This window comes from Homo sapiens, chromosome 5 (assembly GCF_000001405.40).
Source record: "Homo sapiens chromosome 5, GRCh38.p14 Primary Assembly".
Classification (NCBI taxonomy): Eukaryota; Metazoa; Chordata; class Mammalia; order Primates; family Hominidae; genus Homo; species Homo sapiens.
The window spans coordinates 2,835,236-2,899,782 of NC_000005.10; the positions used below are offsets into that span (position 1 = coordinate 2,835,236).

General features: G+C 44.8%; 5 annotated features.

Annotated features, from left to right (window-relative positions):
* Nucleotides 14,875–16,074: an enhancer, noted in NCBI's record as "BRD4-independent group 4 enhancer chr5:2850224-2851423 (GRCh37/hg19 assembly coordinates)". NCBI's record gives its function as "activates an origin of replication core promoter dependent on BRD2, P300/CBP, MED14 and CDK7 cofactors, and independent of BRD4, by STARR-seq in HCT116 cells {active_cell/tissue: HCT116}" and the evidence as "EXISTENCE:reporter gene assay evidence [ECO:0000049][PMID:35650434]".
* Nucleotides 27,097–27,835: an enhancer, noted in NCBI's record as "H3K27ac-H3K4me1 hESC enhancer chr5:2862446-2863184 (GRCh37/hg19 assembly coordinates)". NCBI's record gives its function as "activates a minimal SCP1, AML or CMV promoter by ChIP-STARR-seq in naive H9 embryonic stem cells {active_cell/tissue: H9 hESC(naive)}" and the evidence as "EXISTENCE:reporter gene assay evidence [ECO:0000049][PMID:30033119]".
* Nucleotides 27,836–28,573: an enhancer, noted in NCBI's record as "H3K27ac-H3K4me1 hESC enhancer chr5:2863185-2863922 (GRCh37/hg19 assembly coordinates)". NCBI's record gives its function as "activates a minimal SCP1, AML or CMV promoter by ChIP-STARR-seq in naive H9 embryonic stem cells {active_cell/tissue: H9 hESC(naive)}" and the evidence as "EXISTENCE:reporter gene assay evidence [ECO:0000049][PMID:30033119]".
* Nucleotides 28,574–29,311: an enhancer, noted in NCBI's record as "H3K4me1 hESC enhancer chr5:2863923-2864660 (GRCh37/hg19 assembly coordinates)". NCBI's record gives its function as "activates a minimal SCP1, AML or CMV promoter by ChIP-STARR-seq in naive H9 embryonic stem cells {active_cell/tissue: H9 hESC(naive)}" and the evidence as "EXISTENCE:reporter gene assay evidence [ECO:0000049][PMID:30033119]".
* Nucleotides 29,312–30,049: an enhancer, noted in NCBI's record as "H3K4me1 hESC enhancer chr5:2864661-2865398 (GRCh37/hg19 assembly coordinates)". NCBI's record gives its function as "activates a minimal SCP1, AML or CMV promoter by ChIP-STARR-seq in primed H9 embryonic stem cells {active_cell/tissue: H9 hESC(primed)}" and the evidence as "EXISTENCE:reporter gene assay evidence [ECO:0000049][PMID:30033119]".

The window sequence follows — 64,547 nt, forward strand, 5'->3', positions numbered from 1 at the left end:
CCTTAAAGTCCAAAAATTGCTTTGTTCATATCATAGTGTTAGCATATTGACAACTGTTTGTGAAATTGTTGAATTCCAGCAGTCTTTCAGAATCTTTTATTACAGATACACTATTCTACAGAGGTCAATAGGAATGCAAGATGAATTTCAGTGCCCTCTGGGTGGGCTCCATCCATGATGAGGCCGAGGCAGCATTGGGACTCCCCTCCATTCAGGCAAATCACCCAACTCAAGGAACACTTGCCGCTTGCTCTGTAAAGTCGGCTGATAGTAAGTGCATGGCTTGTTTGACAACTCGCTAAGAAGCTAATAAGATATATGAGAATCATCAATTCTAAATCCAACGCGTGCTGCAGATGGAAGGTGGTGTCAATTTTCTAGCCACACCAAATTAAGCAAAGCTTATTTCTACCTAAAATTTGTCATTGGCATGCACACACACACACAGACACACACTTCATTTCTTTATTCCACAATTTCACTGGCTACTTACTGTACAGAGAGATACAGGAGAAGAAATGCAAATCCATTAGATCTGGTTCTTTCTGAAGTACTTTGCAATCAAATAGAAGAGATGAGGCCAGTCTACAGTAGGAGTATAGGATATAAATTATTCTGTGACATAAACATTATATAGAGGAGCTAAACTTAGCCAAGATTACCTCCAGCCTAAAAGATCTAAGGAGATTCCGTAAAGGGCAAATCAGTCAAGCCTTAGAGAATTGGTAGAATGTTGTTAGATTAAGGAGTGCAAGAAAGGCACTGGGAAGCAATAAACTGTTGAAGCTCAATTAAAGCACAGGTCTTACCTGGGCGTGTTGGGAGCAGGCAGCCTGGAAAACTACTTGGAGTTAGGTTGTGAGAACTCAAAGGGTGGGTGGAAATGTTTAGAATTCATGTGGTCAGCAGAGGATTCACATGCAATGTTTTCACTCTGGTGAGTGCACTGTGATCATGCCACCGCTCCTGAGATTCTCCTCTGCCATTGTACTTAAGTAAGACTCATAAATGGCAGTGAATGCAATAAAAACGTTGCAAGAAGTCACATGCTTGCCATACTTAGTGATGAAAGACAGAGTGCTTTTCCCCGGAGATGAGGAACAAGACCGGGGTGCCTGTTCTCACCATGTCTATGCAACCTTGTTTTGGAGGCTCTAGACAGGAAAGTTGTGCAGGAAATAGAAATAACGGACATCCTCATTAGGAACAAAGAAGTGAAACTATCTCTATTTGCAGACACATGATTATGTATGTAAACAATTCTAAGAAATTCAGAATTTAAAAAACCACCACCACCAACAAAAAAACCCAACAACCATTGTTATAGTAATTCAGCAAGTTGCAGAATACAATTCTTTTTTTTTTTTTTTTTTGAGACGGAGTCTCGCTCTGTCTCCCTGGCTGGAGTGCAGTGGCACGATCTCGGCTCACTGCAAGCTCCGCCTCCCAGGTTCATGCCATTCTCCCTCCTCTGCCTCCCGAGTAGCTGAGACTACAGGCGCCTGCCACCACACCTGGCTAATTTTTTGTATTTTTAGTAGAGACGGGGTTTCACCGTGTTAGCCAGACTGGTCTCGATCTCCTGACCTCGTGATCCACCCGCCTTGGCCTCCCAAAGTGCTGGGATTACAGGCGTGAGCCACTGTGCCTGGCCCGATACAATTCTAATATACAAAAATCAATTGTATTTCTATAGCTTTTCATTGAACAATCCAAAAATGAAGAAAACAATTCTATTTAAAACAGCATCAAAAAATAAAATAATAAGGAATAAACAACAAATAAAACATAAAATTTTCACTTTGAAAACTATAAAGCATTGCTGAAATAAATTCAAGGTCTAAGTAATTGTAAAAACATTCAATGTTCATGGATTGAAAGGCTTAATATTGTTAAAATGATAATACTGCCAAAACCAACCTGCAGATACAGTGCAAGCCCTGTCAGTATCCCAGATGACTTTTTTGTAGAAATTGACAAGTTGATCCTAAAATTCATATGGAATTCATAAGAGACCTAGAATAGCCAAAACAACTTTGGAAAGGGAAAACAAATAGATAACTATATTTTCTGATGTTAAAACTTATTATAAAGCGGCCGGGTGCAGTGGCTCACGCCTGTATTGCCAGCACCTTGGGAGGCGGAGGTGGGCGGATCACAAGGTCAGGAGATTGAGACCATCCTGGCTAACGAGGTGAAACCCCGTCTCTACTAAAAATACAAAAAAATTCAGCCGGGCATGGTGGCAGGCGCCTCTAGTCCCAGCTACTCGGGAGGCTGAGGCAGGAGAATGGCGTGAGCCCAGGAGGAGGAGCTTGCAGTGAGCCGAGATCACGCCACTGCACTCCAGCCTGGGTGACAGAGCAAGACTCCATCTCAAAAAAAAAAAAAAAAAAAAAAAAAAACTTACTATAAAGCAATTTAGCAAGACAGGGTGGTAGTGGCCTAACATAGAGCTATAGAGCGACAGAAGAGAATTGACATTTCAGAAGCAAACCTCTGTGTCAACTTACTTTGGAAAAGGGTGCCCAGGGCAATTGAATGGAGCCTAAATATTTTCTTTCAACAAATGGTGCTGGGACAATTGGATAGCTATGTGCAAATGAATGAAGTTGGACACCTACCTCACATCATTTACAAACTTAACTCAAAATGGATCAATGATCTAAAGGGGAATTGATACAAGACAATTTTTAGGAGAAAACATAGAGGCAAATCTTTATGACCTTGAATTTGGCAATCCATTGTTATATGACACCGAAAGCATAAGCAGTTAGAATAAAAGAAAACAGATGCATTGACCCTCATCAAAATCTAAAACTTCTGTGCTTCAAAATACACTATTAAGAAAGTAAAAAGACAACCAATAGAATGAGAAAAAATATTTGCAAATCATATATGTGATGAGGGACTCATATTTAGTATATATAAGGGACTCTTTGTGTTAGTCCATTTTGTGTTGCTATAAAGGAATACCTGAGACCAGCTAAATTATAAAGAAAGGCATCCATTTGGCTCACAGCTCTGCAGGTTGTACAGGCATGGCACACACATCTGCTCGGATTCTGGTGAAGAAGCTCTTACTCTGGGGAAAAAATGAAGGCAGAGCAGACGTGTCATATGGCTGGGGGAGCAAGAGAGATGCCAGGTCTTTTAAACAACCATGTCTTGTGTGAACTAGTAGGAAAACCTCACTCATTACCATGGAGAGGACACCAAGTCATTCTTGAGGGCTCTACACCCATGACCAAAATACCTCTGACTAGGCCCACCTCCAACATTGCGGACCACATTTCAACATGAGATTTGGAGAGGACAAACACTCAAACTATATCACTCTCATACTCAATAACATAAAGGCAAATAATTCAATGAAAAATGGGCAAAGCATCTACATATACATATCTCCAAGAAATATATACAAATGGCCAATAGGCACAAGAAAAGACACTGGATATCATCAGGGAGATGCAAACAAAACCACAAGGAGATGTCACTTCACAGCCACTAAGCTGGCTGGGATCAAAAGGTCAAATAATGGCCTGTTGGTGAGGATGTGCAGGAACGCCAACACCCATGCACTGCTTCTAGGGGTGTAAAATGATGCAGCCGCTTTGAAAAACAGCCTGGTGGTTCCCTAAATGCCTAAACATAGACTTACCAACAATTCCACCCCTAAATATATATTTAAGGGAAACAAAAGCATTGTTCATGCACACGTTTGTACACAAATGTTTCTAGCAATAATATTGTTAGCAATAACCAAAAGGTAGAGACAACTTGAATCCCCACCAACTGATAAATGAATAAAGAAAATGTGATATATTTGTACCATGGAATATTACTCAGCCACAAAAAGGAATGAAGCAAGGCACATACTACAAGATGGTTGGACCTGCCCGGGCGCTGTGGCTCATGCCTGTAACCCCAGCACTTTGGGAGGCTGAGGTGGGCGGATCGCCTGAGGTCAGGAGTTCGAGACCAGCCTGACCAACATGGTGAAACCCCGTCTCTACTACAAATACAAAAATTATCTGGGCATGGTGGTGGGCACCTGTAATCCCAGCTGCTCCAGAGGCTGAGACGAGAGAATCGCTTCAACCCGGGAGGCAAAGACTGCAGTGAGCCAAGATCGCACCACTGCACTCCAGCCTGGGTGACAGAGAGACTCCGTCTCAAAAAATAAAAATAAAAAAATAAAAAAATAAAAGATGATTGGACCTTGAAAACATTATGCTTGGTGAAGAGGACCAGACGCAAAGACTATCTATGATTCCATTTATATGAAGTGTCCAGAGCAGGTGCATCTACAGAGGCAGAAAGTGGTCAGTAGTTGCTTAGGGGTGTGGGAGAGATTGAAGATTCGTGGCTAAAGGATTTGTGGCTTATTTTTGAGGTGATCAAACAGTTCTAACATTGACTGTGATTTTATGTATCTGAAAATGTACTAGAACTATTGAACTGTACACTTCCAATTAATGGATTGTGTGACATGTGAATTGTATTTCAATAAAGTTGTATTTTTAGAAGTCCCATGTAAACATCTCCCCCTGTGTGTACAAATGATGTTCTCTCCATCGTTGCAGGAAGCCTGCGTTTCCACTCCTCGAGTGCTGTCCCTGAGATGGGAAATGCACACCGCACGGCTGCTGGAAGGCAGCTCTTCCAGTCCAGGATAAGCGTCACTACTGCAGTGAATCCAAAGGAACACTCGGAGGTCACGATGGCTGGTCCTCTTTTTTTCTTTTTTACGGAGTCTTGCTCTGTCACCCAGGCTGGAGCGCAGTGGTACAATCTCGGCTCACTGCAACCTCCGCCTCCTGGGTTCAAGTTATTTTCCTGCCTCAGCCTCCCGAGTAGCTGGGATTATAGGTGCATGCCATCACAGGCTAATTTTTGTATTTTTAATAGAGACGAGGTTTCACCATATTGGCCAGACTGGTCTCAAACTCCTGACCTTGTGATCTGCCTTCCTCAGCCTCCCAAAGTGCTGGGATTACAAGCATCAGCTAGTCCTCTTTTGTCCCGATGTCATGATCTTCCTAAGCACTGGCCTGGTTCCATGTAGACTTAGGAGTGTGATGAGAATCTTCTGCTTTCCCATGGGAAGCGCTGTGACTTGGCCCTTGCGCTGCATTCCATAAGGGGTCTGCTTCCAGGACACTTAGCAAGGCCACCTCTTCATGAAGTAACATAAAGAGGGGTTGAGACAGCCCCGCAGTGCTTTGGAAGAGCATCTCCACAGCCAATGGTCCTGATAATGTTTTCGGTGGTGGAGGGGAAGCCGGATGTGAGCCTTGAGAGACGACTGCTCTCATTCCTGGCCTCGTTCATGACGTCATCATCTCTTCACTTACACAAAGACAGCAGATCTTTCTTATCCCGCCAGAAAACCAAGATTTTGGCTGTCCTGTCAAACCTTTAGAAAGAAAAACGAGCAAGACCCAACCACTGTGACCTGCTGTTGATCAGGAACTTCAGGTCTGTAGAACAAATACTGTTGATCTGTTGGGCTATTTGCCACTTCTCCTAAGTCTTTTTTATTTCCTGAATTATGCAACATGATTTCCTGCCATTTATTTAAAGAGGCCAGGACCTGAGTGGATGTAACATCATATTGGAGCAACCCCAGCACCCGTGGGGATACAGTTCTGTTCCTCTGAGCTTTTCTTCACGTTTGACCTCTCTCGAGGGAGGCTCATTCAGGAACTTGACGAGTTTTGCTGGAAATCTGTTTCTGATTTTTCCTACCCCAAATTTACAATTTTAAAGAATGTAGACTATGCAATGAAAATTATAATGACCTATTAAAATAGACCCTTTTGTGGCTAATAAAAATGAAACCTCTCAGCCTGACATAGAGACAAAAAGATTACAATTGTCTGCCCAAAAACTTTAAGAACTTTTGAGAAGGAAAAAAGAAACAAAACAATAGAAGTAGTATTTTGGGGTTGTGTTAAGCTGCTCACAATGTAGGTGGCTTTGGTCCATTTAGACACCAAAGTCTCTTCCTGGTGTCTGGGCTGGATTCTGACAGTCTAGACGTCTTACCATGGGGGTGCTTGGCCACAGTGGATGTGCAAACTCAGCTCCAGGAAAGTCCCTCAATGGCTTTCTATCAAGGACAATGTTGGTTGCGCAAGTACGACGGTGATGAATCCACCACAAGAGAGTTCCTTCCTCCCCAGATGTGTGTTGCTTCTCCTCTAGACGGCTGGCCAGCTGCCTCCACCCCTCCCCACATTGCCCTTGCCATCTATCACAATGCATGCTTGTGGATGCAAGGTGGAAGATTGTGTGGGGAAAGTCAAGGGGCTTTTCAAAATGAAAGGTCAGGAAACATTCTTCTTGGCCAGTGAGAGTTACTCCTTGCACTGGTTTTATATCAGGTAGTGCTGGGAGCACTGGGCTTGCTAGCCTGCACCTTAAAACATGCGTCACCTGGGAAAGAAGAAAAGCAGTGCAAGGTGAAAAAGGAAATGAATTTCTGCACACTCCTCTTTGGCTCCAGGCACTCTATAGATCCTACCACTCTTAGTTTCTTATAATGATCCCCTGGGATCGATCGTGTTATTATTGTGATTTAAAAAATGGGCAACCTGAAGCTAAAGATGATTAAGGAACTTGTCAATGATCACAACAAATGTTGGTAAAATGAGACCAACAGACACCTTGCCATTACCACTTTGTGGTCACTGCGCAGTCCTCTGCAGTGGCTGGGAGCTCTTGCAAGGTGTCTGTCAGTTCCTTTTGGTGAGTCTAAGGGGCTGTGCCAGGCGGTAGGGGCTCCCTGTCTGTGTCTCCCACTCTCCATCATTCCCACTTCTCTGCCAAGTTGTGCAATGCAAGAAGCTGGCTTGATCTGGAATTTAGGATAACTCAGGTTTACAATGTCGCTGTGATAGTTGATAGTTGATCTGTTAGCAGCACTGACAGTATGGCAGCTCTTGGGAGGGTCAACTCTGGCATAGCCTGTAGACACCTGAGTGCCTGTCAAGTTGATTTTGCAGCAAGTAAAAGGTGTTTATCTAACACATCCCCCTTGGCAGTGCAGGCTGACTTCCTCAGATGGTGTCCAACTACTTCCAGTGGGTTTCCTGAGGAGCCTTTCTCTGTCACATGAGGCATGGAACACCTGCCCTTGGGGATGGCCTAGGCAAGCACAAGGACACCCTCAGGTTGGCTTGTCTGAATGAGCACTTATTTAAGCACTTATTTTTACCAAAGTTTATGTCATTGGGAGAGATTTTCAACCATCTGGTAAGATACAAAGCCTCCTGAATTTTCCCATCTGCTTCTGGTATTTCACTCCCCATGATGTCATGTGTGTATGTGTCAGACAGTTAGAGATGGGGCAGGCTGTTGGTGAACTATAGGAGACCCTACCCGATGGGGAATCTCCCAGGTGTCTGAGGTCATGAACCCCATCTGTGTCACTAAGGTGGCAGATGAACACATGCGTGTCTTGCCTATTGAATAATTACATTTAGAACACATGTTCCTTTGTTGGTTAAATACTTGAGATAAGTACCAGTTCAATGCTTTACATTTTTCTACTGCATAAGGCAGGCTGACTTTTTTTAAAAAATCAACACTTACGGAGCTCCTCCTGTGTACAGAACCTGCGGTCAGTGTTTTCTAAGGTTATGGCATTGCAGTCGCACAACAACCTTGTAAAACTTATACTGCTGTATTTCAGATGAGATGGCTGGGGTGCAGCAGTGGCTGACCATTGGCCTGGCTTGCACGGCTGATAGGCGGTGGAGCTCAGGATTCTGCTCTGAACTGCTTGCTCCAGGGCTCATGCGCCTTCTCCATCATGCTCCCCCATGGAGATGCCCCAAATCCAGATGAAAGGATTGTTTGCTGAGCCTGACCATATGCCACGAGCAAGCATTGGCTATTTCCCATTGGTAGACGAAAGTGGGACCGTCAGGAGCATAGCGGTACCCCCTGTCAAAGGTAAAGAAAGGGGTTCAGGAGAACATCTGGTGAATTGCCCAGGGATCTCCACCAGAGCTTAATGCCCCTCTCCTGTCTGTTGGCTTCATGCATCCTAGCTACCCTCTTGCAATGAAAGAGTATGTGGGAAAAGGCCTCATGTATCTCTTTCAAAGATTAGTGCTTAATAAACATTTGTTAAAACATAAATTAACAGGCATTATCCTTTTTAAACACAATTTTTTTGAGGTAAAATTTACATACCATAAAATTCATCCATTTTAAGTGTATAATTTGATGACTTTTAGTAACTTTACGGAGTTGTCCAACCACCATCAAAGTCTAATTTTAGGATGTTTTAGGATGTTTCCATCACCCCAAAAAGAAATCGGGTGTCTACTTTCAGTGACTCTTCATTCTCACCCCCAGCCCCTGACAACCACTCATCTTCTTTCTGAGCACTCCAAGCAAATGGGATGAAAATGTGTTTGTGTGACATTTTTGACTGGCTTCTTTCACTTAGCATAATATTTTCAGACTTATCCATGTTGCAGGTTGATGTTCACTCCTTCTTATTGCTGAATACTACTGCTCTGTGTGGATATACCACATTTGTTATCCATTTGCCAGGTGAAAAACATTTAGAGTGTTGCCACCTTTGCACGCTAGGAAGAATGTTCTGTGAACGTTCACACACAAGTCTTTGTGTTGAAATATGTTTTGTTTTATCTTGGGTAGATTCCTAGTAGTTAGGATCTCCTTAACACGCATATAGTATTCAAACTTAAGAAAGTCTAAATGCTCCTTTTCTCAATGTTTAAATAAAGCATTCTTTTTTTCAGAGAGTAAGCACATGCATGTATGCTCTTTTCTAAATATGGCTGGGGTAATGAACTTAATTTTGAGAACAGATGAAGGTTCTGCAAACTCCCCATGTATATCAGTTACATATCTTGTTTCCTCTTTAGGACATTTGGAGAGTGTAGACTAAGCCTGAGATCTGTGTGAAGGACACAGATGATGAATATATCTTGCAGGAGAGAGCAGAAAGGAAGTTTTGCTCCTCAATTAATAGGATCGACGAAACCAATTGTTGTTGAGTGAGAGGAAATCCTCCTATCACCAAATGTCCCATTATTTCTCCAGCTAGAACAGTGATTGTCACATGCATCCGTCAGGATCACAGAGATGAAACACCTGAGACCGGATCTAAAGGGAGGAAAATGCCCGGAAATCTGCTAGTCCTGTTCTTTTGGTTGACTGCAGATGAAACTAAAATGTTGCACTTACAAAACTCATGTGTTAAAACTCCTGCAATTACAAAGGAAAAATCATATCTGAGGCGTTCAGTTTCCACGTGTAACATTTGAGTATGTAGATGAGAAGTAAGATTTGGGTCAGCTAGATCATACACATGAGTGGAGATTTCTGGACTATTAACTTTTCTTTGTGAGAATAGTTCAAAAATTAGCCTGCATACACCATCGGCACCAACTTTATAAATCTGTAATGCATATTTCCTCATCTTTCAGAATAAAAATAACTACAAGTAATGCTGATATTAAAATGTTATTTGATGAATTCTACAAAGCCGCCTGGTAATTTCTGGGGATGTTGCCCATTGGACGCCACTTCTAGATTTATTTGGCCAGCACTGTTATTCTCACATGACACCTCCAAGATGAAAAACTGGGTGGGAAAGAGCCTTTTTCTCTCCCCTAGCATATACCAACCTCCAGGCTCCCAGGAGGAAATTAAAAAAAAAAAAGATTATTGTCCAATAAAGCCCCTCGATGAGGATTTGGATCCAACTGTCAGGCTGTTGTTTAGAACTTTACCCTGGAAATTCTAGTTATGAATACGCAAGCTAAAATATTTGAAAGCAAGAGACAAGATCAACATAATTTTCAGAAAATGGCTCTTCACCTAGAAAACTCAAGAAAGGCAATAAAAACCATTTACACTGTAAGACAGTTTAGCAAAATATCTAGTTACAGAACAACGAAGTGAATGAGTTCATTTGATTCAATGATTACATTTGAACAATAACCTGGGCCTCTGCTAACCATGAACGGGATAGAAAGTATTATGGAAACAAACTTCATTTTCTATAATGACAAAACCTTAAAAATGCTAAGAAACAATGTAATAAAAGTATACAGGAAGTTGAAGAATAAAATTACATAACAAGAAAGAAGCCTAGTAAAGAGAAAAATGCAAGATTCTTGGGCAAAATTTAGTATTATAACCAACCCTCCATGAGTTAACTTACAAACAGTATATGATTCCAATCAGAATGCTAGGGTTTATCTAAAAGGCTGCATGAATATTACATTCCACATATTTTAAAAGAAGACTAAGAGATTATCAACTTCCAGATATTACATCACAAAGTAAGGCTACAATCACTGTAGAGAACTGAAGAGAAGAGACAAAACTAGAGACAAAAACATCCAGAAATTCCAGAAGCAGTCTAAATTCTGAAGAAGCGGTTAATAGCTGATGTGTGAAGCATTTCAAATGATCCAGAAAAGGATCAAGTGTTAAATAAACAGTACTGAGAAAAAAATAAAATAAGATCCCCACTGCTCACCTTAGCTAAAGCAAGTTCCCATGGGGTTGGCATGAAATGTAAAAAGGGAAATTGGGAGAGCGTCCACATAAAGGTGCGGTGGGTGTCATCTTCCTAAGAATAACATCAGAGATAGAAACCACAAAAGACTAATAGAGCAGATTAAAGAAAACCAACAGAAAATGGTCCTCCAGTATTTGTAGCGGTCAATAAGAAATACTGGAGAGAGAGAGAAAGGGGGATGGGGATGGATTAGGAGGCATTGGCTCATATGATTATGGAGGCTGCGGAGTCCCATGACCTGCCTCTGCAAGCTGGAGGCCCTGGGAAGCTGGGGGTGTAATTCAGTTCAAATCCAAAGGCCTGTGAGCAAGGGGGACCATGGTGTGAGTCCCAGTTCAAGGGCCAGAGCAGATGAGATGAGATGAGCTGTCTCTGCTGAGAAGTAAGACAGAAAAAAGGGGCCAAATCCCTCTTCCTCTGCCTTTTGCTCCACTCAGGCCCTCAATGGATAGGATGAGGCCACCCACATTGGGAGGGCACCTGCTTCACTGAGTCTAAGGACTCCAAGGCTGATCTCATCTGAAAACACCCTCCCAGACACACCTGGAAATAATATTTATTCTGAGCACTCTGTGGTCAGTCAAGGTGACACGTTAAAATTAAAGGTCACAGCATTGAATCAAAAGCACCATAATCAAATGAAAAGGCAAAGAGAAAAACTGGGGACAACTTGCAGAGCTGTCCTAGGCTGGCCAGGGGCTTCTACTGTGCATGTGGAATAATGAGAAACTAAACAATAATGGGAAAATCAGAATAAAACATAGAAATGACATTAATAGCTTTCTGTAGAAGATAAATGCGTAAACATTAAAACTATTTGGCTTCATTGGAAATAAAAAGTTCCTAAAAATTTAGATTAAAAAGCTTGAGATTATTTTTTTTTTAATTTTTGAGATTAAAAATTTTATAATTGACTAAGATTAAAAAAACACTAATGCTCACTGCTGGTGATGCTGTAGGGGAGGAGAGAGAGGCAGAACCTGCCGGGATGACCTTGTGTCAACAGCATCTTTCTGGAAGACATCTTTCTGTGTGTGTATCATACATAAAACCACACTTTGTTATATGTATATAATATATGTATATAAGTATAAAAATTGTGTTAGGGCTGGGTGCAGTGGCTCACTCCTGCAATCCCAGCACTTTGGGAGGCCGAGGCGGGTGGATCATGAGGTCAGGAGTTTGAGACCAGCCTGATCAACATGGTGAAACCCCGTCTCTACTAAAAATACAAAATTTAGGCGAGCGTGGTGGCACACGTCTGTAATCCCAGCTACTCAGGAGGCTGAGGGAGGAGAATCACTTGAACCAGGGAGGCGGAACTTGTAGTGAGCCGAGACTGCGCTACTGCACTCCAGCCTGGGCAACAGAGTGAGACCTTGTCTCAAAACAAAACAAAACAAAACATATATATATATATATATATATATATATATATATATATATATATATATATATATACATGCACACACAAAGAATAAATGAATGTAATGTTTTTATAGTAAGAATTGTAGGTTAGTTTAAAAATATTTTCTGAGTGCTTTTTGCATTGAGCATACTTTGATAATATAAGAAATATGAAATATTTTTTGAAAGTAGGATGCTTTAGTTGTTGAAAGTGTAATTAAAGAAGTAGAGTAGTAAATAAATTAGAGTAATATATAAATAATTGAGCTTTTTAAAAAATAATCCTTATATTTCTGAAAAGGGAAAATACTGATCCAATTACGGATACTAAATACAAGAATCAATCTTAGTACATCAGGCTCAGGGAATATGAGAAAGACACAGGTGAAGCTGAGTTTATGTTTTCTCATCTGCCGGTCCATGGCAGGACATGAAGAGTTGGGTAATTTATGGTTTGGAACGCATGCTCACTTTTGCAGGACTTTGGAAAGCCAAGTCTAATTACACCCAAATCATAGTTACTCCTGGAGGCGTTGCCTGTGTACGAATCCAACACCAACCGGATGTTCCTCAGGAGACCGTTTCATAGACCATGGGCTGCTGCACTGCAGTGTGGACGGGCATGAAATAACTTGCACTCCCATCATTTATGTGGGGGTTTGAATGCAAACAGCGAGTATGCATCTTATTAAGAAATGCGTGTCACCCAGCTCCATAGCCTCGCTGGAAATTCCAGCTACCCGAAGCAGGAATGAGGATGCCAACATTAATACACACACACAAAGACATTTTTCAGCTCAGGGACAAGACTTTCATAGCCAACTTTCTGCTGAGCGACCCAGTGAAATGAATTCACGATTATTTTGAATGAGCATAGTTTTAAAAACCTTACTAAAATATTCTCTGATTTTACAACATTTGATAAAGTCAGGGAGCTTTTTGATGTGTTTTCTTTCAAAGTGAATGGATGCTGTTTTGGCAACTTTGATATTTCATTTGAAAGGAGCATAATAAACTGTTTTCTTTGTATTGATTGAAGAAATATAGTGCTTATTTTTTTGCTTGGTTTTCTAGTAGTTATTCGATAGGTTAAAGGGCAATGCCATCTGTTTCCTAACAGGACATTTTGTGTAAGATTTGCAAGTCCTACAGGCACCTTTAAGCATGGATAAATATGCACTCTTGGTTTCAGATGGGTAGTTTTTTACTACCAAGGGATGATTATGTTGTGTGCCTTGAGACATTGGCTATAATATATTTCCTGTCCCTTTATTGCATTTTGGAATCATAAACAATGACTGTTTGGCTCAAAGCCATTTATTCAGCCCAAAAAGACATTATTTGCACAACAAAAATCAATAAAAATGTTACCAGGTCTGGCTGGATACTTTGCTTAACTGTGATATTTGTCTATCACTGATGGCATGCCATCTCTCGCAGGAGACTGGGGCCAAAACACAGCTATTGATCCAGTCAGCGGTGATGGATACTGGCATTTGGAAAGGGCTGCTGTAGAGAATCTCGATTAAAAAAATATTTCTAGGTTTTGCCTGCAGCAGAGTCAAGATAACCCGAGTGAGGAGATTTTCTCTGTTCTGTTGGGTTTCTCCCTCTTGTGGTGGAGAAGTGCTCCGGACCAAAGTCATTATTGAAAGAATTAAGTCAATCTGTGTTTCGCCAAAGGCTTTGGCATCGCATCAAGCTTAGCTGATTTAGACACGACCCCCCGTCATTTTCGTCACCTTAAAGCATCAGGAAGGCATTTTATATACACCAAGGGTAGGGAAGAGCTGCGAGGATGATCTTGCTTGCCTTTTTCCTCTTTTTACATTATCTGTTTATGTCTAGAAAAAACAGGGCAAACTGCTTCCCCCAAACAATTAACTCTGTGGCAGAGCACTTCCAAAATGTACAATTTAGTCAAGACTGAAGGCATTAACGCAAATGGAACCAATGTGATAGGCAAGACATACCAAATAGGTTAAAGACAATTTACTGCACTGAGCTTGAGGAAAAAAAATGATGTATTATCCTCTGGTCCCATAAATTTAAAATATAAAACTGTTTTTCATGTTTCACTTGATATCTCCCCACTTCCAGCATGAATCTGAGTCTCAGAGCCACAGTGGAAGGTGGCAGAAGGTTGAAAATACTTTTACTTTATTTTACTTCATTTCATTTTATTTATTCATGTACTTATGCCAGACCTTTTCCAAAAACAATTCATGGGAAAGGTGAGCTATTTGAATAGAGGTCCAGCATTCACGGGACGACAAGGTACACTCTCTGAGCTGTAACCCAGTGGTGGCGGGCTGGATTTCCAAACTCCATGACGTTCCTCAGGTTCACAGCAACATTTAGCAGCCAGACTCTGTGCAGTGTGTGTGTGCTTTGGGGTGGGGAAGGGGGCACTCCCAACAGCAGCTCTTCACTGGATCCCAAATTTCATCCTAAAAGTAGTTCATTTAGTTCTCCAACTGGCCCGAGGGGCTGCTCTTTCTTTACGTGGGTCAGACATGGCTGTGCAAGTCCAGCACAGGGAAGTCACTCTGCCCTATTTTTGTTTTACTGATTGTCTTGGATATTGTCCTTTCATTTTTAAACTAGAGACTGATCATAAAGTCTGTCCATGTCACTATGATTAAGTATTATTTTTAATCTCTAGAATACTCTGCTTGGGGTGGAAATAATTAGAAGTAGCAATGAAAAAAATCAACTGTTGTTGCTATTGTTGACTATTTTCAGGTGAGAAATTGGGTCTGGAGGATTAGATTTCATCGTGAACAATGTAGAGGCGCCTCAGCTATTTCTTTCTGTGAATTGTTTTGCAGCTGAGATCCTGTCTACTAGAGGTATGTTTTGCACTAATGATAAATGAATTTTTTTAGTGTTTCACTTTGTGTATGATTTTTCTAAGCTTGTATTATGGTCCCATTTGTAAGTAGACAAAAAGTGCCATATCACGATAACTGAAAGCTTCGTTTATAGAGATTAAATGTCTAATAAACACTTAGAGCATTGTAATTACATTTCTGATTGCAAATACACATATAGTATATATACACCTGATATACATAAAACTATATAAAGTATATGCATACATCCACATACTGTATACATTTGTATGTGTGTGGCCATTTCCTGGGCTAGGTAATAGTTAATGCACTTACTACACCATATTCTTTAAAAGTATATTTTCTATGACGCTAGATTTTTTCATTCTGAAGTACTCACATGAACGGACCTCTTGAAGCTGCCGCTTCAGATGATTGCTTAGCTACTGCTTGTATCCCCTTTAGAAAAACTGTCTTCTAACGGTCTTCCTGGAACGAGGAATGTGTGACGCCTCTCACTGCTCCTGAGAGCACCAACTCCCAGTCGCCATTCACGTTAACTTTCCTAAACCTGCATGTTCACCAATAATTAAAACTTACTTCCCTTTTATCCTGCAGCACAGAAAAATCAAGCAAGCTCTCTGAGCCTACAGCGGATGCCCTTTGAACACTGAGAGACACACACAAACCCGTGGCACGTTCCTCATGCAACAGCTCCCTCCAATTTCAGAAGAGTCGATGCTAGGAAGCACCTTGTAAGTGTCAGTGAATGAGCAGCTCTGCCCTCAGTAGATTTTTGTCTTATCCTGTCCTGCTGGTTTTCCTAAAAATTTACATCGGCTTCAAATAATATCTATTTTGCAAGTTGAAGAATAGAACGGTGGATGTTTTTCTTTGATTACCGTCACTTCATTTACAGTGATTCCATTTTTAAAATTCATTCCAAACTAGATTTGTCTTACTGCTGTTAGTTCTCTTTAGTAGCTGGTTTTATATAAATGGCTTCAGTGTGAGATCTTGAATTTTCAATCTTGATAAAGTGGGTAATAGTCTCTTCCTTGTAGAGTGTGATTGTGAGCTGCAATATTGGACGGAAAAGTGTTTGTGCTTGGGAGAAACTCCAAGAACAATACATTGTTGATGTTGTTTTTAATCAACTGAAAAATGGCCTAATTAGAGGACTTTAACAAAGATTTGTTGAAAGATTGTTGAGGGGAAGGTGCATTTAGTTTAAGTTTAATACTACATCTAGTTACATTAATTGGAGTTAAATTGTCTTTTCAATAAGTAATCCAGCAGAGTGTGAGTGGTGAATTATCTTCATTTGAACAATAAAAGGCCACCAGCCTGGAGTTGTTTTTGAAGAAGCATAGGCCAAGGATAATGTCTGTTTCACAAGTAAATCCAAGTCGGCCATGGAGATGACGTCTTGGTTTTCTCACAATGCCATCCGTCGGTGCCCTGCGGCAGTACCATTCTAGGTTGTTATTAGGAGCAAGCAGTATGTAATGGTATCCAAACCATATGTGTTGGCTGGGGAGTCCGGTGGGGGATGAAAAATTTACTTAGCATGTAATTCATTAGCAAACCTAGGACTGTGCAGAAATATTGTATTCAGATGATGCTTGTGAGATCTAAATAGAAACTGTAACACACGGTAGAGATTGAGTAAATACTTTTCTACTCCCAGATCGATTCTATTGATTGTCATTAAAGCGGCAAGCTCAAAACAATGAAGTGGTTTCTAATTTCTAGGCTCCAGGTGGAACCTGCCCTGTTTCTTCCTCTTTCCAGTTAAGAGCATCATTAAATGTATGAGCAAACAGCACATTGAGAGGCCAAGTGTTTTATTAATTCATCATCAGAATTATCTCAGTGCATTAATATTAATAGCTTCAAATTGGATTTCATTGAAGAGGTGAAATAAATATGCAGATAGTAAAAGCCTGCACAGCCAAGAGCTTTCCTTCCAATGGGACGTTCACCTCCGGCTTTGCCTCAGGAGGGTTGCGGGCCCTGCTTTTCTCCCTGGGCTGGAGCTGCCTAGAGGGAGACCTGGCACACAGAAATGTTCATTTCAGAGCAGGGAGCATGCCTGGCCCGGCCCACCCAGCCTCTGCCTCTCTGTAGGAATGAAGTCTGTGAGCTCTCTCTAACATTCTGTGTATGAAAGAGGCAGATACAACACAAGGAGAGTCATTTCTGTAGTCATGTTTCATTTCAAAATGGAGACGGGAAGAAGAGAAATTGAGTCATCTTGAGTTATACAAGGGCAAGAGATTCCAGGAGGAGCGTGAAAATGATTTGCTTTTTTGTTCAGAAAAGTCTTTGATATAATTGAAGATAAGTAGAACTTCCTTGGTGTATTTTTTTAAAAACCCTGTCTGCAATTTTCTACCTAGCCACATTTGCTTGCTAGGGCTGCCATAACAAAACACACTGTGGTATAACACAGTGGGAGTTTGTGCTCCCACAGCTCTGGATGCAAGGAGTCTGAAACCAAAGCACTGGCAGGACCAGGCTCCCTCTGGAACTCTGGGTGGCCTCGCCTTGCTCTTTCTGCCTCTGCTCATGGCCAACAACCCTTGGCCTTCCTTGGTTTGCAGCTACATTTCCCCAGCCTCAGCCTGGGTGTCAGTCAGGTGGCTGTCTCCCTGTGTGTCTCTTTATAAGAATAGCTGAAGGCACTAATGACATTACCTTAACTTCATTGCACCTGCAAGCACCCTCAGTCCAAATAAGGTCAGTCACAAGTGTCTGAGGTTAGGATTTTAACATGTTATTTTAATCCTAATTCAACTGGTAACACCAAGATAATTTTGAAAATGGAAAAAAATGTGTTTGTAAACCAGCGTACCTAAAGTCTTCAGAGACTGCCAGTAACACCTGAGGAAAGCCCCGGCGATGCGGAGCAGGGGAGGATGAGGGCTGCGAAAGGCGGCGTGACTGGCAGATGCTGAGGCCAGTCCTAGAAGGCTGTGTCCTTGTGGCTCCATGTGAAAGGTGCAGATGTCCCCCACCCCCAAACTGCTTGCACTTATGCTCTGTGACCAACTCCTCCCTGAGACCCCTGGGCAAGATTCTCTCAGGATAAACCATGTGGCTCCCAGGGCACCGCATCCAACTCTACATTGAATGGGGAGCGGGGAGTCTGGTCCAGAGGACAGACAGAGTGGGCCCCCTGGGTGGAAGGATGCCCGGCAGGATGACTGCAATGTGTGGAAGGTTCTGGGCCTTCAGGGGACCTGTGGGGTAAGAATAAACTGAGCAGCTGCACTGGATCTTTCCCACCATTCTGCATCTGCTTTGTCCTCCTGCTCAATGTAACTGGCTCTGTTTAAAATCCTGCGCTTCTTTGGGAAGACTTGGGCCCTTCTCAGGTATGCTGGGACTTTTGACAATCCCCTTCCTAGAACATTTGCACCCTTTGTGCAAGATGAAAGAGGAAGAGAGTTGCGAATTGAGGCTCTTACAAGCATATGGGCTTTAAGGTAAATATGCCATGTGTATTAGTCCATTTTCACACAGCCATAAAGAAATACCCAAGACTGGGTAATTTATAGAGGAGACAAGTTTAATTGTTTAGTTGACTCACAGTGAACCCTGTGTGTCTCTTTATAAGAATACCAGCTATCCTGGATGAAGAGCAAGGTGAGGCCACCCAGAGTTCCAGAGGGAGGACTCAGGAAACTTATAATCATAACGGAAGGCAAAAAAGCAGCAAGTGCTTTCTTCACAAGGCAGCAGGAACAGAGGAGAGCAGGGGAGACCACCACTTATCAAATCTCGATAGAACTCATTCACTATCACGAGAACAGCATAGGGGAAACCACTTCTGTGACCCAGTCACTTCCCACCAGGTCTCGCCCTGAACATGTGGGGATTATGGGGATTACAATTCGAGATGAGATTTGGGTGGGGACACAGAGCCGAACCTTATTGTGTCCTTTCAGTGGGTTCTTGTTCTCGCTGACTTCAAGAATGAAGCCGTGGACCTTCGAGGTGAGTGTTACAGCTCTTAAAGATGGTGTGTCCGGAGTTTATTCCTTCAGATGTTCAAATGTGTCCAGAGTTTCTTCCTTCCAGTGTGTTCCTGGTCTCGCTGACTTCAGGAGTGAAGCCGCAGACCTTCGCAGTGGGTGCTACAGCTCTTAAAGGTGGCGCGTCTGGAGTTGTTTGTTCCTCCTGGCGGGTTCGTGGTCTTGCTGACTTCAGGAATGAAGCCACAGCCCCTCGCAGTGAGTGTTACAGTTCATAAAGTTAGCGCAGACCCAAAGAGTGAGCAGCAGCAAGATTTGTTGTGAAGAGCGAAAGAACAAAGCTCCACAGCATGGAAGGGGACCCCAGTGGATAGCTGCTGCTGGCTGGTGTGGCCAGCTTTTATTCCCTTATTTCTCCCTGCCCACATCCTGCTGATTGGTCCATTTTACAGAGTGCTGATTGATGCATTTACAAACCTTTAGCTAGACAGGCTGCTGATTGGTGTGTTTTTACAGAGTGCCGATTGGTACGTTTACAATCCTTTAGCTAGACACAGAGTGTTGATTGGTGCGTTTACAATCCTGTAGCTAGACACAGAGCACTGATTGGTGCATTTACAATCCTTTAGCTAGACACATAGCACGCAATCCTTTAGCTAGACAGAAAAGTTCTCCAAGTCCCTACTCGACCCAGGAGCCCAGCTGGCTTCACCTCTCAATATCAGCACCACCTCCCTACCAGCCCTGAGAACACCTGGCTCCAGCTCCTCCCTGCAGGACCAGGTGCCCAACAGAGTGGTCTCTCGCTGCCCAGGGCACTCAACTCAGGGTGAGTGTCAGCTTTCCCCAGCTGCGTGACTTTAGGTAACTGGAATAATGTTCTGTCATTTAAATTCTTATTTACCCACCTCAGCACTTAGAGATTGAGTTATTATATTATAATGTATTCCCTTAAAACATTTTGGAAGAGACATGCATAATCCCACATAATGGATAATTTCTATTTCTCAAATTGTATTTCAAATGAGCAGTTAATGATTTCTGAGACTAGAAACTTAAACAGAAAGGAAATGAACAGAATCCTGTAATTAACCACGTGCTAAAATGAACTTTTGGGGAGGAGAAATTCATTGAACATGCAAATATATTTTTATACATTGCTTCTTTCCTAAATAATGCAAAATAGTATGCAATGGGGGTAGGAGCGCCTTTCTAGGAAGACTGTCCCTAATCAATTTTTCTATACAAATACTGCTGAGACTGGAAGCTCAGTACTACTGTTATTCTGTTCAAGAATCCTGATCTCAAGTAAAGCGATCTCTCTCCAGTGTCTATATGGGATTTTTGTTGTTGTTGTTGTTGCTTAACCATTGCTTGAAGGATCAAGTTGTGGTCTTTAGGACTTTTTGCAGTTAAGAAGTGTATGCCTATAAATTATACTCATACTAGGTAGACACAGAGGAACCGAAGAACCAAGACCCACCCCCAGATGTCAATGTGCCAGGGTCCTGGGCATATTCAGGGCCTTGGTGGAGTTTTTTGGAAAACTTGAGGTACTCGGGGCACAGGCTCCATTTACTCCAGGATGGGGGCCCCGTGGGTGAGCACACACCTGGACTTGGCGCCTTTTTCCCAGGGCTCTGAGCCTGTCTGGACAGGAGCTGTAGCACCGGTCAATTAGGAATGGCATGGCCAAATCTCTTCAAGGCTCTGTCATCAGACATGCAAACCCAACAGCTGCCTTTTTGTAATTTGGGGCCATTCCCTCACCCTTGATCATTTTGTCACTGTTGTTCTTGAGCTATGCTTGAGGTAGCTTCCCTCCTAGATGCAAACATTCCGTTTCTAATGTAATTTTGGTTAATTTTAAGTTTACAAGAAAGAAGAAATCAGTTCAGTCTAATTGTAACAAAGTTAAAAATATACAAGTAGGTAGCTCCAATGGAGAGAACCAGGGTTCAACAGGGGAGAGTAAACACATTGTTCCATTCCCTTCCAGGATCCCAGAGAACAAAAGGAAAAAGAAATCAACAGTGCTGGGAAAGAAGGAAGGAAAGAAAGAGAGAGAAAGGAGGAAAACAGTAAAACTTGAAAGATCATGTGGTGAAATGAATGTGAAATCCTGGATCCAATTTGTTCTCTGTTTCCTCTTCTCCACGGTTTTAGGATTTTCTCAAGCTTCCTAGTACATTGCTGCATTAATTTTCAGATAAACATTCCAAGAGAAGCCTCATTCTTCCCAAAGAAGCCCTCATTTACATTGACATTTTCCCTGAATATTCCCTAAGCGAGAATTCCAAGGCCTCCCCTCCTCTGTGGACTGTCCATGTGGACAATGGCACGTGTATCTATGTATCCATGTGGGTGCACACAGGGTAGGGTCGTTCCTGTTGTAGGGATGGCACTGTTTTCTCCACCCCGCTCCAAATCTTGTCTTGCTCACTGCACACGGCCTGTGTTGGCCCCTCTGGTGTGTCCCGTCAACCCCCGTGCACCCTGCGTTGGGCTGCTTTACCTCGTGTGGTCAGACGGAACTGTGATCCGTTCTTCAGTTCCTCTTGGACGTCCGCCTCGTTGCTCATGTTTTGCTACTTCGAATAATGGGAATATATATATTCTTCAGAAACTTTCTTAGATATTGGTGATTTTAATTAGTTGCAATCGATTCCCAGGAGTCAGGTTTTGGGGCCACACAGTATGTCATTTTAATTTTAACAGTTGCTCCTAGATTGCTGGTCCAAAATCGAGCAATTCACAGCCCCACCAGGAATGTCTGGGAGTAACTTTTTTCTTAGCATCCCTATACTGGATGAATTCCATTTTTAAAAGCTTTCTTCTTATTTTAAGCTATGAGTTAGTAGATTAAAATAGTCAATAGGGCCGGGCACGGTGGCTCACACTTGTCATCCCAGCACTTTGGGAGGCCAAGATGGGTGGATCACCGGAGGTCGGGAGTTAGAGACCAGCCTGACGAACATGATGAAACCCCATCTCTACTAAAAATACAAAAATTAGCTGGGCATGGTGGCGGGTGCCTGTAATCCCAGCTACTTAGGAGGCTGAGGCAGGAGAATGGCGTAAACCTGGGAGGCGGAGGTTGCACTGAGCCAAGATCGTGCCACTGCACTCCAGCCTGGGTGACAGAGTGAGGCTCCATCTCAAAAAATAAAGATAAAAATAAATAAATAAAAATAAAATAGTCAGTAGAGTGTTTTCAAATTTCCAAGTTTTGAGTTTTCCTTGAAATGTTCACCGGGTTCTCTTTTATTGTTCTTGGAGAATTCAGTGTGCTGATTTCTACTGGGGAGAGATATTACTTGCATAATATTAAGGACCTCTTAAATTCATATCAGTTTTTGTACTTTTTTCATGTTTCAAAATAACATATACACTCTGCTTGTTGTACACCAGCAGCAGCAATTGTTTTTAGTTCAGGCTTGTCTTTCAAATCAAACATGTATTCATACTTCTCTGGGGATACTTTATCTGAGCGAAGAATGAATGTTCAAACTCTTCTCTATATTTCTACAAACTTTTACTTTATCTGTCTCTAAATTTATTGTTAGATAAAAAGGTTATTTATTTGTAACTTCTTGCTAGATTCTTATTTTTATTCATATAACACGCAACATAATAATAAAACTTATTTGTTCCTTTTAATCACTCTTTTCTTGGGTGCTATTTTCTTTGATAATTCCTTATCACTTTCATGCTGGGGCATTTTCTTTTTTTGCATAATGTTTGTGTGTTACTTGCTGTGGGAATCCCTTCCTATGTTTAGAAACAGTCTCCACCTCCTAGCATCCAAGTCCTTGAGTGTGGGCTGGAGCCAGTGATTTGCTCCTCTGGGCTGAATCTTGCAAGCAGGTGGATTACCATTCCCTCAACTAGGTGATAAAGGGACAGCAGCTACTCAGAGATCGTGCTCACCCTCCTGGGCTCCTCTTGTGTGCTCTGCCTGATGAAACATGCTGCCCTGTTGTGAGCCACCTGATGGAGAGGCCAGCTTTGTGTGGCAGAACACTGAGGGGGCTTCCTGCCAACAGCCAGACAGGAAGTGAGACCCCCCAGTCCAAAGACGCATGAAGAGCTAGGTCCTGCCAACAACCATTGAGTGAGTCTGAAAGTGGATCCTTCCCCAGTCAAGCCTGGAGCTGAGACTGCAGCACCAGCCAGCACACAGACTGCAGCAGTGACTGAACTGGAGGACTCAGCTCAGCCATGCCCAGATTCCTGACTCCAGGGAACTGTGAGATAATACCTGTATGTTGGTTTCAAGCCACTAAGTTTTGGGGTGGTTTATTACACCGTGATATGTAACTAACTTACTCTTCAGTGGAATATAGGCAGGAAGTCTATTTACTCTTAGACACTTTCTTCAAACAGTTGAGTTTAACCAACTCACCATGATTATTGTTCTTAAATATCTTTAGATTTATTTTGTTGCCTTATGTTGGTAGTTCTCTTAATATTTTAGCATATTTAATTAACTTAGACAAATTTTAAATTGTATTGTTTAAACATACTTTTTCTATGACTACCCAAATTCAATAAATTTTATCTTCCTGTATGAGATAAAAATCTTATATCCTCTCACTAAGCTTCCACACTAAGCTTTCATGTTAAAACCATCTCAGATACCATTTATAGATTTCTATCAGCATTGTCTTGTTAGGACTCAATTATTTTATATATGTAAAGATGAGTCTTACTTATTTCTTTCTTCATCATAATTTCATAAATCCCACACTGTTTTCTGAAGACTTGCTTTTGGTTTTTGCTTAAGAACATCCTTCAGTCATTTTTTTCCCTAGTGGCAACTTTCTGAGTTTGCTTTTCTACATATTTGACAATTTTTGTTTTGTCTTCAAATTTAAAGACATCTTATTTGAGACAGTGTTCTAGGTTTAAAATATCTTTCATTGTGAACCATTCTGTTTTCTCCGATGTTAGTTCTCCTGTTATTAAGATTGATACTTCTTTTTCCTAGTGTTTATTTTTCTAAGTTTAGGTTTGGGGTTGTTTCTATCTACCTGTATCTGTGGCAGTTCCCCCCGCCCGCCCCACAGTCTCAGGGAGAATCTCTACAATTATTGATGCTTCTGAAACATGGGGTGAGGCTTGTCTGTGCATTGATGTCTGGGGAGGTGTGTCTTTTGATCCTCTGCAGGGTGATGCCTGCTGGCATGTTGTTCTGCCTTCACCCGGCATTGCCCCTGGGAGCTCTTGGTTGCATCTGCCCCTGTGATTGTGGGCCTGGGTGAGTGAGCTGCATTCCACCATCATGAAGGAAGTTCTGAAGGCTCTGACTTCCGGTCAGTGCCCCCTCAGTGAGGGACTGCACCCTGCTGGCCCCACTCTCCAGAAGGCAACTGGTATCTTAGACAGCTGTCTGCAGCAAATAATAATCTTCTATTTAATGGAGTTTATTTCTCCTTTTGTTTTCAGTGGAGAACCTCTGGAATCACTTTCATCTATGAAGGAATTTTGTCTGTATTTTGGACTGTGATTTCTCAGTTTTGTTTTCTCTAAAGCTGATTGGTCTCTAAGAATTTCTCAATTTTTTTTTTCTGATGGGGAGGACATTCTGTTACCTGTTGTGTATTCTTCCCTTTGTCTAATCATCTCCAGGATTTATTCTTGCATGATATATTTTACTTATTATTTTATGACATTTGGGGTAGAAAGGGAACATATCTTGACATTCCATCCTAAGTTTCTTCTTCATGAAGGAGATACTATTGTTATGATGCAGTATGTTATTGAAAAAATTATTATCATTACTATTACCAAGAGCTATTGCACCAACACAGAACTTTCCAGAAGACTTGAAATCAAACAAAATTAATTTAGCTATAATCAATTATTTGCTGCAGGTAACCTTTCTAACCCTGTCAAAAAGACTGATAACAAATTCCACTTTCTTGTTATCAAGAGTTTAAATATTATTTTTAGTTTCATTTAATAATATATACTATATTATTTTGTGTTATATTTAGTATTTATACATAACTAGAAAGCATTCTTTCCTATCTATTAGTGGTTATTTATTAAAAAATCGTGCTAACTTGTGATGAGAACAGATTGTTGACACCATTCTAGCAAGCTCTCTGGCCTCGCCTGTTCTCCAGATCCGCTGGCTATGGGAGTGCAGGCTCCTGCAGGAACAGGAATGAGCCAACCACCCCGGCCCTCCTTCAGGGGCATCTGGACTGGGCAAACTCCAGTGTCCAAAGACAGGTGAGATGCAGGACCCACCCTGGCCCAAGTTTCTTTCCCTTTGTTTCTCACCGAATCAACCATAGCCATGCAGGAAATGGTGAGAGAGTGGACGGCCCTCCTGGTGTCCTCCTCGGTCGTCCGGGAAACAGATATAAAGGTCAGCCCCCACGCCACCCATGTGGAGGTCAGAGCCCTAGACCTCACATTATCAGCCTATACAGCAGAGCTGTGCAGAATCGTAATTTGAGATTATTTACTTTCCTAGTCAGGTTAATTAAAACCCTCAAGTCTGTGCCTATTCAAGCTAAATAATGTAATTTAAAGGACATTTTTCACCTGTTCATTATAGCCTTTACAGTAACCAACATTTTCCCTGAAATTACAAAATGGTTTTCATTTGTAATCTCTTGCGTCAAGATTTTCTGCTCCTGTCTGATAAATTTCCTTCAGGTTGAAAGTTAATCTAACATTCAGCTTAAGAGGTAGTAGTCGCCTTGTTTAAGGACTATGAGGCCCGGCGCAGTGGCTCACACCTGTAATCCCAGCACTTTAGGAGGCAGAGGCAGGTGAAACACTTGAGGTCAGGAGTTCGAGACCAGCCTCACCAACATGGTGAACTCTGGTCTCCACTAAAAGTACAAAAATTACCTGGTCATGGTGGCAGATGCCTGTAATCCCAGCTACTCAGGAGGCTGAGGCATGAGAATTGCTTAAACCTGGGAGGCAGAGGTCGCAGTGAGCCAAGATCATGCCACTGCACTCCAGCCTGGGCCACAGAGTAAGGCTGTCTAAAAACAAACAAACAAACAAAGAAAAAGTGGACTATGGTCAAAATTAATAGGCAGCATGGCGAGAAACCCAGTTAACTTAGCCAAGAGTTCAAGGCATGAGTCTCCCTAGCCTCAAGATTGCTGGCTCCAGTTTTCGCTGCCTAAAAAAGTATTGAAAATTTAGAAAGACAAAACAAACACAAAACAGAGAAAACCAATATTAGAAATATAAATAATGGCTTGTTGTCTATTTTTGAAAGTATTTTTTTAGGATCAGTGAGGTAATGCAGACGTGGTTAGTACTGGCAGCTGGTGTCATCCCACATATTGACTTGAAGAGGATTTTCTGGTGCAACTGGTCATCCAGACCTCTACGTGGGCCCAGCAGGCCATATCTCCTGCACCACCCATAGTTTTATGGAGAATGTGAATCTATAACCATTCAAGAACTCTCTGTATATTAAATTTAAAAACAAGTTCATACAAAGTTCATAGAAAAGGTAGATTTGTCATTTTGAACGGCAACCTTAAGTAAAAAGACAACGGAAAAAAGCAAGTAACTGTAAGTTTCCTGTAAGGCTTTAAAGGGACAGAAGTAAATTGCCAGGACATTTTTATGGAGTTTTTTAACCTCTGGCCTTTGGAGCGGGGGAATCAATAAGATATTAAGAAAATCATGAATTAATGCTTCATAGAGTGCAGACAACCTTAACTGCTCTGTGGTTTAGATGAATGGCTGGTCCGGAAACCCGGCCCCTCCCATCTGAAGTTGAAACACCAGTCGCTCTGCTGGGAACAGTGTTAGTCATTCTGCTCCTGTCTCCGTGGGACACTTCATAGAGTTACGGGAGTATTACAAACTTAGAATGTTATCTGGGCTATTAGGATGAAATCTCCCCAGGAAATGAAATACAAATAATCCTTTTCAAGTTAAGTGGAATCGCTTCTGTGACAATATTTCATAAGGATTTTCTAATTGACTCACATTATATTTAAGCGACTCTAGGCTACGGAGTTTGAATTTTGTAGAAATGATTCTGGGATAATTTTGGGATTCTGACTCCAAATTACTTATGTAAACATGGGCTTCTTTGGTGATCCCAGATTAGTAGCCTGGGCCCTGTCTCTCAGACTCTCTGCCCCTCCCTCCAGCTGGACCTGCCATCCAACTCCTGTCCCAGTGCCCCTCCCTCCCTTCCTTCACATGGCTCCTTAAGGAAGTTACTCCAGAGCCACTGTTCCTAAAATACCATTTCCAACTCCATTTCTTCCTACTCCAGTCCTTGCCTTCCCCTGACAGCGATCACACCAGCACCAGCCACAGCCACGGCCACGGTGCCAGTCATAGCCACAGCCACAGGGCCAGTCAGAGCCACAGCACCAGCCACAGCCACAGTCACAGCACCAGCTACAGCCACAGTGCCAGCTACATCCACAGCAGCAGCCACAGCCACAGGGCCAGTCAGAGCCACAGCCACAGCCACAGTGCCAGCTACAGCCATAGCACCAGCCAAGACACAGTACCAGTCATAGCCACAGCCACAGTGCCACTCACAGCCACAGCCACAGTGCCAGCTACAGCCATAGCACCAGCCAAGACACAGTACCAGTCATAGCCACAGCCACAGTGCCACTCACAGCCACAGCCACAGGGCCAGTCAGAGCCACAGTGCCAGCCACAGCCACAGTCACAGTGCCAGCCATAGCCACAGAGCCAGCTACATCCACAGCAGCAGCCACAGCCACAGTCACAGCACCAGCTACAGCCACAGTGCCAGCTACATCCACAGCAGCAGCCACAGCCACAGTCACAGTCACAGCCACAGTGCCAGCTACAGCCACAGCCACAGAGCCAGTCAGAGCCACAGAGCCAGCCACAGCCACAGCCACAGGGCCAGTCAGAGCCACAGCACCAGCCACAGCCACAGTCACAGCCACAGTGCCAGCCACAGCCACAGAGCCAGTCAGAGCCACAGAGCCAGCCACAGCCACAGTCACAGTGCCAGCCACAGCCACAGTGCCAGCTACAGCCATAGCACCAGCCAAGACACAGTACCAGTCATAGCCACAGCCACAGTGCCAGCTACAGCCACAGCCACAGAACCAGTCAGAGCCACAGAGCCAGCCACAGCCACAGTCACAGTGCCAGCCATAGCCACAGTGCCAGCCACAGCCACAATGCCAGCCACAGCACCAGCCACAGCCACAGTGCCAGCCACAAAACCAGCCACAGCCATAGTCACAGCACCAGCCACAGTGCCAGCCACAGCCACAGCCACAGTGCCAGCAGGCTTCAATAGGTATCTGTGCATAGGGGGCCAGTGGATTGCTCCCACCTTATCCAGGAATGTGGGCCCTGGGGGCCAGGCTCCTTGCACCCTGTTGGCAACTGTATTTGCAGCTCTCAGCATGGAGCCTGGTGTCCTGGCACTGGAGAGACAGAAGATGGAGCACCTGACTCTGGGGATGCTTTACATGAATGGACTGGCTCCAACTTCCCAGCAGCTCTGAGGCCTCCCCCTCCGTGTGCAGTAGTGGAGAGGAAATGTCCACGTCTCATGGCTGGTAGGGTTCAGATCTGGGACTCGGCTCTGGGTGTTTTGACCTCCAGATCCACATCTGCCCTGCGCAGAACAGACTAATGCATGTGTGGCCCTTCTGGGGGCCACGGCTTTAAAATGCATTTTCTCCTGTCATTCTCATGATGGGCATTAGAATCCCCATTGCACAGCTGAGCAATGGAGGCACAGAGAGCTGTGGGCTGCAGAGATCCAAGCCCAGGAGAGCTGGGGTCCCACCGGGTCCTTGCCTACATCTTCCCCAAGAAGGGCAGTCCCCTGGGCACGGGTTCCCTTCGAGGAGGGGCCGGAGTGACTGGAGGCAGAACTGGGATGGGGCAGGAGCTGCCTCTGCCCCGACATCATCCAGGCCTCCCTCTGGGTCATTGTCTGAGCTGAAATGGCCAACGGATAAGAAGATGCTTTCTTCAGAGGGCAGTTAGAGTGGTCTTTCTTCTTCATGCTGGGGGGAGGGGGAGGGGGAGGCAGGGGCAGGCCCTCTTACAGCCCCCTCAAGGGCACAAAGAAGCCCATGTTTCTTAGGATGATACAACCCAGTGCGATGGCCCAGGGACCTAAGAGGTCGACTCAGACTCAGACTCCGCGAGGCCCCATGCACGCCTCCTTTCCAGCCGCTTGGTGGGATGAGGGTGGGTGCAGGGGCTGCCGGCCAGAGCTGTCTCTGGTGAGGGGACTGAGGGGCAGAGGCAGGGGGAGGGTGACTTTTTACTTCAACCCCTTTTGTGCCGTGATCACATGTTGTCTTGTACCGGGGACACATGTTACCTACTCAGAACTACTCTTTTGCTCAGTTAAAAGAATCTCCACAAGAAGGGCCCCAGACTTGTAAGTGTGTAAGTTCTTCTAAGAATCAATATTTAAATTTTTTTCCAGCTAACTTTGCTGTTGAAGTAGCAGTGGAAGGGGACTGGGGCATGCCCAAATATAGAGAGACACTCAAACGGCCTCCCGCTCGAGACACAGGGCTTGGGAAATCCCCACCCAAACAGGCCTCATCCTACTCCAAAAACAGAGCCAACGAGACCTGAGCAACTGTCCAAAAAGAGACAAGCTGTCTGTAGGAGGAACGTGCAGGACCCTGTGTGCCCAGGGTCGTGGATGCCCACCGTGGAAGCCCAGGCTGGACAGTGCTGATGCTCCCAGACAGGACATGGCAAACCAGCACTGCAGCTAGCAATGCCCCCTGAATCAGGGAGCTGCCATTCCTATGAGCTAAGAAGCAGGTGATTGGGTATGTCTGTGATCAGCTCAGGAAGACAAGCTGCAGGCAAAACGGGGCTTTCTTAAACTAAGCGGTAGGCGTGGACTTTGGAACCAGCTGGGCTCGCCAATCAGCAGCAGCCAGGGATGCTCATTGGTGCCAGTTTTTCACAGGGAGAGGAGGCGGCAGTGGCAATGGTGCTCTCATTCAAAACTCCGGGAAGAGAGCCTCTCCTTTTAAACAGGAGTGGCTGGTATGAACGACTCTCAAAATGCAAGCTGTCCTGTAAGTGCTGACTCACAGGTGGTCACCAATATCACCTGGCTGGCTTCAGGGATCTCCAGTCACAGTCGTAGTGCTTAGATTCCGTGAGTCCAGTGGTTTGGGAATAATGCTTCATTTCCCGCCTGTCACTGGAGAGGGCTCTAAGACCTTAGCCCCCTGTTTTCTCTCTACAAACAACACTCAGTAAGCCAAGATGACGAAACCAGAGGATCCCCTCTTCCCAGTCTAACTAGGCTCTGTCTGCACAGCACGAATCGCCCAACTAGCCTTTCTATCTCCTGCAGGTTATTCAGGGCTTACATTTGCGACGACAATTTTCAGACTATTCATCTCTGTTGCTAGGTACACTATCACTAGCACGCATCCAGCCTTTGACATAGTCCTACTTTTTGATGCAAGCACACAGTTGAGGAAATATCATAGTTGCTATTGGTGTACGCCATTTTGTTTGTTTGTTTGTTTGAGGCAGAGTCTGGCTCTGTCACCCAGCCTGGAGTGCGGTGGCACTATCTTGGCTCACTGCAAGCTCCGCCTTCTGGGTTCACGCCATTCTCCTGCCTGAGCCTCCTGAGTAGCTGGGACTACAGGCGTCTGCCACCGCGCCCAGCTATTTTTTTTGTATTTTTTTAGTAGAGATGGGGTTTCACCGTGGTCTTGATCTCCTGACCTCGTGATCCGCCTGCCTCGGCCTCCCAAAGTACTGGGATTACAGGCGTGAGCCACAGCGCCCAGTCCTGGTGTATGCCTTTTATGGGATTGACACTGTCCTTCGAGATCTGCATGGATTATTTCATTCAGTACCAACAGCAACCTGAAGAGGAAGTCTCTGTCGTCATCCCCATGATGAAATTGCGAGAAAAAGCCGGAGTTGGTCGAGAAGAAAGAAGAGGAGGAGAGTGGTGCCAGGGGTGACCACACCAACCTCAAAACTGAGACCCTGCAAACAAACCCCCAGGCGTGAGGACATGCATGCATGGATCACGGTCCTCCAGCCTCTCCTCTTGTTCATCACCTGCTGTCTTTGGAAACACAAAACGGAGGAGGCGTCTCCGGCAGGTAAATCCTGTGGAGCAGAGGGATGGAGCCGCCTCTGATGATGATCGAGCTGTGGTGATCCTATCAGCCAAGCAGCCATCATCTGGTCTGGAGGCTGGGGACAGGGCTCATCTCCCAGCAGCCATCAGCGCCCGCCTGACACCAGGCAGGTAATGCTATCTCCTGCGCTGAGAGGGCCGATGAACCGTGATGAGCGATGCAGGGCCGTCACTAGGCATCTGCTTCCCAGTTTGGCCATAAACGTCAGCCTCCTCTGACCTCACTTTGTCAGCACTCTGTGCAAGGGGAAAGGCCAGGCATGGCTCCATCAGCTAGTCCTGGCGGGCGTCACTCCTTACCTCTGAGCTTGCTTCCTTCCCACGTCAGCCCCGGCAGGTGTAGCCGCCACACCCAGCCCCTGGCTCCAGTGCCAGGCATTGGCCAGGGTGGGTCAGGGCACACGGCGTTCATCCAACCGCAGAAGACGCTCCTTGGCAACCGCACCGTAGGGTAATGATGCAGGAGGAACGTTGTCCAAAACGTCAGATTTTGAACAAAATGACCGTGAATAATGTATTCCCAGGCACTGCTTCCTGGGCAGCACTGCCAAGGCGTTCTGTGGCGGCTGCATCTGTCATCGGGGAACACAAAACACACAGGGAAGTCACCCCCACGCACGGCCCACACGTGTTTGCAAACAGAAGCTGCGCTGTTTTGAGGTTCAAACGCGAGAGGCGGCCTCCGACGTGACTCGCCTGCCAGCTCCGGGAGGAAAGGGTGTGTGGTATTAAAAATTCATAGAGAACACTGCCTTTTATTTCAAGAGCAACAGGAGCAAAAGGCTTTTCTGCAGTGCCCAGGGAAACATAAAGTTCAAATACTGTGAGGTTGCAGGAACAGATCAGAGCCTGCTCTTCCCAGCCAAAGCCTACAAGGCGATTCTTTATAGTGTCTTGGCCGAGACAGCTCGAGGATAACTGAGCCTAAGAAGCCAATTTGCTGAGTTTTGTTCGGACTGTGAAATAAGTCACTTTTGTTTTGGAGTCAGAATCAGGGAGCACCATGGTGGAGCCCGGAAAGCGATGAAGACACAACAGCTCTCCTGAGAGTTCCCGACATTCCTACGAATGCGGTTTCCCCACCTGCCACCTCTCCACGGACCCTCTGCCTGCCTTCCTGAAGGCAAAACTGCAACAGCCGGACTTGACATTTGAGAGGAGGGGCATGGGGAGAGCATGCAGTCTGTATTTCTCTGGAAAGAAATTGGTCTTCCTGGAAAACCCAACGTCTTTTAGCAGGTGGAAGAGATAAATTGTCGTCACTTTTATTTGCAGAATCTAAGAGAAACAATTGGATGGCGTTAGCTTTGCAAGCCAGTCTCAGAGGAAAGCCAGCGTGTGCTTCAGCAGCTGCACATTTGTGGGCAGAAAATGCCCAACGTGTTTTGCAGAACCAGCCATCGTTCTTAAATGTACAGAAGAGTCAAGGTGTCAGTGAGCCTCCAAGGGCAGTGTTGTAAGCCCACCTTCTGTGCCTTCCCTCTCAGCCTAGGACAAGGCAGGTCCCTGCCTTCTGTCTGCCTTTCTGGCTTTGATGGGATCAACCAGGAAGAGCGGAAAGGCTTGGTGCCCCGGAGCCTCCGAGGACAGGCTCCAACCAGCGAAGCTTCCAGAAGCACAGCTGAGGAAAGGTGTGAGAGCTGTGGAACCTCCGAGTCCTTAAAACCTGTCACCCAATGCGGAATCCGTGTTTCCCAAGGGGATGTGTAGGCAGAACGAGTGTCCTGCTCTCTCCTGCCTCTGTCCTGCTTTTCAGAAGTCAGAGTTTTCAGTCCAATATTCCTGCCTTTGACAGTTTGGGTGATATAAACACATAATGAGAATTGTTTAGGGCAGCAAACAAACAATAAAAACAACAAAAAACAAACTCCAAAGCGTCTTGGGAGGCTGTGCCTGGCAATGCCCGTGCAGGGAAGTTACAGGCATGATGGGGGATGGGACTGACCCAAAAATCCCTTCCATGAGTCCTGCACTTTCCTTTGCCTTTTCTCAGCCAGGTGCTTTTATAATGATTTTTAACAGTCAAAAACCACTTAATATCCTTCACACTGTGATTTTCTTCCTCCTGGAAACAAATACTGAGAGGTGCCAGTTCGGAACTGATTGAGTGGCACAGTGTCTCCGTCTCTATGCATACACTCCACTATGCAATGATGAGGTGCGGGTTTCTCCAGCTTTCAAAGAGCAAATGTTAAGAATTTGTGAGCCTGGCCTGGCATGGTGGCTCATGCCTGTAATCCCAGAATTTTGGGAGGCCAAGGCGGGTGGATCACCTGAGGTCAGGAGTTTAAGACCAGCCTGGCCTACATCGTGAAATCCCATTTCTACTAAAAACACAAAAAACTTAGCTGGGCATGGTGGCGGGCACCTGTAATCCTGGCTACTCAGGAGGCTGAGGCAGGAGAATCGCTTGAACATGGGAGGCAGAGGTTGTAGTGAGCTGAGATCATGCCACTGCACTCCAGCCTGGGCAACAAGAGCAAAACTCCATCGAAAAAAAACAAAAAAAAAGATTTTCTGGGCCACTGAATCCATGGAAATATGCTTTTTGGCTCAGTCCACAAAAGAAATTTGAGTTGTTGCTTCAAGGATTCCTAGTTTGAACTCACAGGGAAAATCAGAAATGATTGTATTTTTAATACATATAAAGCCCTTCCTACATGTTTCATTGAATACCAGAAGCACCCCTATTTGGTGGAGACCAATGGACTTTTATAACTTGTTTACAGTTTCACTGATACCCAGTAGCAAAATCAACACATCACCCGGGCTTCACAGACTCCAGATCCCTGGCTGGCGTGGAAAATCCATACCACGTAGAGTCTCTTCCTTTCACCCTTTTATGGTTTTCAAGGACCTTTGAGTAAATGTGTGTATGTGGCGGGGTTGTAGAGGGGGAGTGGGGGGCGCGCTCTGACTGTAACTGCTGCAGATCTGGCTGTAGCTGCCCCAGGTCTGAGTGTAACTGCGCTGATTCCTGAGCATCTGGATAAAGGAAGTAGGAGGCAGCGAGAATGGCCGGGAGGACCACAGTCTGGCCTGAGTGATTCTGGGTGCCAGGCTGTCTTTTGTGCTCCTACCCATCATGTGAGGTTTGCCTATGGCCTTCCACCAGACCACAGTGCAGCAGGGCAAACCCTCACCTCCAATCCACGATGGAACCTCCAGGTTTCTCAGGGGATGCGTGTCTCTGGATGAAGGAAACCATAGAATGCTCCACTCTGTCTTATTTCAGGACCCTGAGCTCCCTGGTAACATGCCTATATTGTATGCCAGTTTAAGGGTCACATTTTAAAAGGAGCACAGCTAGATTAGGATGTGTGCTGAGGGAAGATGGGCTTGAGCTGATGGCTACATGCATTCTATGACATAGCAAAGGAGTGAGACTTTCAGAGGACCGCCCAGCGGTAATATGGTGAACTGGAGTGTAGCCAGGGAGGCTGAGGCACCTCAGCTTCCTCGGGGGAGAGACGGTGAGGAACTAAAGATGGTGGGGTTGGGTTGGAGAAGTGTGACAAGATAGGAACCTTCTTACATCAGAAGAATACTTAGGCACAGCCATTGTGCACTAGTGTCACACTGTGTCTCTAAGCCACGCTCCACCCTGGGGGAAGGTGATAGCACCTGCCTCTCAGGCTCGTCATCAAGACTAATCCAGGTGTGTGGTGGGCACTGAAGGAACAAGGAGGTTTTCATCTCCAGTACCACCCATGAGGGAGGCATAGCAGATGGCCACAACTGCTTTAGTTTTGGTGTTGGTGAGACAGACAGGAAAGCTAGAAAGGTCACTATTTGCAGATGACATAATTGCCTACCCAGAAAAAAATAACAGAATTATCAAATTACTACAACCTCTATTCCAGAAATGTTGTCAGACACAAAAATCAATAGCATCTCTTTGAACCAGCAATGGCCAATCAGAAAATTCAAATCATTCATAAGCTACAAAGACTATAAAGTATCCAGGATTAATTTTTACCAGGAACACACAGTACTGCTATGGGAAAACATTTAAAGTTCTGATACGGGACATAGAAATGAATGTGAATAAATGGGGTAATTTCTTATGTTCTTACCTGAGACTGCTTTACATTTACAGATGTGAGTTCCCCAAAAATAAATCTATAAAATTAATGAAATCCCAATCAACATTCCAATTGGATATAAACTTAAAATTTAATGGAAGAATAAAATCTTGTGAAGATCTAAGTTAACCTTAAAAAACACGAGGCAACAGGCTGGCCCTCCTACTTATTAAGATGTCCATAATTATCCCAATAGAAACAGTGCAGGATTGACATAAGACCATTGCAAAGAGAGCTGTGGAAGAGAGTGGAGGGCACAGAGGCAGACCTTTACATGTGCAAATGTAAGTTCTAAGTACGTGAGCACCGTGGTGCTAATATCAGTAGAGAATGAATCTGTCGTTCAGCAGATGGTTCTGGGAAAAGAGACTCACTATATGGAGAAAACTAGAGCTCCTTCCTTCCTTACACCATATTCAATGGCAGATCCAAGCTAGAATAAAGACCTAATGTGGAAGGTAAAACCATACAGTTGACAGAAGATTTGGGAGCTGTGCAGCCTGAGAGTGGAAGCGAATACTGAATGAATGCTACCGGCACAGATCCTAGGAGGTGCAGGGCAGTGGCGTGCACATGGTGGCTGGATAGCAATGATGGTGCAGGCCATGGAGGGTTGGAGGGCGAGGGTCAGGGGGCAAGATCGAACAGCCCAGGGAAGAGCAGAACAGAAGCATTACCTGTTCACACTTCCAGGGAGTCCTTGACGCAAGCACCCAGGAAGTGGGTCAACCTGAATGATCAATTATATGGAGAAAGTGCTTTGGTAAGAGCCTATTATAAGGTCATAAATTTATTAGATAAAGTAATTGTGCAGTGTCTGACCATGCCAGCTTTAAATTCCCATTCACATAGCTAAGAATGGATCTTTCTTATAATTTACTGGAATCATAATTGACAGAGATTCAATTATTCTTAAACACATGAACTGTAATATGGTAAAATGGTAGGTTCCTTTTTTATTCATGGGAGTATATATTTTTAATTGTCTTTTAGAAAATCATTAGAAAGGGACAATTGAGTAACAATTACATTTTATTTTAAAGATGTAATTAAACATACGCTCTTGTGTTTGATTCCAGGTTTCTTTTGCATATTATGCACAGTGTCTACATTAATAAAAGCCAGCACTCGGGCTGCCAGCCACCTACCTCCAGCACTCAGGGATTTTCTCAATGAGCAGCAGTGCCATTATGGGAGGCAGGCACTCAGGAGACCTCTTCTGACCTTTCCACATATGTTTATGGGAGTGATTCAAGGGCATGCATCATAAAATAAATGAGTTCTCCTCCAAGGGTGGAGGGAGAAGTAAAGTCTAGTAAGCAAATAAGGAAATCAGAGGTTCCCAAAGAAAGCCAGTGTTTGAGCTGTAGCTGATGTGAAAATCTACTGCTCATCAATTGGTCCAACCAGTGACATCAGATAAACTCTGCCTCAGAGTTCAGCTCTTGGTCTTGGGATTTAGCAGAACCAGGCTGAAACCCTGGCTCCATGGCTCACCCACTGCGTGACTGGAGCACAGCACTGCACCTTCACCAACGTCTCCATGCCCTTTTGTGTAGGAAGCGCTTCCTCCGGGTGGAAGGTAAATGAGAGGAATGGAAGGTGTTGGGGCAGGGTTAACTCACAGTGCTGAGTTATTATTATTATTGCTATTTGTGTGCAAATCAATGTAAACGTAAGTCATTTACAATCAATTTGTAGAGACAAGATAAATATAAAGCCAAACTGAAGAGTTGGCTGGGATTACTTAAGGAAGAGTAACAGGTTTTAAGAAATCCACTCAACAGACAAATCACAACACAGCATATAAGTAGGTGTTGCTGGCCCAGTGGGGTGGTCTGTAATCCCAGCACTTTGGGAGGCCCAGGCGGGCAGATCACTTCAGGTCAAGAGTTCAAGACCAGCCTGGCTAACATGGTGAAACCCCGTCTCTACTAAAAATACAAAAATTAGCTGGGCGTGGTGGCACACGCCTGTAATCCCAACTACTTGGGAAGCTGAGGCAGGAGAATGTCTTGAACTTTGGAGGAGGTTGCAGTGAGCTGAGATCATGCCACTGCACTCCAGCCTGGGCAACAGAGCAAGACCCTGTCCCCATTTAAAAAAAAAAAAAAAAAAAGGCCGGCACGGTGGCTCTGTCTGTAATGCCAGCACTTTGGGAGGCCAAGGCCGGCAGATCACCTGAGGTCGGGAGTTTGAGACCAGCCTGACCAACAGGGAGAAACCTCATCTCTACTAAAAATACAAAATTAACTGGGCATGGTGGCACATGTCTGTAATCCCAGCTACTTGGGAGGCTGAGGCAGGAGAATCTCTTGAACCCTGCGGGCGGAGGTTGCAGTGAGCCGAGATCGCGCCATTGCACTCCAGCCTGGGCCACGAAAGCAAAACTCCGTCTTAAAACAAAACAAAAGGTGTTGCTGCTCCTTCTTCAGTGCCAGCGGAAGCTCTCATTCCTATAGCAGTGGAGGGAGCCAGCTTCATTGCCACTCTGCCTCTGGAGGTGTTTTAACAGTGCTTTGCAGGCCGTATTGGCCGAACAGTCTCCTTCATTACACATCCCGCTGAGTTCAGGGCTAAATCCATATCCGATCTACCCACTGGTTCCGCAGGCGCACACTGAGCACTTCCATGTGCCATTAGCAGATGAAGGAGCAAGGATCCCACACCAGCTCAGCCCCAGTCCCAGTGCTGGCTTGAGCAAGGAAGTTATGCTTCCCTCTCTCACAGAGGAATCCATCATGGCAGCAGCACCGGCACAGCTAGAATTGGCTCTGCCTCCTCACCCAAGTAAGAAACAGTGTGTGTTCCTACTTATGGCCATGTTTGTGCATAATTCTTGTTCACTCCTACACAAGGACCTTGTGCTGTGTCTCTCTCTCTACACCCAAGAGCAATGTCACCTAAGCCTTGCCAGCTTCCAATGCTATGTTAGCGATGCTTGTGTTCTCTTGTGCTACAAGACTTGAGGGGTGAGTTCTTAGCAATTGTCCTTCAGTATAAGTAATGGGGTTTCTTCCCCCAGGCCATAGATGCTTGATCACTGGCTGCCAGTTAGTGTTAGAAATGAGCTATTAGTAGCTAAATGTTGGTATTAGATATGTAGATATTTTAGTAATAAAATCTCCACTCCCATTATGCATATTCAGAAGCGCTGATTGCAATTATTGTTAGCAATGCATGGAAACGTGCTTACAGTATTTAACGTGGTTTTAAAATACTCTGCACCCCATTTTATCATGTGCCATCTGTGTATCGAGCTGCCTGTGTGAGCACAGACACAGCCCACCGTTAATTACCTGCATTGTTGCTCCAGCAGAAACCTCTAGTCCAAACTTTGAATGCCCATGACTGCCAGCAGAGAAGTGGTTGTGTTTAGAGTCTGTGTATTAGTTTGTTTACACACTGCTACAAATAACTACCTGAGACTGGGTAATTTATGAAGGAAAGAGGTTTCATGGACTCATAGCTCCACAGGGTGTACAGGAAGCGTGGCTGGGAGATCTCAGGAAACTTACAATCATGGTGGAAGGTGAAGGGGAAGCAAGCACATCTTACTATGGCGGAGCAGGAGACAGAGAGTGAAGGGGAGAAGGCTACACACTTTTCAACACCAGATCTTGTGGGAACTCAGTCACAATCATGAGAACAGCAAGGGGGAAATCTGCCTGCAAGATCCAGTACCCCCCACCAAGCCCCTTCTCCAACACTGAAGATCATAATCAACATGAGATTTGGGTGGGGACACAGAGCCAAACCTTATTAGTCTGTCACTGGGACACCTGCTCTTCCAGATTGTGCTGTTGTTCCCCATGACTTACTGCCTGTCCTTTAAGGGGATTATACTTCAACTGCTCATCTTTTCTACCCCATCCCCGTGACCACACACACAGCAGGCATGGCCAGGTGACTCGCTTTGATCAATGAAATGTCAGTGAAAATGATGCATGACATTAATGAGCAGAAGCTTTCAAAGCCAAGGCATAGTGTTTCTGTCCTCCACCCCAAGGGTAGCACATCGGGAACAGGGCTGCTCCTTCAGCCTGGAGCCCAGAAGACAAGAAAGATGTGGGGCGAGCTGCAGTCAATCTATGACTGGCATGTAATGAGTGATAAGCCTGGACATTTTCCAGCATGGAGCTGTTAGGATTGGCCCTTACTGCAGTAGAACCTCGCCAAAGCTGACAGAAGCGTCTGCTTGTGAGCAAATGCAGGAGAGGGTGTTCATCCTTGGCAATGTATCCCTTTCTTGGAAATCATTCCTGCTCATCTTTGAATGTAAAAGTTACCTCCATATACAGGCCATGCAGGTGAAGGTTTTTGTGCTGTCAAAATAATCATTAATACTTGTTTGAGTATTTACAATATGATTCTTGCATTGATTTAAGACAAACCCTGTGAGGGTGGTACTATGATCACGGCCAGCCAACATACGAGCAGGCAGCCTGAAAGTGGCCTGGTTGGAATACATACCCCGCATTGGGTCCTGGAATTCAGACTTGCACCTCTGTGCTCTGTTTCCTCTGATGGTACCGGCATTGCACTGCAAAAAAACCAAATGCAAGTAAAGTGTAGAAATTGGTCACCTTGCCCCAACTAACTTCTCCCTGCAACAGGTTCTGGGAAGCAGTTGGAGACTGTGCCACAGCAAGACAGAGAAGAACACGTGCAATGTGTACACAGATGCACTTGAGCCTCAACGCAGTGCTGGTAATGAATTGTGTTGCTGCATTTTCATACCACCTCTTTGTTCTACGCTTTTGGAAGATATCTAGGAAGGAAACCTCGGACAAGAGGAAAAAAGGGGTGTTCTCCCTATACGGCCCTGTGGGAGGCTCTGCTGCTTTCTGAGGGCCACCTTCTGGATTGTTCCTTCATACCCTCACCAACAACCTGGATTTATGGAATCGCCCAGGGCAGGAGGAGAGCAGAGACTTGACCATGGGCACCATGAGGGGCCACACAGAATACATGATGTCATTTTTTAAAAATTAAGAATAATTAATATATAAAATTTTTCTTGATGAAATTGTTTTTACATTTTATTGTTACAGCAAAAAGGTAGTCAAGAGTATTTTGGTAATTCAAATGAATGATGGCATTCTTCACCTTGTATGTTTTTATTCAAGGCAGTAAGTCCTTTTTGCAGTTAATGCTGCAGAAGCATTTAAGTGTGCTATCTTTGTGTTTTTCAATATACACTCAGTGTAAAAAATGCACTCAACACTTACTATTTTCAACTAATAACAGATTTATTGTGTTTGTGTTTTAACCAATAGCAATAAAATCGACGCTATAAAATATTACTGTATTTTTGTCTTTAAAGCTTACCACAAATGATAATTTTAAAAACACAATGTCATTACATATATAAATTTGGGGTTTTTTGGGCAAGAATGTGAATTTCTGTTTTTACTGTAGGAGAATCTAAGTTCTTTGGTACACTGAATGTGGGGCTTCAGAAGACAAGAGAAGCTGAGCACACCTGTTTCAGCAGGTGGTGACTGTTTCGTTGTCTTTCCTCAAGCTTGCACAGTTGCTGTACATGAAACAAAGACCCCCATCTCTCCACGACTGCCCACGTGAAGTCCACTGTTGGCGGCTTGTCACCGCAGTGCAGGGAGGCAACTGTACTGGTATGATGGGTGCTCATGATCTGTCTTTCCACCAAAGCCTTTGAGTGACAAATCAATGACTACAAAGGTAAACAAACCAGCTGGATGAGGGAAGCTTCTTCAGGTGTCCGGCCTTCAGAGACCCAGTTCTCGTAGCTTGTCTAGGCCAATACTGGCTCTGTTACCACTGATCAGCTGAAATGGGGCTAATGGGGTAAGCCAGGTACATTTACACTTGTTTGGCGGCTTTGGAAAACAAAAAAATGGAACCATGATTCCATGCTCTATGGTTCGTCTCGGTTTGAACCCGTTGAAGAGAAGCACATAGCCTGGGCACATCGCAACAAGCCATAGTAAAAGAGGTTCCATTGCAGCAAGCACCGCCACAGCAACAGTCTGGGTTGCAGAGGTCTGCTCAGACATCACAGGATTTCCTGTTCTCACCCACCAGCCCTGGAAGCAGGTGGATTAGGAAGCGCAAGACTCAGAACTTACAGATGAGGAAAGTGCTGTGCACGGCTGCTGCTGTGCTTGTCCCAGGTACCCAGCAAGAATCAGGGGCAGAACCACCAGCTTCCTGTTTGTTCCTCATCCACCCTGCAGTGTGTGTATGTGTGTGTGTGTGTGCTTGAGTACGGCTGTGTGAAAAGACTTGTGTTAAGCCATGTAGGACTATGAAACAAAAATACAAGTTGAGAGATTTAGAATCTAATAGTAAGCACAACAATTACATACCCTAGATCAGGACCCAAAGGCAAACAAAAACATTAGTAAAATGTGCCTGTTATCTTGCTTCTCTTTCCCAACCCTTTCTCAATTTACACTAAGGTTTAGAACCAGAAACCTGTGTGTCTCTCTCAGAATCAAAATTGGGTATGGAGATGACATCATTTTTTTCTGTTAAAGTGCCATGGACTTTAGAAGATCACTGACCCCCAAAATACTATAAACTCCAACCAAACTCATTTAAAATTACTCTTGATGCTGGTAAGAACCATCTGAGAAACAGAATAAAACCCATACTGCTTCATATCTTCTGCTCACACCAAAATGTAATGATGCTTTCAGATTTTAGCCAGAAAATGACTTAAAAATAAATATTTCTATTTTATGCTCAAGGAATTATTCCCAGCAGTGAGCAAAATTTTCAAAGAATGAACCTCTGGAATGTACTTATCCAATCAAAATTATTGAAAAAATATTTGTTGGAATTAGATAGCTCACTGATTTTCTGCACAATTCCTGGGCCAGGTGGAAGACATGGCTACTGTAAATATAAAAGGTAAGTAAAAGATCAGGTAGATAATTTTAAATGGTTTGAGGTTTCACATAATCATGGGAAAGACTTGTGTCTCCATTTTTTTAATATGAGAAAAAGTGTGTAGCCCATTTATTTCGAAAACAAGTTTTGAAGCTGGAAAATAGGTTTCCATCTGATAGGCACATCCTTCTTGATAGTATCATTAGTGTATAAACAGATGCAAATTCTGATTCTGTGGGAGCACTGATGAGGCTCACTGCCTGCACCTGTGCAGGGTTCAACCACACTCTCGTTTTACAAATGTATTTTACTTTCAGAGGACAACGTTTATTTGCCCTTGTTTTATCTAAATAACCTGATATTGAGAATTGGAATGCAGGGAGGATTGCTGCTGCAACTTTATTTTAGAGATGACTGAAACGCTAATTCGCTAATTCTGTTTTGTGGTTTCCGTCCCAAGCTGAGTCTTGGGAAAATAACCTTGTGTTCCATTGAGAGTGCTTAGTGCTGACATACAGAGATTGTTCCCAAGGCACTGGGCCAGTCAGCGCTCCTCCTCCTCCATCTCTGCCCTTTCACTGGTTGGTCTCCATGCCCTTGTTGCCTGGTTTCTCTGCTGACTGCCAGAGCTGCCTGCAGAGATTTTAGCATTTGTGAGGAACATTCAGAACACAGCAACTCAGATCTGGCATGGATATAGAAGCCTGCTCCCTGCAAAGCTCCAGGCATGTTCCAAGGAAGCCCGTGGGCTGGGTGGATAACCAGGCCACTTTCTGATACCATCTTTTAATTCAGACAGTCCATAATACCCATTTACTGTGCATCTTTTCTGTGGCAGGCAATGTATTAATATTTTAAACACGTAAGTGTTATGATCACCTTTGCGGTTTTGAGATCTCTCTCACAAAGCAGTAAAGAGAATAGAGTAGCCTGAGTACATGAACTTCGCTGGACTTATTTCTGTGGAGGGTTAAAAATGGGTGTTGAAGGAAGTTTATTGAAGATGATATAAGCAAAAATAAAAGTATGAGCTTTGGGGCAATACTTCTCCCCTCCATCAAAACCTGAAAGAAGAAAAACAAAGGGATAATAATTTGTTAACAAGAGAAATGCCATCCTTAATAAAACCAAGGAAATTTCATAACAAACAAGTATATGCCAGGAAAAAAAATGCATTAAATTCTATGAAAATGTGTCAAATCCTCATAAAAAAAAACTTATACCATAGTGAATATTACAGGACATTTTTCAGAGTAAATAGCAATTATACTAATTGAGATATACGTAACAATCACAGCCAAAGAAGTTTTTTTAAGTGCAATGAGATCTAGGGTTGTGGTTGGACCACAGAGGAGCAAACCCATTTTAATACCAAATAGTGTCAGGGGGTGGCAAGCTGAAGAAAAAATCACGTTTATAAGCCATTTCCAGCACCTTGAATTGGGTTCCTTGCCAAGTACTGACTTCTGGCAGGGATGGGGAGTGAGGCCACCAGAGGAGGAAGCCAGGGCTGGTGACAATGCAGAGAGCTTAGAGCTTAGGACCCTGGATCTCTGTGAGGAGCCTCTGGGAATTAGAGGGGATGTTGTCCCTCAGATTAAGTAGTTATCCGATTTGTGAAGAATTGTTGGAGACCTTAACTCTTATTAAGAGTTAAATATTTTTCCAGATAACTTCCACTTGTCCCTCCCTACTTTTTCCTTAGCAGATACCTGGCACCATAAAAATAAGTAATAATCCAAAGGAAACAAAAAGGAAATTGGCTCAAAGATTGGGAAAATAAAGAAGAAAAGCAACAAAAGCAAAAAAGTAAATAAATAACATACACAAAAAGAGTACCAAAAGAGTTTAGACACTTAGTTCACCGTAATCTCAAAGAAATTACAGAGAATATTAGCAATCTAAAAATAAGCTCAAGTAATACATATAAATATTGAAAATGGAGGCTATATGATCCCAGAAGAAAGAAATAAGTGATTTGGCAGGTTCTAGAGATAAATTTAAGAGAGAAATATACACATTTATAGGAATTAAAGGCATATTATAAATAAACCGAGAAAAAACTAAAACAAATACAACTAAAAATAAAAGGATATGGCAAATAAGCTTTAGAAAGGCATATCGTATTAACTGTGTGGTGAACGTCTGTCATTAGGTTTAGCTCCCCCAACATATGAACCTCTTTCTGTGTTTGGACAATATACTTCACCATATGCTAGATTGCTTGCCCACATTCCATTCAAAGAAGAAAAAGAGTATATGACTTGCCAATAGGCACACACTGAGAATGAATTTGGTTTCAGGAAAAGAAAGGATTAGTGCATTCAAATGCAGGTCAGTATAAAGTTTTCAAACCAACAGAGAGGGAGAGAGAGAGAAAGAAAGGGAAAGGGAGAGAGAGAGAAAGAAAGGGAAAGAGAGGGAGAGAGAAACAGAGAGGAAAGAAATGCATATATAGGCTATGGTCAAATAATACCATATGAGTAAAGTTGTGTCCAGAAGAAAAGGAAAGAAAGAATGGAGAGGAGCAATATTTGAAGAGATAATAATTGAGCATTTTCCAAAACTGATAAAAGAAGATGTCCACCTACTGATTCTAGAAGCTCAGTGAACTCAAAACAACTAAAACACAACACCACAAAACAAACACACCTAGGCACATTGCCATCAAATTCCTGAAAAACAAAGATAAAGAAAATATCCTAAAGGATTCTGAAGAAAAGATAAGATTGCACACAAAGGAGCAAAAATTAGACTTACAGCTGACTTTTGAGCAGAAATTATGGAAGCCAAAAGACAATCATTGCTGAAAGAGTTGCATGGAAAGGTCTGCCAATCTGGAATTATTTTCAGCAAAGTTATACCATAGCAAGTATTACAGGATGTTTTCCAGAGTAAATAGCAATTATACTAAATAGAAGCACATAACTTCAGAAAGGACGAAAGAGCACTGGAAAAGGTAAATATGTGTGTAAATGTGTATAATAATATTAACTGCATAAAGGAAAAACAGATTACTGTAACTGGAAGAGGTTAGCCTGTAGCTCTAAAATATATGACAAAAATACCACAAAGACAGGAGACAGTAAGTAAACTTAAACTGTTGTGAGTTTTTCTCCAAAGGTCAAGAAATAATAATTACATTTATTTAATGTAAACAGCAATTATTAAAAAATGCATATAGTAATTTCTGGGGTAAGAATGAAAAGAATGCTTAAAAGCTATAACTGAAGTATTAATAAAATATATATAATTCACATAAAAAATGAAGCCAAAAGAAGGCAAAGACAAAGGAGTGACAAACAAAACTGAAAAGAAATATTCAGATTGTTGACTTAAATCAAAATATATAAGTAATTATGCCAAATCAATGGATTACAAAATCCATTTAAATTACAAAGATAGTTATGCTGGGTAAAAAATATAAGATCCAAATATCTGCTGTTTGCAAGAGGTATACTTTAGATATAAAGACAATGTGTCATTACAGATCGTACAAACATCAAAAAGACAATAAGTATATTATAAACAACTTTGTGTTAATACATGTGAAATGCACATTCTTTGAAATTGACAAATTCCTGGAAAAATATGTCATATCAAAACTGACACAAGAATAAATACAAAATCAGATAAATCCAATATCTGGTTACAATATTGAATCCATAATTAAAGAGCTGACCAGTCATAACATTTCAGACCCGTCAAGTTTCATGAGTTAATTCTTTGGAATATTTAAATAAGAGACAGAACTGATCATACCCAGACTTTTTCTGAAAACCTATGTGTAGAAATAATTCCAAACTCATTTTATGAGATGGGTATTGCCCTGAAATCAAAATCTCTCAAGAACATTAAAACAACAACAACACAATTACAGACCAATATCTTTTATAAACATAGAAACAAAAACCCTGAACAAAATAGTAGTAAACAGAATAGTAATATACAAAATGGATAATGGATTCTAACCAAGATTATTGAAGAAATGTATGTTTACTTCAACACTTGAAAATTAATCAGTGCGATTCATCATATTAACAGAAAAAAAAGAAAAACTGCATGATCATTTTTAAATGACTATAAAGCAAGCATCTGATAAAATTCTATATCTGATCATAAGAAAAACTTTCAGAAATTTAGGAATGGAAGGAACAATGGGCACTGTGTAGTACTAGAGAGTGGAGGGAGGAGAGTGGGTTAAAAAACTACCTATCAGATACTAAGCTCACTACCTGCGTGACAAGATCCATACTCCAAACCTCAGCAGCACACAATAGTCTCATGTAACAAATCTGCACTGCACTCTAGCCTGGGCAAGAGAATGAGAGTCTGTCTCAAAAATAAATAAATAAATAAAATAAAAGTTGAAATTAGAAAAAAGATGTTAAAACAAAGAATCCTGTAGATAGCATTGTGCTTAATGATGTAACAAGCTCCCTAAGACTGGGAATCCTCTGAAATGTGTGCTCCCCTCCCAGCCATTCAACAGTGTCCTAGAGATTCAAGCAAATTCAATAAGGCAAGATAAAAAGGTGTAACATTGGAAAGAAGATTACTCCCCTTATTTACCAAGACTGTGTTTGTAGTAAACGCAAAATAAATTATAAGCTATTAAAATTAATAAGTGAATTTAACAAAGTCAATGAATTAAAGTCAATATGAAAATGAACTGTGTTTTGTATCCAAGTGATAAAAATTGGGAAACACATTTTTATAAAATATCAGGGATCAGCTAACTTTTCTGTGTAAAGGGCCAGGTAGATAATGTATGCTTTGCAGGCTACATAGGATGTCTGTTGCATATTCTCACTCTCTTTCTTCTGTCATTCCATAACATTTTTCATGTAAAAAATTATTCTTAGCTCATAAGCCATATAAAAATAGGTGCAAGGCTCAATTTGGTTCATGGGTCTTATGCTGAGCCTTGATCTTAGCATCAAAGAACGTGAAATACCTATGAATTCATCTGAGAGAAGTTATACATGATTCTTACACTGAAAACCGGAAAGCATAGCTGAGAGAAATTTTAAAGGACACAAATAAATGAAGAGTAGACCATAATTCAACAGCATGGCCCTTTCTAATCACTGTTCTGTGTGAATTTGATATGTGTATGAAAAAAGTTGAGAATTTCTGTTTATCATAAGACAGTAATAAGAGAATAAATTTTTAAGCCACCAACTGGGAGGAAATATTTGCAATAAATATGTCTGACAGAGGACTCATATGCAGGATGTTTAAAAACTCAGTTACAAAAGAGAGAGAGACTTAAATGAGATCTGCATAAAATAAAGATATCAAAGAGCTAATACATATATGAAGATGTCCTCAGTATCATTAATCACCAAGGACATGCAAATTAAACCAATCATAAGATATTACTGCAAATGCACCATTATGGATAAAATGAAAAAGAGAGATAATACCCAGTGTTGGCCGGGATGTAGAGGAAATGAAATTTCCCCACCCTAATTTTAGTGGGTAAGTTTATTCAGTCATTTTGGAGTTGTTTGACCATATGTAACTACACTACCTAAATAGAATTCTACTCCATGTACCAGCCATTCCATTTCTAAGCATAGACTCAAGAGAAATAACATATATGTCCATGAAAACATGCATAAAAGGATGTTCATAGAAACTTTATTCATAACACTAAAAAAAAAAAACCGCCAGGAAAATGTGCAAAAATCGTGGCATAGTCACAAAATATAACACTACACAACAACAAAAATGAGTAAAGTACCAATTCCGATGGCTTCATCCATGACTTCTACAAAGCTGATGCTGAGCAATAAAAGCCAGACACAAAAACTCATCTGCTGCAAACGGCTGTTTATAGGGAGCTTGATAAAAGGCAAAATTCATCTATTGTGATAAAAGTTAAAATAGTGGCTCTCCTTGGTCAGGGAAGGGACAACCGGGACTGAACATTTTTTATCTCTTATTGATCTGGGTAGTGAGTACACAGCACATTCAAAGATGCAAATTCCTCAACTTGTTCAACACACATTCACAATTGGCACACTTCCTAGGAGTGTTTATTCATCCTACATTTCAAATTAAAAAGTGAATGAGAGGAGAGGAAATGAAAACTAAGCAATATGCTATTTTAAGGAACTTAGCTGTAAAGACGAAAGAAAATGAGAGTTGAAGCTGAGGAAAACATGAGTTTGTTTGATTTGCAGTTGTGTTTCTAAGATAATACATAATTGAGTTTGTGTAAAGAATGAAAACATCAAGCACCTTCTCATACATAGACACAAAGCTGTGGAGACGTGATAGTTCCAAGATGACTTAAAAAGCCTGAAAGAGAATAGCCAGTGTCCAGAGTGAGCAATGGGATTCCAACACCTAAATGAAAGAAGGGAAGAGTGAGAAGACACATTTTTTGATGAATGCATATTTAGATAAAGCATCCTCTCCTGGTAGCTGAGTTTTCTCAAGTCTAGGGCATAGCACACATCTCGCAAGGGCTGGGACGATAGGTGAGGATTGCAGGGATGGTCTGCAGCAGCCCTTGTGAGGAAGGGCAGCCCACATGGGGTGAACTTTTTTTTTTTTTTTGAGACGGAGTCTCCCTCTGTCCCCCAGGCTGGAGAGCAGTGGCACGATCTCGGCTCACTGCAAGCTCTGCCTCCTGGGTTCATGCCATTCTCCTGCCTCAGCCTCCCGGGTAGCTGGGACTACAAGTGCCCACCACCACTACTGGCTAATTTTTTGTATTTTTAGAGAGGCAGGGTTTCACTGTGTTAGCTAGGATGGGCTCGATCTCCTGACCTCATGATTCGCCCATCTCGGCCTCCCAAAGTTCTGGGATTACAGGCGTGAGCCACTGAGCCCGACCGGGGTGGACTTCTTAAGCAAGTGGGGAAGAATAGGATGAAAATTACTAAACGGATTGTAGTTCAGAGACTTCTAATATGGAGACAGGATAAAGAGTAAGAAGAGGTTAAAGATACTGGAAATGGGATGGTTAAAGTGATGGCATAGATTCAACAGGGAAAGAAAATAAGCCATCAGGGCCAGCTAGGTCCAGAGTGAGAGCTACAGCAGGGGCTTGCATCTGTATTGGTATGGGGAGTATTCCAGGGGATAATAAGGTCTCTGGGGTGATGGTAGAGGCTTGTGGAGTAAGAATCAACAAACTAGGTTGTGGGTCTGCAAGTCACCCTCAATGACGGCAGGATACAGAATGGAGAGGAAGGCTATGAACTGCGTGGCAGAGTCATTAGGAGTGGACTCCTAGTGATTGCCAAGGGAAGATCATGACATCGCAGAGGTGACCTACAGAACTACCTTTACTTATTTCAAGTACAGGAAGATGTAAAAGGGAAGTTGTGGTAGATTGTTGTAATAAGGCTCCCAATGACCTATGCCCCTCTGTATCCGCACACTTAGGTGGTCCTTCCCACAATCATTCTGACTTGGGACTTGCTTTGACCAATGGGATAACACAAACATGCTTCAAGCAGAAGCTTAAAAAGAGCTTGCACATTGGGGCTCACATTCTCTGTCTGCTTTTGAGAGCTCTGTGACCACTCTGCGAAGAAACCTGGGATACTTCCCCAGAGAATAAGATGCCATGTGGAGTGGGGCTCAGTCAACAGAGCTTAGGCTCTGTGGAGCAACCAGCTATGTGACAGCAGTCATCACAGAACATCCAGATAGCTTGGCCAGAGTGCTGCTGACCATAGAGACTAGCCAAGCCAGGCCAGAAGAAAGAGCTGCCCAGAGGCCCAAAGAGAAATCGTAAGTTGTTATTTATGTTTGTCTGTTAGTAGTCACTGAGTTTGTTGAGTCATTTGTTACACAGCAACAACTTACACCCCTGACAGAAAATGAGAATCCTTGCCTTCTTGGAACATTAGAAAACCATCTGTGCAATAATAGCTTGTTGTTGTTTTTGTTTCTCTCTTTTTTTTTTTTTTTTTTTTTTTTTTTTTTTGCTCTGTCCCCCAGGATGGAGTGCAGTGGCGCAATCTCAGTTCACTGCGAGCTCTGCCTCCCGGGTTCACGCCTTTCATTCTCCTGCCTCAGCCTCCCGAGTAGCTGGGACTACAGGCGCCCGCCACTGCGCCCGGCGGCTAATTTTTTGTATTTTTAGTAGAGACGGGGTTTCACCGTGCTAGCCAGGATGGCCTTGATCTCCTGACCTCACGATCCGCCCATCTCAGCCTCCCAAAGTGCTGGGATCACAGGCGTGATGTTGTTTTTCTTTAACGGGTAAAATTCAGAAGAGACTATTTATTGTACTTGAAACTGAAAGGGGGATCGGAATACAAACCCAAAGTATGCCACTTTGGCATGAGGATTCTGCGGATCTGAAGGCACCTGAGACTCAATAGATGCAGGCAGAGTTCTCTTCTCTGCCCTTTTCTGCTTAAAAGAGGAGCATAAATCTCCCTCTGTGAGGTTGTCCCTGTCTCATCCCAGCGAGAGGAGAGCAACCCTTAGTACTGGAGACCCACTGAGAGGAGTCTCACAGCTGTCTTTAGCTTCCACCACACATTTCCTAGTCACCTTCTCACCATTTCCATCCCTTGAAGCCCGAGCCGCCTTTCCTTTGTAAAATGGTATATAAGCCCCCAAGCCTAACTGCTTCTTTGAGCTTCACTTCCTTTCTGTGAACTCTTTTGCACCTAAAACATTAAAACTTTGTATTTCTTTTCTACTAATCTGTCTTTTGTCAGTTAAATTTTCAGGACTCTAGTCACTGAACCCAAGAGGGAAGAGGAAAAGTTTTCCCTCTCTGACAATTTGATGAGTATCTTTTACCTTCTTCCTATACGTTTCAACACTGTGACTTTTTACAATAAATCTGAGTTACTTTTACCATTAGAAGAAGCTATGTTAAAATTTGAGAAACACCATTTATTCATCAAATATACAATATTACATTATGCCAAGGGTATTTAATGGTTATTCTCCTCCTGATATACAGTTCTTAATTATTATTTACATATATTTTGATGATACAAAATGGTGATAGAAAGATGAATTGATAAACGAGACAGGTTTCTCCAAAGACAATCAGACTGGCTTCATGAAATAGTAGTTGATAGACCAATTTTGCCAACAGGGTACGCTTTCTCACAAAAAAAAAAAAAAAAAGTCTTATTCTCATTAAAACATTCAATCATTGCATACTGGCTTTGAAGATTTTTCTCTTTTTAAATTTGCTTCACTACTATGCAGAAAATAAGATAAAGTGCCTTCTTTGCTTCCTAGCATTGATGTCTCTGCTGTGTTTCAAATCTGAAGTATTTTTTTTTTACTTTAGAACAAAAATCAAAAAATCATTAAATGATGTTAGAGACAGCAGGAAGTATGTAAGAATCATAGAACATCTTGCTGCAGTTTATATTATTTCATTATCTAAATCAGTGGGTAATAATTTCTTATATATCAAAGCTCATAATTATTTTCAGGGATATGAACCACAGAAGGGAAGTGGGAGTTTGAGAATGATGTCAATAAAAGAGCCAGGGTTTCTGCAGAAAAGTGGAGGAATTTGCCCAAAGAACAATTATGTAAATAAAATGTGCCCTGGGCTAGGATAATTTCGCTGTCACCCATTGACAGAAATGGCCCCAGGCATAGGCACATAAGTATTCACTTAGGGAGGTGGATCCATTGCAGGGGGGTTGGGGGAAGAAAGAAAAAAATGTTTTTAATTTATTTTGCTCCTGATTATATACGTTGGAAGGTGGGTCTTTTCTGCATCCTTGCTTATTTGCAAGGACAGGCTACAGAGCGTGTTCTAGAGGGAAGGTTTCATCAATAATCCCCCCTTTTTCTTGTCCCAGATCTCCCCGACTGGCTCAGCCCTTCCACCTAATCCACACTCGGACTCCTCCCACCTTAGAAAACAATATCCACAGACGCTCTTGACCCCTCTAGTTCTCTGTTCACTCTCAAACATTTTGCAAGAAGAATTTCCGTAAGAAGAAATGTATAGATTTTATGATACATCACATTAAAAACAATAATAATCTAGGAGTCCAAATGGTATTGACATGTTTTTATTTTGTCCAGCAAAAACATTGTTTTAAAAGAACATTTGTTATCTGTAAAAAGAAAGGGCACATTGTAATTCCAAAAACTACGGGAAGGAGATGCTCTCCAACAATACTTAGCTTTCTGAAAAAGTCATGAGAGTGCCATTGTTGGGAGGTTTCTCCTTTGTTCCTGGCGGGCAGAACACTGCCTTGAACACCCTGTCTGGGCCTGGGTGTGGGCGGAGGCTCCCCTCGGTCCGCTTCCCGTCCCTCCTGGTGGTAGCCTGGAGTGTGTCTTTCCCCCTCTACCTGAGCTGCCCCTGCTCTTCCTCCCAGACTGGGACCCTTCGTCTGTCCAGGGTGAGTCCTGAGTTTGCCTGGTGGTCAGTCTGCTCTGTACCCCATTCTATTAGCTCTCACAGCTGGCCCAAACCTTACCTTCAATGGCCCCCAAGCGCTGGGTGCCAGCTCTCAGAGGACAGGAAGCTGTGTTTCCAAGGTGGGACTTGGTGTCTGCCCTGTCCAGGTGCCCATGGATGGTGGATGCTCCCTCTTCTCTTATGTAAATGGCCAGTGGGCTCTCCCCTGCCCCACGACCTTGTCTCTGCTCTCCCCCCAGCAGCAGGTGAGAAGAAAAAGAGGCTCCTGGATGTGGCCTTGCCACCATGTGGGTTTCCAGCATGAGCCTGGCCATCACCTCTCCAGCGTCTCCCCAGGGCTTCTGACTCCACGTGGATATGGCCAGCTTTGCAGTCTATACTCCCTTTTCAACAGGCAGCTGTCCAGCACACAGCTGCCCAGCACTCACCTGCCCACCACACACCTGTCCAGCACCCACCTGCCCAGCACTCTCTCACCTGCCCAGCACCCAAGTGCTCAGCACTCTCACCTGCCTAGCACTCACTCATGTGCCCAGCACTCACCTGCTGAGCACTCACTCACTTGTCCAGCACTCACTCACCTGCCCAGCACCCAAGTGCTCAGCATTCACTCAACTGCCCAGCACCCACTCACCAGCCCAGCACCCACCTGCCCAGCACTCACCAGCCCAGCACTTACCAGCCCAGCATCCACCTGCCCAGCACTCACCAGCCCAGCATCCACCCGCCCAGCACTCACCAGCCCAGCACTCACCTGCTTGTCTCCTAACGCAGGCCTTTCAGGTCACTAGCTGGTGGTCTCATCCTCACCAAACTGCAATCCTGGGTAGCTCTGGTGTGTGATGTGTGTGGTGTGTATGATGTGTGCATTTGTGTGGTTTGTGATGTGTGTGTCATGTGTGTGGTGTGTATGTGTGTTTATCTGTGTATATGGATGTGTCTATGTGTTTGTGTCTCTGTGTGTGTGCCTGTGTGTCTGTGTCTGTGTGTGTCTGTGTATGCCTGCATGTGTCTGTGTCTATGTTTGTGTCTGTGTATGTATCTGTGTGCATGTGTGTGTATGTGTATGTGTGTGTGCCTGTATGCTGTGTATGTGCCTGTGTATGTGTCTGTGTGTGTCTGTGTGTCTGCGTGCATGCCTGTATGGTATATATGTATGTGCCCGTGTGTGTGTGTGTGCATGCCTGTGTGATGTGTGTCTGTGTGTGTGAGTGTCTGCATGAGTGTCTCTGTGTGTGTGCATGCCTGTATGGTGTGTGTCTGTTTATGTGTGAGTGTCTGCGTGTGTGTCTGTGTGTGTGTGTGCATGCTTGTATGGTGTGTGTCTGTGTATGTGTGAGTGTCTGTGTGTGCGCACCTGTACGGTGTGTGTGTCTGTGTGTGTGCATGTATGGTGTGTGTCTGTGCATGTGAGAGTGTGTGTGTCTGTGTGTGTGTGCATGCCTGTATGGTATGTGTCTGTGTATGTGTGTCTGTGTATATGTGTGTATGTGCATGCCTTATGGTGTGTGTCTGTGTGTGTGTGTGTCTGTGTGAGTGTGTGTGTCTGTGTGTGCATGCCTGTATGGTGTGTGTCTGTGTGTGTGTGTCTGTGTGTATGTGTGTGTGCATCCCTTTGGTGTGTGTTTGTGTATGTGTGTCTGTGTGTGTGTGATACGTTTGTCTTCCTTTAATGTTGTCCTTGGTCCCTGATGCTGCAGGAATAATGAAGCACACAAATCTTGGAAATGACTTAAGAGCGGATTTGAAGCCATGAGTAATACGGAAATGGAAATCAAAGGCCACTTAACGGTTGTTTCAGCTAAAGAAATTAAATATGGTTTTTAGGGGAGAAAACAATTGTTTGGTGGTTAAAGTCATGAGCTCTGGAGTGAGTCCATGGCCTTGAACCCCAGCCCCATTCATTATAGGTTGTAAATCACCGTGCCTCAGTTTCCTCGCCTGTCAAATGCTGCGCCGGGAATTCACGGAGCATTTCGTCCTTGATTGATGGCAGTGGTTGATGATGTTTTCTATTTTAAAACGGACACGCCAAAGGACAGTGGAGTTAGATAAGCAAAGCAGAAGCCCCAGAGTGGAAAGACTCTGAGCGGGCAGGGAAGAGCTTCCAGGAAAAAGTGAGGAGACCTCAGCTGAAACAAGATTTGAAAGCCTCTGTTCCTTTTGCCATCCTGCGGACTCCGAGACGCCTCTTACTCCGGTGACGCCGTATCCAGGAGTACTGAGCAGGCTGCTGAGGTTCCGTCAGGTAAGTCACGATTCTTTATTGAAATTCCTGCTTTCCTTTGATGCCATTTCTTTCACACCTGTTTAATTTATTTAGACCTCGGGCTCATGGATTAGGGCTAATTTTCTCCGTTGACCCTAAACGTTAAAGCGCGATCATGTTACCCTTTTTGCAGAAATCAAGTTTCTTTTTCTTTCTTTTTTTAATTTTGAGAATCTCAGATCCTTTGTGCTCTATTATTCCTGGCCTCCACAAGCTTCTTAGAGTGCAACGAAGAAATATGCTTATGAAGAATCACTTTACCATCCCCTGAAATCAAGCCATTTTGAGGGTGGGGGGAGGCTGTTCAAGAGACTTACTAGCGCATGAGACACAATGTACCATTGACGCTGCAATCGCGGCTCCACGGCGGCTGGAATGCAATTAACTGAGCTGGAAGGCGTCCAGCATGCGCTCTCCTCTCGTGAAGAAAAGCTCTGTGCAACCTTCATGACCACGTCAGATTGGACCCTTGGTTTCACATCTCAGGAGAAAGAGACCCTCCTCTCCTCGGGCACTGGCTCAGAACTGGGAAGAGTGAAGAGGGAAGAGGCTGCGTACAGGACCTGATGTGGCTGAGCCTCTTCTGGGGCAGAAGGCTCCTACCACGTCCCTGTCTGGAGATGGACTCAAGGAACCTATAGAATGGTGGAATCTCGGTGTCTTTGCTCAGGCTCCTGTCCCATCATTGTGTTGTCTTCAGTGTTTATTCCATCTCTGTGTCTGTGTGGAAATCTATAGAGATGGCTGTGGCTGACCTCATACATTAGAAGACAGGAAAATGGAAGTGGCACAGCAAGTAACTTAGAGCCGATAAACAGCCGGCAGCGCATTATGGAACATAAAATTTAAAACGCTTTCTGGGCCTCAGCTTCCTAAAGCTTCTTTGATTGTCAAACGTCGTTACTAAGTCCAAGTTTAAGACATCTGCCGCTCTACCTTACACACCACGCACAGGCCGCAAGGCCACCGGGAAATGATGAAAACATGAATGCGGGCAGCATTGCTGTGGTGTTAACCCTACCTTTGAAAATACTTACGTTTGTGATCTGTAATTGATTATTGCTCTGGTCTGTCTGTATCCAGGTGAAGCTGTGTTTCAGGGAGCATGCATGTACACACACACAAGCATACATATGTACACACAAGCACACACATACACTCTGGTGCACACATGTATCCACACAAACACACATGCACATATATGTGCGCACATGAGCATACACACCCACGTAAAACCACACAAGTGCACACACTGATGCATATATATGTACACATGCACATACTCTGGAGCACACGTACATGCATGCACAAACACACATGAGCACATACACACACTCACAGGCACATACAGTATACTTGCTAAGAGTTGAAGCTGGGCTATGCCGCCCATGTTCGACTATCTCCAGAGAAGATAGTCCCAGTTCTCCAGAGCGGGTGGCCCCAGCCCTTTAGAGTATGTAGTCACAGTTTTCTCAAGTGGGTAATCCTAGTACGCTAGAGTGGGTAAGCCTTGCTCTCTAGAGTGGGTAATCTTAGTTCTCTGGAGTGGGTAATCCCAGTTCTCTAGAGCAAGCAGTCCTAGTTCTTTAGAGTGGGCAATCCCAGTTCTCTAGAGTGGGTAATCTTAGTTCTCTAGAGTGGGTAATCTTAGTTGTCTAGAGTGGGAATCCTATTTCTCTAGAGTGGGTAATCCTATTTCTCTAGAGTGGGTAATCCTAGTTCTCTAGAGTGGGAATCCTATTTCTCTAGAGTGGGTTATCCTAGTTCTCTAGAGTGGTAATCCTAATTTTGTAGAGTGAGCAGTCCTAGTTCTCTACAGTGAGCAATCCCAGTTCTCTAGAGTGGGTAATTTTATTTCTCTAGAGTTGGTCATCCTAGTTCTCTAGAGTAGGTATTTCTAGTTCACTAGGGTAATTCTAGTTCTCTAGATTGGGTGGTCCCAGTTCTCTTGAGTAGATAGTCTCTGTCCCCCAAATGCTCCATGTTTGAAATTCTCTATGATTCTGGTTCTGCTGCCTGCACCACCACAGATAACAGAGCAATTGTAACATTCACATTGGCCTTGTCAACAATTGGTTAGGGGATGAGGAAGCCAGACTTCTGCGGACAGCTGAGAGGCAGACGCAAGCTTGCTTTGGGGAGAAATAAGGGAGTCTCTGGCCCCACAAGTGTGGATGAAGACACACTGAGGACCCCCACCCCACACTCAGACTTTCAGGACTCACAGGGGTGGAGCCCAGGCAACCAGCATCTGTGCTTCTTATGATCTGAGTCAGATTTTCTAGAGGCTTATTCTAGTTAGGGTTGAGATTTTTTCCCTTGCTGAGATTATTTTAACTGACCAAGTTAGCGCTTTATAGAGAGCCATTCATTCAAATAGGCCATGAGAATTATTGAAGGTATGAGCTCTTCACCAATGATTTTAAGACTTCCCACTAATATAGTGACCAGGAAAGATTCCTGTCCTAAATTCTTAGCTTTTGAAAATGACACCCTGCTTTCACTTTGGGACGGCCAGATGTGCATAGACATTGGATCTGGCATCACACTTCACAAGTGGGCTGAGGTGATGCGGACTCACAGGGAGCAGAAGAATGGAGATGCTGCTCTTAATCGCCTGCACCAGCTGCCTTCTGTGCCCATTCCTGGGCAAGTCTCAACCTCTCTTCACACTCAGAGATGTCCTCCTGCCTCTGGGCCTTTCTGAGTCAGAGTTTTGGGAAAAAACAGGTCCCTTCCTTTCTCATGGTGGTTGAAGGACTTGGAAAGGGGTTTAACTCTCTCCACCCTACAGCATCCTTGGGCCCCACCCAGCTGGTGAGCTCCTCTTCTGCCTGCCTGGACATCCAGCCACGTGTTTGTTTATGGAGGGTGATGGAGCAACAGAGCGTGGCTTGGGAGTCAGGGCACCAGGTCCCAAGCCTGGAACATTCCCAGGCTGATGGCCTTGGGTAAATGGCTAAGTCTCTCTTTCTCATTTGGGATTCTGTTTCCCAGATGGATCTGTCTGGCCCTGGGGACAGTGGGAGCAGGAGGTGGGCCAGTGGGGGCAGGGTGACCTGGGTGCATTGGACGGTAGAGTGGGTTTAGGACCGAGTACGAGACTGGCTTCCCTTGGAATGGAAGTACTCCGAATGAGACCTCAGACCACGGCCTGGAAGGAATCCTCTAATACCCGGGCTTTCTAGCCAGCAAATGGGGACACAGGAGCCAGAGGGAAGAGAGGCTTCAGAGACGAGAGTCTGAAACGTCCACTGAGAGGCCCTCCTTGGGATTGATCCAGATTCACAGAACCAGGGATGTATTGTGTTGTTATTCTTTCTTTCTTTTTTTTTTTTTTTTGAGACAAAGTGTCACTCTGTCGCCCAGGTTGGAGTGCAGTGGCACGATCTCGGCTCACTGCAACCCCCATCTCCCAGCGGGTTCAAGCAATTCTCTTGCCTCAGCCTCCCAAGTTGCTAGAATTACAGGCGCCTGCCACCACGCCCAGCTAATTTTTGTAGTTTTAGTAGAGACGGGGTTTCACCATGTTGGTCAGGCTGGTCTCAAACTCCTGACCTCAGGTGATCCACCAGCCTTGGCCACCCAAAGTGCTCAGATTACAGGCGTAAGCCACCGCGCCCAGCCGTTATTATTATTTCTGAAAGTAAACAGATGGGGGGAGTGGGTTATAATGAAGAAGCCTGCATGGGTTCACTCGGGCGACCACAGCAAAGGCAAAGGCAAACATACGCAGTGGCTTAAGCAACACAAATGCATTCTCTCCCATTTATGGAGCCTGGACACCCAAGGTCATGGGTTGATTCCTCCAGAGACCTCTCTCTCTGGCTCACAGATGGTGTCTCCTCTCTGTGTCCTCCTGTGCTTGTCCGTCTGTGCCTTCCTGTGTCTCCATTTCTTTTTCTTTTAAGGACACCAGTCATAATGGATTAAGACCCACCCAAACAACCTCATTGAACTTAATCATTTCTTTAAAGGCCCCACCTCCAAACACCACCACAAGCTAAGGTACTGGGGGTTAGGGCTTCCACACATGAACTTGGCATGACACAATTCAGCCCAGAACAGAGCCTTATGTGTACGTGCGACAGTGTGCTCACGTCTTCTGGAGGACCCTGGGTGCCTGGCAACTGATGGGCATTCAACCAATGTTTGGATGAATTTGTAGAAGACACTTTGCTGCAGTCCTAATTGTTATAATAGTATTTGACCCAAATCTGATGTGATTTGCTTGCTTTTTTTAGTTATTTTTTAATGCTGTGGTCACAATGGTTTAATCTTCCCCGAGATCCTTTTCTGCCCTCTTTTAGAGTTTTTTCATGTCAAAACCTAAGAACAAAAGTTCAGTAAAGTGCCTCTGGTATTTACCAAAGGTAGAGGGCCCGTTGGCACGTTTCTGATTCTTTGAACCCTCTCATACCGGGCCCCCAGTACCTTGTTAAATATTTTCCCCAGTTTTAATCAAGTGGAGCATTTGCACACAGATTTTGTCCTGGCTGCTTATGTTAACTTCTCTATTTCCAGCTTCGTTTAAAGCGCAGTGCCACTAACTCATAAAATTAATTCCCATTTCATGGGGCTGTCAGAAATGAGGATTGTTCTGACCCCTACTTGAACTCATCAGCTGAAATGAAGTTGTTCACTGAGCTGGGGAAGACAAAGCTTGGCTCCAAGAAATTAATCAGCTCCATCAGCCCTCAGAAGAGGCCTGGAGACCGCCCCCGCCACTCCGACCCTGGATAGCTCCGGATCCCGTGCGTAAATGAAAGCCATCACTCCTGGCAAGGAAGATACTAAATTATAGGCTTTTAAATTTAATTTTCTGTTTACTTGTGTTTTCGATTAGCGTGCCATGTCTCATAACGGTGGCAGTACCTTTCAGTAGTAAACACCTCCATCCTGTAGCTTGCGCTGCCCTTGTCATGAAAAGGCAAATTTGAACCAAGATCTGTTAGCAAATGAAACATGGAGTGTTTTTTTTTTAATTCCTCTGACACCTTAAGCAACAATAGCGAATTATTTTCTTCACAACAAAATCGATAACAGGCTTGGAAATAAAAAGTCGCCATGGGCCTGGGGCCACAGAATTTCCTGACAGGCTCCTGAAACTATCTTCTGACCGCCGGGAGGCCGGCTGGACAGCCACTCACTCGTCTTTCCTGATTTACTCGCGGGACAGCTCCCCAGGCTAGCGAAACTCACAGGCTGGATGACAGATGGTGGCTGGAGACCCAGTGTCCCCACGCACCTTTCTCTCCATGGGACTTCTGTCATGCACACTCAGAAGGGGAAGTTTCTTCTGTTCTTGAGAGCAGAATTTAGAATTGCCCCTTCTTGGAGCATTCTGACGTTGGTGACAGCCCTCTTTGTTCCCTGCTGATGACCCCAGGTGTAGGTTTACACTTAAGCAACATTAACCGCTTTAAGAAAGAAAAGCTCCCGAGAAAGTCTTATTGATGCCTCAGACTTGAAGCGGACTGCATAAAGAGATCCCAGGGCTGACTGAGCCACGGTCCCATGGCCCCCACAGCAAGGGTTCTTCAGCACCCCAGCGGGGAGTTGGACAGGGAACCAGAGGGGTTGGAGGTCTGCAAGGCATAGAAACAACCCCCTCCAACACTTATCACCCAACAGACCAAGTGGATTCAGGAAAGCATTGGCGGGGCCACGTGCCTGGAGGTCTCAGGATGGTTGTGGAGGGAGTGAGGGTCCCAGCTCAGGATGGAGGTGGAAGGAGTGAGGGTCCCAGCTCGGGATGGAGGTGGAGGGAGTGAGTGTCCCAGCTCGGGATGGAGGTGGAGGGAGTGTGGGTCCCAGCTCGGGATGGAGGTGGAGGGAGTGTGGGTCCCAGCTCGGGATGGAGGTGGAGGGAGTGTGGGTCCCAGCTCGGGATGGAGGTGGAGGGAGTGAGGGTCCCAGCTTGGGATGGATGTGGAGGGAGTGAGGGTCCCAGCTTGGGATGGATGTGGAGTGGAGGGAGTGAGGGTCCCAGCTCGGGATGGAGGTGGAGGGAGTGAGGGTCCCAGCTCGGGATGGAGGTGGAGGGAGTGAAGTTCCCAGAGTGCCTGCAGGTGTGGGCTGGGCTCCGCAGTGGGTGCTGCCTGTGCTGCCATCTGCTCCTCTGCCCACCTCACTGCCTCCTCTTGACCAGCCTTCTCTTTTCCCACCAGGTCCCCTCTTCTTCCCTGGAAATCCTAGCAGTGGCATAAGGGTGAGAGCAGGCTCTTAGGGAAGGGGACCCTGGCCTCAGTGAAGGCTGGAAGGTGCCCATGCCGCAAACCCAGAGGGGCTGGGGAGGAACTGGAGATCACAAGCTCAGAAAGCACGGGGACCTCAGGGGCTGGACCTACCCTCCTCAGCGGGACAGCAGGGCCCCTTGGCGCAGCCTCTCCCCTCACCTGTCCCTCACTCTCTCTCTCTCTGCTGAGTGGGGCTGGCCCATGCCCCGCACCCTTACCCCCCAGGAGGGTCCCACAGGAGTAATTTGATCCACACCTGAAGGCCCTAGAGGAGCCATGGGCAGAGGAGCAGGGGAGAGGCCGGAGGGTCTGGAAAATTATTTCCCATTTACTGGAAAATCTTCACCCTTCTTATCCTCGCTCTTCTTTCTGCCTTGGCTCCCATAGGTGAAGAAGGTGAGGACAGTGGTGCTGGACCGTGTCCCCCGGCCCTAGGAGCTGCCACTCCTGCCACCCGCAGCCTAGGTCTTCATCTCAGAGAACTCCGCAGCCAGGGCTCTCACCACGCAGGCTCCGGCCTCTGCCCTGTTCTCTGCCCACCTTCTTCTTGTAGGCAAGCGAGGTCCCCTCTCCAGGGTTCAGTTTCAGCATCTGAAAATGGGCACAATAACACTCACGGCTTCCCTGGATTGCCAGGGGGTGGGCAGGTCACTGAGGTCAAGCACTCAGCAATGTCCCACAGCGAGCACTGGCCACTGCGGCTGGGAGATCAGCTTCCTTTCCCGATTCTCAGGGTGCATGGGCGTTTGCTGAAGCTACACGTCCAGGGACTCCTTCCCACTGAGGGGTCGCGGGTGCTGTCTTGTGGGGGCAATGTTCGCTCAGACTCCATGGATGCGTGGCCAGACCCTTGTGGACCCCAGCTCTGCTGGCTTCTGATAGCAGGGCATCGGGGAGTTAGACTGGAGCTTCATTTCCTCTTCTTTAACATGGCATCTCACGGGTGTCGTAAGCATGAGATTAGGCGAAGTTATTCCTGTGGAGTTGCTGACTCCACCCCTGGTGTGTAGTCACCGGTGCCCCTTCCTTCTCTGGGCTCAGACAGCAGCCTCAGGTGGGCTCTGACTCCTCCCAGAAGAAAACTGTCAAGGATGCCGCGCCCCCGGCTCTGGGCCCCGTGAGCCAAATTCCTGTATGGATGCTCAGGCCCTTCTATCAGTCCGCCAGACCTGGCCAGCCACTCAGGGGCCCATCTTTCCTTCGTAGAGGCAGCTGGGGATTGGGAGAAGCTGGCCAATGTGCAGCATCCTCGGGGAGGACTTCCTGGCCTCCAGTGACAAGATCCCAGAGATGGGGAAGGCATTGAACACATGTGTGCTGCTGGGGAGACTGCCGCCCTGAAGCACACCTGTGTCCCTGGGGTGGGGCCATCTGGGTACTTGCTCCCCCCAGCACCATGTCTCACTCTTTTAGAATCTTTGTTCTCATTGCACTGAGATGCTTATCGGCCCTCCTCCCAGTGCCTCCAGCAACAGTGGGATTTTCCTGGCCCTGCGCTGTGGCTGCTGAGTACACGGACCCTTAGGTCCTGCCTGACCAACTCCCCTCTGCCCACCCACCCTTCGATGTCCCCAGACAGTGGCTGCTCCAGCGTCTCCCTGACCTGTCACCTTCTCTTCTTCCTCCGCCCCCAGGAGGGGCCCGGGTGGGCACCAGAGGCCTCCCCCACCAGCTTTTCAGACTGCTTCTGCGGCTGTGCTGGCTTCTGCGCAGCCTTCCCCATGCTGGAATGCCCCTCACTCTGTTGAGTGTTGAGTGCCGTGGCTGCTGCAGCAGGACCCACAGTCTGGGTGGCTCAGACAGCAGGGAGGCATGCATCCTGTCTGTGCGGGAGGCCACGGGTGCACAGGCCGGCAGGACTGGCTCCTTCTGGAGGCTCCGGGAGAGGAGCTGCCACACCTCTCCCACCTGCTGGCTCTGCCCGTGACCCTTGGGACCCTTGATTTGCAGACAGCCATTCTTATCTAGCCTCTGCCATCAGGTGGCCAGCTTCCGGTGTGTCCCTGCATCCCTGCCAATCCACAGGGCCTTCTTTTTTTTTTTTTTTTTTGAGACGGATTCTCGCTCTTTCGCCCAGGCTGGACTTCAGTGGTGCTATCTCGGCTCACTGCAAGCTCCGCCTCTCGGGTTCACTCCATTCTCCTGCCTCAGCCTCCCAAGTAGCTGGGACCACAGGCACCTGCCACCGTGCCTGGCTAATTTTTTGTATTTTTAGTAGAGATGGGATTTCACCGTGTTAGCCAGGATGGTCTCGATCTCCAGACCTTGTGATCCGCCTGCCTCGGCCTCCCAAAGTGCTGGGATTACAGGCATAAGCCACCGCGCCCGGGCCACAGGGCCTTCTTATAAGGACATCATCCCTTGGATTTAGGGCTCACCTGAATCCAGGATGACTTCATCTTACCTTGATCACATCTGCCACAAATCCATTTCCAATGAAGTCATGTTCATAGGTACCTGGAGTTAGAACTGGAGTGTGTCTATTTTCCCTGAATTGGACAATTGGATCTTTTCTGGCTGTCCATCACTGCACCTCCTTCTGTTTATGTTTGTGCATCATTGTGGGAGCTGCCAAGAGAAAGCCCCCATCTCCACATTGCCCGGGAAACCCAGCCTGTGGGACATCCTCCCAGGACTTGGGTCCAAGGAGCTAAAGAGAAGTGGGCAGGAGGCCCTTGCGGAGGTGCTCAGCGAGTCCATGGTCTGCACGTGCAGCCAGCGTGGCTCTGGGGCCTTCAGGCTGCTCCAGCAAGTCTGTGGCAATGCCCAGTGACCCTTTCTCCATGTCAGACAGTCCCAGCCCCCAGCCATGAGTAGGTGCTGGTAGCCCAGAGCCTGTCTTCCCTGTCAGCTCCCCTTCCTCAGCCTTTAGGGCCCTGCTCAGGACAGATGGGTCCAGGAGCCTTCCCTGGGAGCCGGGGGTAGACCAGAATCTTCTGTTTTGCTCCCTGAATGCACATTCCTCTGTAACTGCATTTACTGCCTTCCCTGTTGTTATCAGCACATGGCTGTGTCTCCCAGGCTGGAGGACAAGAGCCAAGCCCTCCCTATCTTTGTGCACGCATTTCCAGGGACACGAGGACCTCACTAGGCACTTGTGAAATGAATGAATGAATGATTGAACCTCTCACAGTGTCCACGAGCGTCTGACTATCGCCATTTTCCCACCGTGGACCCAGATGGGCCTCCTGGGTAATTTTGCTGCTAAACAGTGGGAGGCAGATGCTCTCAGGCCTCCCTGGATTGCAGAAGCCCTCAATCCTTTCACCCCAGGAATGGAAGCGCTGAGAACCTGCCCTGGGTCAGAGCAGGGTAACCTCTGAGTGCAAGCGTGGCTTCCATTATTTTCATTGCTACAACTCTTCTAGAAAGGCGTCCTCATCTTTGCTTTCCACGGTCTTGGAGAGCTGGTCACCTGCATCGGTCACTGAGCTAGCGGACCTCAGAGCCGGGAGGAGCTAGGCCTGTTCAGTACAAGACACCTGCACTCTTTCACTCTCTAGAGGCTGTGCCCTGTTCAGAACGTGGGGAAAACCCAGAGCACACATGGTGCAGGTGTCTATTCCACATATGCCTGCCATTGCAGCCTGTCCACAGACACCTGGGCCAGCTCCCCAGCTGACACCTCCACCCTGATGTTTGCCCTACGCCTGGTACAGGGGGCTTCATTCTCCCCCAGCCCAGGGCATCTGCACCTTTCTGCAGGATTCGGAAGCAGCACGCCATCAAGACTGCATTTTTCACAA